The sequence below is a fragment of the Pteropus medius genome, unplaced genomic scaffold, assembly GCF_902729225.1.
Source record: "Pteropus medius unplaced genomic scaffold, Ma_sr-lr_union100, whole genome shotgun sequence".
Classification (NCBI taxonomy): Eukaryota; Metazoa; Chordata; class Mammalia; order Chiroptera; family Pteropodidae; genus Pteropus; species Pteropus medius.
Genome location: NW_024341755.1, coordinates 126,533 through 198,228, shown reverse-complemented (window position 1 = coordinate 198,228; position 71,696 = coordinate 126,533). Strand labels below are relative to the sequence as shown.

The window sequence follows — 71,696 nt, the reverse complement described above, 5'->3', positions numbered from 1 at the left end:
CCACTTTCGGCTTTGAAGATAGAGGGACCATGTGGCAAGGAATGTGGGTGATTTCTGAGCTGAGAGTGACCACCAGCTGATGGACAGGAGAATAGGATCTTAGTCCTACAACCACAAGGAACTGAATTCTGCTGCAACCAGTGTAAACTTGGAAAAGGACTTTAAGCTCCAGATGAGAGTACAGCCTGGCTGACATCTTGGTTTCAGCCTTATGAGATCCTGAGCAGAGAACCCAGTCAGTCATAGCATGTCTGGACATCTGACTTACTGAACTGTGAGCCAAATAAGAGGTTGTTATTTTAAGTAGCTAAGTTTGGCATTTTGTTACACGGCAATATAAAACTAATGCAGAGGCCATATTATGTCATATTTTTGTAAAGTTAGCAAAAACAAAAATATTGACCACAATTTAAGAGTACTGTCTTTTTCCACTCCGACTTCTTCTCTTGTTGGTGAGATGTATGTTGGTTGGCATGTTTGGGATCCAGCTAAGGGGAAGTTGATTTGGAATTACATTTAGTTTGGGTTTAATTGGATAAATTATTCATGGTTTCTTAATCTCTTGCATGTTAATTACTAGTAAGATTTCACAGGGTAGTGAGTAGCTCTAAAATTCAAACCAGCCCTGTCTGACTCTAATGCTAATAAGCCTGTTATACTCTGTTGCCTTTTATATGCTTAGTGAACCATGCATAAATCTTATGGCTCAAATTAAAAGTATGGTAGTTTAACACCAGCCACTTACCAGCATTTGATCCTATTTCCCCACTTCATTACCTGATTCCAAGGTACTTTTTTAGTCTTGTTTCCCATTGCTGCCCTCTCAGTACAATATGATTTATCAGAAACAGACTCCCAGTCTTTGCTACACCAGCTATGCCGGTAGTTTTGCCAAATTGCATCTACACAGGTTCATATTTATTTCTTGGTGATTTCGCAGGAGGTACTGACATTGATAAAGATGCCAAAAAATTCAAAACCAGTACTACAATGAAGACTGTGGGGGAGGAAAAATAATGTTCCCTTTACCTTTCTAGGTTCTTGGCTGAGATTCCACCCCCACCCCATAATAAAAGACAGATTAACGAGAAAAGCAAACAGAAGTTTAATAACATGTATACCTCCTGTATACAGGGGAGAGACTCAAGAAACTGAATTAACTTCCCCCAATGGCCCAAGCTACCACTTTAAATACCATCTCTAGCTAGAGACAAAAGATGTGGGGGTGGGGAAGGCCAGTTATGGGAGGTTACCAGGAAAAACATAGTAACAGAAGGTAAGGCTGTTATGTAGATTTCAGTCCTAGCCTTCTCTGTTGATAAGAGTTCCTAAAGATTTAGTCATCCTCTTCCAGGTACAGAGAAGGGGAGGGACACCCTTACAAATGGAGATTTCCTTTATGAATGTAAATCACTTTTACAAAAGGCTAACTTCTACTCAGTTTTCAGGCTTTTCCTATTTCTTTCTTTTTTAAATAATCGCCTAAAATAATACTTATACTTAAAGAGGCATACTCTGGGATGACAAATTCTGCTCCCTTTCAGGACACTGACATCAAACTGGTTTGTGAGTGTTATTATTAAGAACATTTATGATAAAAATCTGCAAAAGGAAACTTAAATCTCAAGCCCATGTAAGAAAGAAACTAGACAGAGGTCGACAGTAGTTTACTCAAATTTAACAATACTAAAAATTTATCCATCACCAATAATAAGTTGTAAAGCTGAAACATTTATCAATAATAAATTGATTAACCATGCAAATGAAAGACTGAATTATCTTTACATTTTTCTCAAAGAGATATTAAAAACAAGTCATATGAAGAAATCAGAGTTTGTAGCCATAAATTAGAGAAAAGAGTCAGAGGTGTGCCAGGCAATTAATTAACAAAAATGTTATTTGTATGGAAATTGGAATGTTTTGTATAGGTCTATTGTTTAAATTTTGTAATTTGTTGTGAATTTTCTCATTATAAATAAATATTAACTTTGGTGCCTAATTGCCTGCATTGCCCATATCTTTTTAAATATCATTTTTCTTAAAGAGGGTCCTCCAAATTTTAAGTTTCAGGCCCCACAACCCAGGTCTGTCCCTGAGGTTAAGAAGCAGTGGGAAATTTTGGCTGCAATTGGCAAGAGTTAGTAGGGATGTGGATGTGGCAGAAGACTGGGAAGTTGACAAGTTGTGGAGATTTAATTAATAATAATTTGGAAGACGAGAACATTGTGACCAGCTTTGAGTATCTGAAATTCCAACATTTCCTAGGTACTATGAAATTATACGACCTCTGAAGCTTACTTCAGGAAAGCTCCCCATTCCCTAACAGGCACGCACGCCCCTCACAAGCGGTGCCTCCAGCTGCTCTGTACATTTCAAACTTAAAAAAAAGTGGTTGCCTAAAGGATCTCTATTTGTATGATCACTGAGCAGGAAAAACAGGTGGCTGGGTTATTTACCCACACACACTGGAATCTACCTCCTGCTTCCCAAATGACAATGGATAGCTCTTTTCTATTCTCTAATGACAAACAGCACGTATACTGATATTTATAACAGTAATGATAATAATAACCATAAGGAATAGAACTGACAAATATTAAAAAGAACTAGTGAAAATCTCTCACTCTCACTGAGCCTCATTTCCTGAACTCTACTTCAGGGCCCTGAGAAGACTGCAAAGAAAATGCTAGACCTTCAGGTCTTGGGAGCGGGATGATGGTGAGACTAGGGAGGAGAGAAAAAATGGAGACATGGTGGATCAACTCCAAGTGGCTGGTCCTTGCTGAGAAAGGCAAATAGAAATTCCAGGGAGATGATACACTTCTCGTATTTCTGACAAAGACTGAAAAGATGAACGGTGTCACGTGGGGCGGGGGCCAGGAAGGGACCACCCGGCTCCTGAAGCGCTGCTGGAAGGGTTGAAGACTCAAGTTCACTTGTTAACATGGACCTCACTGGACAAAGGGCTGACGTGAATTGAAGTCACCGTATAGCCCGAGACCTTTCCCGCCTGAGCGTCGTCATCTCATTACCTTGAAGGCAGACAAGCGCGCCTCGGAGGATAAGGGCTACCGCTTGTCCCGGATCTGAGGAGTTTGAAAGAGCAGAGGATACCCCAAGGCGAAGGCCAACACCAAAGCAAGCCGAGGACTGCATTGCCTAAGTCCCTTTCCTGGCCCATTTTGCGGCCAAAAAAAAAAAAAAAAAATTGTGGGCTTTCGGGGGAAGGAGGAGAGGGGACAGCAGTTAGGTTTGGGCACTCCCAATTGCATGGACGGCAGGTTGGCCTCTGGCCCAGGGAAACAGGAAGAGGCAGAAGATGCCTGGCTTCCCTGCAAAAGAACGTGAAGGTGTGAGGCACCTGCAAAGCGCTGGAAAAGAAAAGGAGGTGGGGGGAAGGGCAGTCAGCGGATTCCGCGGCCACGCCCTCTATCCATTTTGACTCAGAAAATGGCGGCAAAGGAAACTCTCGGGAGGTGGGCGGGTTACCCGTGAGGGCGCCAGCTTCCTATAGCGGAGGATGTGGGCGTGTCCACGAGAGAAAAATGGAGGAAAGGAGGTAAGCACGGCGGGTCCCTGCAAATCTGTGAGGGACTGGCTGGTGCCCGCCCCCACCCCTGGGGCGGGCAGACATGGAAGCGAATTCTTTCCGGGACTCCATTCCCCACACTCTCGGCCTGCTGTGTTTGTTTGATTCTTCACACTCTCCCTGTCATGATGGGTTCATTCCCTCACACTCTTTCTGTTGTGTGTGTGCATTCCTTACGCTCTCGCTCTGCCATGTTTGCATTCGCCACACTCCCTGTTGTGTGTGTTCCCCACACTTCGGCCCTGCCGTGTGTGTTTGTACTTTCCCCATACTTTTACCCTGCCCTGTGCGTATTCCCCAGTCTCGTCCTACTGTGTGTGCATGTCCTGGTCAAGTGCTGTGTGGGCACGTGCCTGCATTCTTGCCCCGCCGTGTGTGTGTGCGTGTGTGTGTGTGTGTATGTGTAGGGGCATGCATGTAGCTCTCAAATGAGTACTGTGAATTCTTTTTTCCATTCTTCTCCTGTAGGGAAAAGATGGTCTTTTTCTACAAGAAGATTCCTGATATTATGACACACCATCAGGTTAGGCTAACCTTATGCTGATGTAACAACCTCCAAACCTCAGTGGTTTAACACAGCACAGGCTGATTCCAACGTGTATTGAGAAGGTCAGCGGTAGGGGCTCTGCTTCCCATAGTCTGTTAGGGATGCCGGCTGACAGAGGCCCCACAACCTGGAGTATCACTGGTGACTGGCAAGGGGAGAGTGTCCTGAAATCTCTCACCCACTCTTCTAATGTAACATTAGCCTAGAAATAGCGTAAGTCACTGCTGTGTACAGCTGATTGGTCCAAACAAGTCATGTGGCCTCACCTAACAGCAAGGGTTGGTGGTGGCCGTGGGACTGGGAAGTGTAGTTTTCTGTGTGCCCAGAGGGAGTGTAAACAATAAAGTGAGAAAAAGAAACCATATGAAAATATTCATAAGAATTTGAGGAAGAAATGCCTTTCTAAAGCAGTAAAAAAAAATTTAAAAATTATAAACAAAAAGTGATAAGTGTAATACAAGAAAATTTGTTTCTATAAAGCAAAGCAAGAATGGATGTGCTCTTGACTTTTTGTTTTCTCTGTGATATCGTTTTAGGGGATCTTCATGTCTCCAGACCAGTCCTCAAGATTATGGCAGCCTGATGGTTGCTGGTGGGGCTGGATTCCAGCTGGAGCGAGATCAGGGTCACTGATCTCACTGTGGCAGTTTTACAAGACAAAATGACTCCAGGCCCCTGGCGCTCAGAGGGCTGATGTTCAGGCAGGATGTGGAAGGGCTCGCCCCAATCATTTCCCTCTCCAGGGTGGTCTGACTTCGGTTTCTCTGCTCCAGCCTGCAGCAGGCTGATGGCCAGGCTGTCCTGGAAATACTTATCTGAAGGATGATGACTGTCCCCGTCGCAGGTCAGAGCACTTTGCCTTTCCCTCCTCCCTTTCTCTTTTGAGGAACTTTTTGTACGGGAGGAGATAAAGCCCCAAGGATTCCTAACTGGAAACATTGGTTAGGATCGTCTTTGAGCAAGCAGATGGGCCTGGGCCTGACCTGGGTCTGACTTGGTAACTTGAGGCTGAAGCCCTTCTCCCACAGTCCAGTGAAGTAGCCCTGCCCCCCTCAATGAGGTTAGATCTCACCCATCCCTCTCCTACCCAGCTTGCTCAGACTTCCAGAAGGGCCTCGGATGTGCCCCCGCCTGTTCTGGTGGTTCTGTGGTGACTTTAGCTCTGTGTGTGCCAGGTGCAGTGCTTGTGATGTCTGCGTCAGCCCAGGCCCAGAGGCACAGGAGACCCCAGGTACAGGGAGCTTGCAAAGGCATTTGGTCCTATAATTCAGGAGAAAAGGGAAGGTGTCGCCACTTATGTGAACACCCCTCTGCACTGCAAGTCCAGCCCATGACTTGGGGTCCAGGGCCATCAGGCTGTGAATTGGTGTGAAGGTGCTTTTGAAGGCATTGATGGTGGAGGGTCAGCAGCATCCAGAGCCTGGTTCTCTGGGCCCCTCCCCAACTCTGTGCCCGGGTAGAAGGCTGGTATCTCCGTCCCATGTCTGAAAGGTGACTTGCCTGGCTAACTCCAGAGCAGAAAGCATTGAGGGTACAGGACCCTGGGGAGAGAGCCCCCTGCTAACCAGGATGCCCTTGCTCTGAGGAGACAGTGCATGAGAGTGGGTGTCCCTGTGGTGAGGAAGCAGAGAGGGATCAGGTGCAGGGTCCTTTGAAAACACTCAGGGACCCAGTCTGTAGAAGATATGTGGATGAAAAAAAATCGCTAGGTCTGTGGTGGCTGTGGAGTCACACAGCGCAGATATTTCCTCAGAAGAGCCTTCGGATCTCTTTGACATTTCTGCTAAGGCCACACTTTCCCCAGCCTGCTCCCACACCATAATTAAGCATGGTTGGTCTGCTAGAGCCAGACCATTTCTGCTTGTTGGAGGACTCCTTTAATCTTTGCTTGTACGGTGCCCCCTATGGCCTGGCGCAGACTTTCTCATTGCACTGCAGGGTTTTCCTAATCTTCCTTCTGTCTTTTCACAGAGGTGAAGGCTCTCCCTATCTCCTGTTCCCTTTGTTTTTTGTAGGTGTTTCCCCAGTCTCGCATGTCTAATTTTGTCTTGGCATCTGCTTCTAGGAGGGCCTGAAGTGATATGTAGGGTCAGGGTGCATTCACAGATGAGGCCTCATTTATTTCTCAGTAGCTGTACTATTTTTCTTTAAAGGATGGTATAGTCTAGTAATGAAGAGCTTAACTGGTTTCAAGTTTCAGGTCTACCACTTTTAGCTGTGTGTCCTTGGCTTTTGTTATTCTCTAAAATGGGTATAATTACATTACTTCTTAGAGTTGTTGTGAGATTTATATGAATTATTATACAGATGACTTAGTGTCTCATATGTATTAAATAATATCAGCCATTTTACCATCTTTGATAAAGTCAGAAGAGGGGAAGGATCTTACCAGGTCTGTAGCTATTGATGAGTTTGGCGGTAGACCCCCCAGTGTAAAGTTCTAGAGCTTTTAAATACATCTGCTTTATTGATTTTTAACCTAGAAGCTAAAATTAAGGTTCAGGAAACGCATGAATCAGTTACATAGCATGACAGTTGTGTCCCCTAACTTCAACTCCAGAGAGTGGTATATTACTCCTTTTCCTACACTGTATCCATCAGATAACTTATTTTGGAATACAGAAATGGCACTGAAGGTCATCCCTTGGTTTGCCCTTCTTGTCTTTACAAATGCTCTTTATGGTAGTGTGTCGAAGACATATTTTTCAAAGACGGGAAGAGGGAGAGTGGGAAGGGAACTGACATTTGCTTGAGTTCCCACTAAAAGCCAGATGCAGCGTCTGTTATTTTAGGTCGGTTCTCTCTTTAATTCCTTCCCATAACAATCCTGTGAGGTAGGTAGCTATATTTCCCTAAAACAAAGAAGGAACAACTCAGGGGTTAAGTGTATTTCTGAGGCCCTAAATCTAGTAGTTGCAGAGCCTGTTTTCTAACCTAGGTTTGTCACACTCCAAAGCTCATGTAACCTTTGTTTTTTAACTTTAGATGATGACCTTCCAGTACTGGGAAATTGGGTGTTTTAAATTTGCATGACAGGATGTTAAATTGGAAGTTTCTTCTTATGCACCAAGATATAGTAAATATGAAATTCTAAAGCCAGGTTTTTATTGGAAATAACCAAGCAATTTATAAAGAGGATTTAAAAAGTTCGAGAGAGGAGATATAGAGAAGGAATTTTTGTGAGGATTTCTTTAAAGTAGGCTCCTAAGGGGGAAGAGTTGGGGTACTTTCCCCTTCACCCCAAGGCTTCAGCTGGAGCCCTTGAAGCTTGGTATGTATCTTCTGGAGTTTGGAGGCACAGTGAAATGGAATCTGACTCCAACAGGAGAAATCTTCTGGGCTAGAGAACGCGGCTGTGGTGATGGTGGGAGCAAAGGAGCGGTGACTGAATTGAAATGTCTGCATATTCCGTTTGCTGGGGGCCAAAGATATATGGGTGTTTCTCATGTACTGAGAGTGGGCCATGCAGGAGAGCAAGCTGCTTGGTATCGAGGGGCCTGCTGAAAAGAACTGTTTGGGAGTGCTATGGATTCCACCAGAGAAACGGGAAAACCCTGAGCTAAAGAGGAAACAAATGATAGAATGTTTTGATATGGGGAGCCCCAGATGAGAAAGAGCTTGAAACATAAGATAGACCCAGAGAGCACGAAGCTGACTTAACTGTATGACCAGTCAAGAACTTCTGCTTATTCCCCACACTTCAATCCCAGACAGGCCTGAAGTCAAAATGAGCAAGCTGGAGAGCATGGGGAAAGAGAAGAAATCCAGCACATCCCTTCCCCCAAAAGTGGGAGGTCCACCTTAAGTTGGTGCTGGCTGATGGAGAAGAGAAGGTTAACTCTAAATCAAGTTCGGAGAGTCCTTTATTTGGAACTAGGGGTGCTAATCACTGAACTGAGGTTTAATTTGTGGTTTAAAGTGACTGTAGGGTCCTTCAGAGTGAGTAGCAAAGCCATGGGGCCTGGGAAGAACTTTAAAGGTACAGTATTAGACAAAAGCAAAGTTGCATTTCAATGGTATCTCAGCAGTTCTTGTTAGTATGTAGAATACATCTGCTTGGTATGGTGTCCGTGATGTGCCTTGCCCCTGTGGGTGAACACTGCTAATGTTTTTGCATTTTTTTTTTTTACAGCAGAAAAGCTTTATTAGAAAGCTTTATTGGAAAGTACACTTCCAGACATGGAAGTGGGCCTGAGCAAGAGAAGAGTGGCTCAAAAGGCCTGTATTAATTTTGCTATACTAACTTTATTTGCCTATACATTAAATATAAAACATATACTATGTTTTTCCATTTTTTAAATTTTGAACGCTTCTGAATAATTTTAGAGCATCTCTGAAAAGAATCATGAAACTGGATTGTGCTTTGAAAAAAATCCCATCTAAGGTTTTTCTTTTAATATGAGTTTAATCCATGTACATTTATTATGACTATTGAGATGTCGCAGATATATTTCTACCTTCCTTTGTGTTTTCTGTTTACAATATTTTTTTCTTTGCATCCTTCCCCTCCTCTCCTTTCCTGCCTTCTGTTAGACCAATGGCGTTTTCTTTGGAATTTTAGAATTTATATATTGTTTTTAATCTTTTAGTGCTTATTCTATGAATTTTCTAAATATTTTATCTAAATTTACATTTTCAAGACAAAATCTTGACTATTTCCAACTTCTAGCCTCTCATACAGACTTTTACATTTTGGAAATTTTTTTCAAAAAAATTGTGTACACAACTTCTGATAATTGACATTTCTATAAGGAAGCAAATGTTAACCATGATTACTATTGTAGTTCACAGTTCATAATGCACTCTTAAATTTATTATCTCATTCAGTTCTACAGAAAGCTCAGCTAAGCGTTACCTTCATAATGAATTAATGAATTAAGGAAAAAAGAAGAGAGAAAAGAGCGCTGTAATTCCTAATAGTATTTTTAAAGACCTTGAGTCTGAGGACCTCAGGCTGAGAACCACAGGTCTTAGTAATATATTTTTCACCCTTTCCTTTTTGAATGGAGAATTATCATTTTTGAACATTTATTTTGTGCCAGAAACTTGTCTAAGGCAAGACAAGTCTTATATTTAATGGCTACCTTCTTTACTTTTTAGGTGTTTTATGGGTGTCAATGGGGTTATTTCATAACATGCTTCTATACCAATCCACATATATTCTCCTGAATGGAAAACAGGCTTTTTTATGTTGCTAATTACATTGATGAAAATAATAAATAACAATTATAATAGCTATTTATTATGGACCCATCATGTTAGCTAGGTGCTGAATCTCATAGAGTCAGTATCCAGTATTTCAAAACCACCCTTTAGTTTTAGAAGGAAAGCCATTTAGGCATCTAGATAGCTAGATGAAACTACATTATCTGTGTTGTTTATAGAAAACCTTGCTAAATCAAGAGATTCGAGTATTAGTATGGGTACACTTACTATGATTGCTCTTTTTATCAATAGGATGGCCTGGTTTAGGTCCTAATAAAGCACTTTAGGCCTCTCCTGAATATTCCTATGCTGTTTTTATTTAAAATGAAACAATTAACAAGAAATCAAATAAAGAGAAAGCAATTATGAACTGGAAATTATTGAAATATCAGTCATTGAGATGCTAACATGTGTACTATGTTCTTATCTTTTTCTCCCATTTCCTGCAGAGACCCAGGAGAGGGAAGTTTGTGGCAGAGCTGGAAGTAGAAGCTGCTAGAAGCCAGTGTTTTGTTTTGTTTTGTTTTGTTTTTTAATTGTGAAAAGGATTATATTCCTTGACAAAATCAAGCCAGATGTCTCTGGATGGGAATGGAGGACATTTTGAGGACATTAAGAGAACAGAGGTCAGAGTTTGTGGGTCCGTCCAGTAATGGAAACATGAGTATTTCTCCATTATCAGGATCTAGGGGAAACTCTGATGGGCTCAAGGAAGCTGGGCACCTAGTTTTGCCAAAGATTCCCCTACCCAGAGCGTTGGATGAAAGCAGCAGGGACAAGGAAGTTGAAGATGCCGTGCCAGTTCAGTAAACGAGCATCTCATCCCTAACCAGTGTGGACAGACATTTGATGACAGTGGGGAACTCCTCAGGCTTTGGTGCTAGATAACACCATAGGATGCTTGTATAGCTAATGGAGATGGGGATCGCCAGGAGTAACTGAAGTGGCTGTCCCACCAACACCCTACGGTTTGTTCTCAGGGTCATATTTATGTTCATTTAAAGGTAGTTTTAAAATGGGACATCTCTACTATGCTCAGGCATGTGAGCTAAGATCCATCTGTTTGCTAGGCCTCCTATTCAAAGTTTCAATAACAAAGGAAACAGACCTTTGTAGTGTTTAATGAGTGTCACAAGCTGTTTCACAATTGTCCTCTTAAGAACTCATCTAGCAGCAGGCCCTAAGTCCCAAAGAGGACACAATTCTTAAATGGCAAGGTAGGAACTATAGTTATTCATTTGTCTCTGATCCACTCTTCCTCCTTGCTGAGTGTATGTAGACTACATTAAAGGTCTTCCTTGCCCTTTGGCTTCCAGTTTGGCCAAAGGGAAATACCCAGCAGGAGATAAAAAGTAGGGAAGAGTAAGGTCAGGTATTTATCTCTGCATCCCCCCACCCCTGTCCTGGATTCTCCATTCTCTTCAAGGTCTCTGAGCTGACTGCATCCTGAAGATCACAACTGTCTACCATTCCAGTAACCCCTCCCCCCTCCTACCGTCCCCCCCTACTCCCTCCTCCCATTTCCTCCCCTCCTACTCTTTGCCTAGAGATAACAACACCATGTTAGAGGCTGAATTGTGTCACCTCCAAACTCTCATGTTCAAATCTTAACTCCAGTACCTCAGAACCTGACTGTATTTGGAGAGTCTTCACCGAGGTAATTAAGTTCAAATGAGGTCATTAGGGTGGGCCCTAATCCAATATGACTGGGTTCTTATAAGATTAGGACAAAGGCACAGAGGAAAAGACCATGTGAAGTTACAGGAAGGTGGTGGCCATCGACAAGCCAAGGGAAAGAGGCCTCAGAAGAAACCATCCCTGCTGACACTTGTATCTCAGATTCCTAGCCTCCAGAACCTATGAGAAAATAAATGTTTAAGCCACCCACCCTGTAGTACTTTAATGTGATTGCCTTAGCAGATTAATACACACCATGACCCTACTCCCCTGCTGACAACTTGGGGAAAAAAAAATTATTAAACCCCTCAAATCATCTATTTTGAGTTCCATTTAGTTGCTGCTGGGACCCTGACTGATTCAGTAGGATTATATAGGATTCTTCCATATTTGTTCTTACTGTATTTTCTAAAATTTTTGCAGTAACCATGTAATATTTCTTTTGCTAAAGAAGTAAAAAATTGTGGGAGGGGTGGGGGAATGGAGAAAACAGATGAAGGGGATTAAGTACAAAATGCCAGTTATAAAATAAGTCACAAGGATATAAATGTACAGCATAGGGAATATAGTCATTAATACTGTAATAACTGTACAGTGACAGATGGTCACTAAACATTGTGGTGATCACTTCGTAAAATACGTTTAATCACTGTGTTGTACACCTGAAACTAATATTGTATGTCGACTATAATTGAAAAATAAAAAATATAAAATTGTTATGAAAAAAACTTGGTTTGACTGGGAAACTTCCATAGAAGACAGATTCATAAGCATAGGCATCCAACACTATCCTATCCCTCTTCTCCAAAGATCCCCTACTTTAGGATTCCCGATGCTATGTCCAAGGGATTATAAAAACAGGGAACATAACATTAATACTGGAACTAGGGGAAACTGCTGTCCTTGGCCCCAAATCGACAAGTATTTCTGAGTGAAGTAATACTGAAGGGTGCACTCAGGCTTCCTCTGGTGGTAAAGAGCAAAGCGTTAAGTGTTAAGGGACTTCTACAGTGACCACTAACTATGCTCTCCCAGCTCAACCTATAGGGACAAGGAGCATTGGGAAACAAAACCCTCTTCCAAGCAGCACTGGAAAGTGATCCCACCTTGAGAAGCCACACTGAAAGAAAGGGCAGAGGAGGGGAATTGGCCTGACCAGATGCTCCTGGCTGCCACACCCAACAGAAAAAGGAATCCTTTGAGTAAGAGTCAGAGCTCTCCTTTGATACCACCTAGATCTTTCCTGAGCCTGCTGACTTGTAAGCCTCAGTAACATTAAAGACACACTGCAAATTACTTGCTTTGAAATTTAGAAACAAATTTTATTTAAGATCTGAAATACAATTCCTAAAATAGCAACTTCTCCAGAAAACCGTGGCTACACAATAATGCATTGCCTCTATCATGTTAGAACGTGCATTAGACTCAAATACAAAAACCATGAAACAAACCACCATCCTTCAACAATTTGAGCAAAGGTAGAATGCCTAAGGAACAACAGAGATGGACTTGCAGAGGATGGGCTGTTTTACTTCAAGCACGATAAACAAGAGCACAAATGCATGGGTTTTCGGGTATATACATTAAGTTGAACCTTTGGCACTAGGAATCAGGGCATTTTGTCACGTAGCATTAACACATAATTAGAAAATTGTGTAGTGTCAAAGGGATAGAACCACCAGCATTCAAGCAATGTTGTCAACTAGGCAATTAAATGTTCTACTGAATGTTTCTTCTTTGTCTAATTACTGCATACACTGGTAGCAACTTTGAAATGAGAAAAGGAGCTTGCGCTCCTTTTATTTTCTGCTTAAAACAAAACAGAAAACAAACTGAAACATAAGCCCTGTTATACATTAACAATTTTAAAGAACATCAATTATACAAGAAAAAGACTAAGAACAAAAAGTGTTTATAGATATCAGACATAACAGTGAGTGGTCAGTAGACCCTCACAGGGCTTTGCGGTGGTACTCAGCGGAAGCCACTTTGTAATCACTGGCAGTAAACAGAGATGCAGCATTCTTTGCCAGATATTTCAGGAAATCATGCAAGTAGCCCAACAATAATGCAAGGCTCTTCTCATCAAGGGGCGTATATGCCAACATTGCTCCGATTCTTACGAATAATCTCAGTAGGTGTGGCGCTCCATAAACCTGGGACATCGGTGCATCTGGGTGAGCCAAGAGAATTTCGGCATACTGGGGCCTCTCAAATTTGTAGAGCAGCTGAGTGCCCAACATCACGTTGAAGTATTCTTTTATTCCTGCCACGACTTCATTCACTGCATATTCCTTATTATCGACATTTCCTTGCGATTTCTTGCAATTTGCATACTCTTCCAGAACAGCATCAACATTTTTCTTAGCAGGGAGTTGAAACAGCTGCTTCTGCCTGGTAACTAAATCCCAGTCCTCAACAAGCCATGGTTTTAACTCTTCGGGAATCTTCACTTTAACTTCCATTCTATTCTTAAAAGCCTCCTCGCTTTCAACAGTGGGGTCAGCCCGGGCCCTTTTCTTCCGAGGTGGCTGAGGGGCTTCACTGGTACTGCCACCATCTCCGTTTCCAGGAGCTTTCTGTTTGTTCTTCCTTGTCTTCCTCACGGATCCTGAAGGGGGGTTCTCTGTGGAGCGACCCCCCCATCGGCCTGGAAGGGCCGGATCCAGATTCTTCTGCTGTGGACCAGAGGTCTTCTTTCCTGAGGAGGCTCCTCTCATCTTACTTCTCTGCATATTGCTTCTAGTTGGTTTTTTGAAATTGTCTTCTTCTGCAGATTGTTGTCCACGAGTTTGAGAACCCTGCTTTCTGGAACTCATTCAACCCTGTTTTTATTTCAACCACTGTAATACATAAAGTATTTACTTGGTTGTTTTCTATGGTGACCTTTAACACACCACACTTCATAAAGGCTCATCAAAGCACAAAACATGCTATTCTCTTGGAATCTGGATTTCAAATCCCATTTCAAGCCCATTTTAAGTCACCTACTATCTTCCCCTCTTTGACCCTCACTACCACCCACTACTCTCACCCCACCCAATCACTCATCAGACCTGCCCATAAATTAGTTTTTTGATAACACTCGAAAGACAGGAATATAATTTTGGAGAAAGAAGGAATTAAATGGGGAAGAAATGACAAAAGGCAGTGGAATTAAAATTCAAGACTTCTGAACAGGAAAAATGGCAAATTGAAAGAATTAAGAAAGATTAATTTAGGTGATGGGAAGCAAAATGAGTTGATGACAAACTCAATGGAAACTGAATATAGAACCTGGTAAATGAAGGAAAGGGAGGAGTTAAAAGTGGCTCTGCAAGTTTAAGCCTGGGTAATTACTGAATTAATAAGGGCACTGGTTTTTGATGGTTAGTTTGGAATCGGCAATGAAATCATAGGAAATAGGCATTTCACACATTCATCATACACTAATGTGTATCTGCTTCGGAACAGGTACTATGCTAGGTGCTAGGGAGTCAAACATCTAAAGTGACAATTATAAAACGGTAACGTTAGTGGGGGATTGTAAACTGGTACAGCCACTATGGAAAACAGTATGCAGATTCTTCAAAAAATTAAAAATAGAACTACCATATGACCCGGCAATTTCACTTCTGAGTATTTATCGGAAGAAATTGAAAACGCTAATTTGAAAAGACATAGGCACCCTTATTTTCACTGCACCCTTACTTACAATAACCAAGATATGGAAGCAACCTAGGCGTCCATAGAAAGAAGAATGGATAAAGAGGATGTGGTATGTATATACAATGGAATAGTTGCTAATCATAAAAAAAATTGAAAATTTTACCATTTGTGACAACACAGATGAATCTGGAGGTTATTATGCTAAAAAGTCAGAGAAAGACAAATACCATTTTATTCCACTTATATGTGGAATCTAGAAAACAAAATAAAATAAAACAAAAACAAACTCATAGATACAGAGAACGGATGGCTGCCAGATGGGAGGGGGTGGGGGGATGAGTGAAAAAGATGAGGTAGATTAAGAAGTACAAACTGCCAGTTATAAAATTTGTCACAGGGATGTAAAATGCAGCATAGGGAATACAGTCGATAATAATGTAATAACTGTATGGTGCCAGATGGGTACTAGACTTATTGTGGTGATCACACTGTAAGGTATATAAATGTCTAATTTCTACAATTAAAAATAAACAAAGCAAGGTTTGTACAACAGTTATAGGCACAGAATACTTTGAGAGCAAACAAGAAATGATACATGACACCACTTTCAGCAATAGTTTGTTGGAGGTGATAAACTGGTGAGGGAGAAGGTATTGATAACTTCAGGGTCTGAGAATGGGTGATTAGGTCATTAGTATTATCACCAAATGAGACTGCATCAAGAGGAGGAGGAGATGGATTAGAGAGGAAAGAAGTTCAGTACTGGATCTATTAAGTGTGAGGTGTGCAGTTGAACATGTGACTTTAAAGCTCAGGTGAGAGCTCAGAGCCAAAAATGGAGATCTGAGAGTAATCATACAGCTGGAAGAGGAAACTAAGAGTCGATGAAATCATTCATGGAGAATAGAGGAAGAAAAACTGAATCAAGTATGGGATTCTTGGAAAACCTAGGAAAGAAGGGGTGAGCAGAGAGACCACAAATAAATGAAAATGGTCAGAGCAGCCATAGGGGAATTAGAAGAATGTTATTTTGGAAGCCAAAGAAGTTGAGAGTTTCAAGGAAAGAAAGGAATAATCTACAGTGTAAAATACAGCAGAGAAAGCTGGTAAAATAAGATGAAAAAATCATTGTTCTGATTCTTACGGTGTGACAGATACAACCATGCCTTTGACTTACACAATCCTCTTCTTTCTTGCTCTTCCAAGAACTCCTAGTGTTTTCCCAGATGGAATCCTACAGAACTTCTAGGATGGTCTGGATGGCTGAGGTGGGAGACACAACCTAGAAAGGAAAAGTAGGTATCTGCAATGAAGATGAACTTTTGTGAAATATAAGGAAAAAAAAAAACTAATTTATAGACATGCAACTTATAATTGTGGCATCAGAGAAAAAATGAGTTCTGCTGTCAGACATACTTCTACTTCAATTAGGCTATGCCATTTATGAGTTGTGAAGCCTTGGGCAAGATATGTGAGCTCTAACCTTTCCCTCATCTATGGAATGTGGTAAATTACCCGTTGCCCTCCTTTACAGGTTCTTAAGATATGTGGTTGAACAGCTAGCATAGTGCCTTGCAGGTATACCTGCACATGTGAACATGCACGCGAAGATGTTCATTTCAGTGGTGTTTTTAATACTGAAGAAATGGGAACACCTAAATATTCTTCAATAGGGAAATGGTAATATAAATTATTATGTATGTACACTATGAAGGCACATTTACATGAATTTGGCAGAGATTCACGTACTGACATATAAAGATTGATCATGTACTAGGTAAACAGGCAGGTTACATAATATGTACAATAGGATCTCAAAGAGATAGCACAGGGAGAGAAATAAGCATCAGTCTCAGCTCTTATGAACAGTATGATCCAATTTGTTTTAAACCACAATGTGTATAAATGTACAGGAAAGTTATCTAGATGGATAAATATCAGGCTGTTAAAATCAGAGTAACCTCTGGGAAAGAACCAGGAATAGCAGACCACCCTTAAAGCAGGTTTTTCCAGTAACTACAACTTTCACCCACAGAATATACCCTCCCTATCTGTTAAAATGTGGGCAGGAGTCAGGGAAGTCCTGACAGGGGAATAAGAGGTAAGCAATGCTAAAAAACTACAGCCCTGAATGAGGGAAGCCAGTTATTAGGAAAAGAGGCCTGGGTGCTAGCACTTTCACTAAGCAAATAATACCCTCTACTTGAAAGGACAAAAAGCTCTGAGCAGAAATTAAAGAGTAACAGTGGCCCTCAGTGAGCATTAAAACCTGTGAATACAGACACTGAACCTGTGAGAATCTGAAGCCTTCTGAGAGGGATATACAGACATATCCTGTGAAGGATAAGTAGCCAGTGTGTCAGGACAGTATATTGAAAGCTATCACACTTACAAAATGTTTCTTAAACCACCTTGGGGATAATACAGTACAGTTTCCACAAAACAAGGGGATAGTTAATATTCAAACTAAAGAAAGCAAGATGGTCAAGTGTCAACCAGACTTATAGAAAATGCATAGTAGAGCCAGGCTGGACAGCAAGTCCTTGGGAAGCCACATTGGTCATCAGCAATTCCTTTAGTGAGAAGGAACCTGAGAATGATAGCGGAGCCTACTGTACATCTTTGGCATCAACTGTGTGTACATGCATAAAATTACAAAAAGGAATTTTACCTGGCTCTCATTAAACGGGGTTTATCATTCTCGATAAATATTTCTATCATCTATACAAAGCCCCAAGCTGAATGAAATATGACATTGAACAGGAAAATACCTGCACCATTAGTCGAGGTTTGTACCAAGTGAATACAGCCAGGAAAGCAGCCTTTCTAAAGAATTCTCAGTAGCTGGGTATCCTACACATCAAGCAGCTATTACCTGGGAGTCAAAAACCAGATATCAAAAGGGAATACCCACCCTTTTCATGCCTGGTTCCTACATGAAAATATACGTTTTTGGATCGCTTTACTCAGGTCACTGCACTCCACAGCTCCCTTTCCAGCTTACATTGTTCCATGGACAGGTGACAGATGTGCTGTGCCCCTTCATTAAAATGGCTGGCACTATATAGTGCTTTATTTTGAGCTGTTTTAAACTGAATCTCTCAGTTTCTACTCTTTCAGGCTTTACTAACATTGTTTACTGGCTTAGCATAACCTACTTTTGGCTCCAATCATGCTTCCTCTCTTTGTCTCCCTCATCTACATACCACGAAAGCCCCATTTCCTCTTTAAATCTCCACTAACTACTCTAGTCCTTGTTTCTCTCCCTTCTCCAATACCACACGAAGCTGTTAGTACTCCAGAGCTTAGTATTTAAATATTTCATGTGTCAGTTTTACTTATGGAGTAATATCATTAATTTCTATTTGCCATAGGTATTGTGTCATACATATCTTGCACTTTTTGCAGCAACACATATCCCCAGTGGGTGTACAACAGTGAATCAAAATGAGGTGATTCAAGTAATGGAGGAAATGGAGGTACAATTTAGGGACAAGTCATCAAATTTTTCCACTTGTTCCCCACAGGTCAGTTCTAGGGTATGCCAGATGCTGCAAAAACACATTTGTATGTTTGCCTTAGTTTCCTAATTTCTGTACAATTTAAAGAGGTGAGCTCATACTGGATATAAAACCAGACCTTCCCTATTAAAATTTGCTATTACAAGTTATTTCCCCATCTTAGTCAAGCTCTAACATGCATACATCATGATAGCTGTATATTCCATCAAATGGGCATATCTTCAATTTACTAAACCAACACCATTTATCCTATAGGTAAAACATTTTTGCCTTCATTTTATATTACTCAGATTTCCAGATGTAGATTTAGTTGAGTCGAGGCATAATTATGCTGCCAAATTACTTTCCCACAAAGTTGTACCAATGTCCTCCCTTGAAATGTGTGTAAAAATGTCTATCCCACCTCATACTCTGGTCAGCACTGGCTATTTGGCTATCCTTTTAAATCTGTGAATTTGGTAAATGGGTTCAGTTTTTGCTCGCATTTCATATTAGTTCCTAAGTGATTTCAACATTTATAGCTCTTCATACATCAAGAATTGTCATTTTGGGGGCAAATACTTCCCATTTTCTTTTAGTGTCTGATGTTAAGATTTTTAACTTTTATATGAAATGTCTTTCACTGTTCAGTTTAAAAATTAAGACTTTTTATGGCTTTAATTCCTTAACCCACCTAGAACTTTTTATAAGTTATGAACTGAAAATCCGTATTTTCCCCCAATTTTTATGGCACCATTTATCGATCTTTCCTTTACGTACCTATATAAATACCAAAACATGAAGATGCAGGCATTCTCCCCTTAACACCTCAAACCCAGAATGAGTGTGTATGCTTTCAAATCTTTTCATAATACACCTCTGAAACTAAATGTGCATTATACATATGTGAATATTTATCATGCATTTCCCTGGTCTTGACAAAGGTGAGATATATATTACTCTGTACCTTTTCCCACTTTATCAGAGGCCTCCTGTGCACACATACCAAGCTCATGCTTTAAATATCCACATCATTCTATAATCTGCATGCACCATTTTACCAGTCCCATATTAGTGAATATCCAGGTTGTTTCCAATACTTCCATGATTACAGAAACTCTGTACTAGACATCAGTGTACAGATATACTAGAGTATTAGTATTTCAGAAGGATAGATTCTCAGAAGGTACAACTCTTCAAAGGACATGCTAATTTATAACTTTGACGATAAAGGCAAATTTAAGTTCTAAAGAACCACTTTAATTTGTATTCCCAGCAAAAACAAAAGTTCATTCACCCACACTGATTAAACTTGAAAAAAATTTTTGGCCAATCTAATATGTAATATTTTATTTGAATTTGTGATGTTGAGCACTTTTTACACATTCATTTGTATCTTTTTTTACGTGAATAGTTTTGTCCTCTTTTCTACTAGGTTGTTTGCTTCTTTTATTGATTCCTAATAGTACTAACTTTTTTTGTTATGTTGGAAATATTTCTTCCAAACTGTCATTAATGTGTCAACCTTTTCCTTTGTGAACTTTGGCATTTATGTCATGCCTAGGAAAAATGCTCCCAAACAATTGTCTAAAAATAATTTCTTGGTATTTTTAGTGTCTCCCAAATATGTAACTAATTTTTCCTAATATTAATGAAAGAATCCATCCTTTATCCAATTATTTGGTATATAGGTGTTTTAAGGAACCCTTTTCCCAATTATCTTTTATTATTTTTAAGGGCACCACTTTCTAGGTCATTTGTTCTGTCACAGTGATTGTTTGTTCTCACACCAGTATCACGTTGGTTTAATTATCAGAGTTTAAAGTGATAAATGTTGCATTAGAGAAGCACTTGTAAATGGGTTCCAAGGATGTTTGATGCAGTATTATGAAGTAACAAAACACTAGAGTCAACCTCTAGTGCTATCGATAGTGACCTGGCAAAACAGAATGTGGTTTATCCATAATATGGAGTATAATGCTAATTAAAGAAATGTCACTGTGAAATAGAACTCTACAAATGGACAAGTTGCAGAAGAGTACAGAGTGTGATACCACATTTATGTAAAAGAAAACACAAAACATTGTTTTATCCATCCATATACATTTTAAAACAGATATATAATTTAGATCTAGAAGGAAATAGAATTGATGATAATGGTTAACTCTGAGGAGAGTAAGATAATTGGGGTGGTGAGAAAAAGAAAACAGCCTACTCTGTAATATTTAAATTGTTTTAAGAGACTGTATTCACATATTGTGACTAAAAATTTATATTAAACTACACATTTAAAATCTACAAACATTTTCTGATCTATGCTTATCTGTGGATCTCACATATAGCTGGACTTTTCAGTTAATTATCATAGTGTACAATACACTTTGCAGGCATACCATTCAGGTTGGCTTTTCTTCTAAAGTCCCACCCAACCTCAAAGGCCCAGGTCAAGGTCCTTTTTCTCCTTGACGCTTTCTCCATTTCAGGCTACCCTGGCTCTTGCCTTCTCGGCACTCCTATTGGCTTAACAGTCTACCTCCTTCCCTTTAGCCCTTAATCATTCTCCAAATGGCCTCCTGTAAAGGGGTCCTGTGCCTACCAATCTATTGAATCTTTTCCACCAGGTAGTGCCTTCCTCTGCAACTTAGCTTTCAGAAGGGGAAAAAAATAAGAAGGTAAATATAGTGACTCCATGGGAAAATGAAAATGTAGAGAGACTGAAAACGTTCCTTTATCTCATGCAAGTGATGGGCCATTCAAGAATGCAACTCCAAATGCTAACATTTTTGTGTATAGGTATGTCACAAATAAGTGTGAACATCTACAGTTTGTTGGAATAAACCTTTAAGTGCACCTATAACGTGTCAGTCACATTTCTATCAATTCTTTCTTCTAGATTTTGGAACACTTCACTTTTTTGTAACGTATTTTTTTGACTCTGAGACAAAGGAGAGATAACACAAAAGCTGTTAGAGTGAATATGGTTATGATTTGCTAGTTAAAATTACAGTTCCTAGAAATTCCCTTATAAATATGTTCAATATAGTTGATATCTTTCTAGAGTGTTAGGATAAGTCAGAAGTCATAATTTCAGAAGTCAGTTCTAGTGGTAACTGCTGTTTCTGGAAAATCAGGAAATGAACCAACAGTATTAATTTTTTTCTCACAATTCCAAAGAGGTATCCACTGCTTCTAGAAGTGTTTACATGTAAAACAGGATGTGCCAGAAGGACTAATAGAGCTATAATTATCATTAAAGCAAACACACGTGCCAAGCGGGGTCCCAATACTTTATATGTAATCCTCTCAACAATCCTATATAGTAGAAACTATTATCTTTTACTTTTGAGGAAATGTGGGGACAAAGTAAGTATTTTGCCTAGGATCACAGAGTTAAATGGCAGAGCCAGGATTTAATTTCAGAAAGTCAGTATTTGTTCTTAACCTCTAAATTATGCTGTATGTGGGATGCCACGAAATATGAACAATATGTGGGTACGAAACTATCAGGGATCAACTGTAGTATCTTTTATCAAGATTACACAGCCCTCTGTGTTTAGGCACTTTATATACTGGAAGCACCAACGGACTCAGCTCCATCCTTCCCTTCTTAGAATTTAGATTACTTTCCCAGATAAACACTTATTATTCTTTAAAATATTCCTGGACAGTTAAGGTTATGTGAAATTATCTTGTTTGAGTACTGAAGCCGGGAGAAGGGAGGCACTTACCCAAGATTCTGTAATCAGGATCAGATCTTCTGATCCTTACTATACAGCAAACTTAGCTTTTCTGATAATGGCCTAGAAGGTCAAACAAGGGAACAGGAAAGGGCATAAAATAAAAAAGATATGAGATGCTGGTTTTCTTCCTCATCAATCAATGCATTTTATCACACACAAAGGACACCAAGGCTGATAAATAATGTACAAGTGTTTCTTTTTCCTTCTTGTGGTTACATTTTCAAATTTACTTTATTGTACATTTACCCTGATTTCTGATGAAGTAATTTGTTTTTGCTTTTTACTTTTTATTAAGGAAAATTTCAAATGGATAAAAACGTAGAGGGAATATGATAAACTCATACGAATCTATCACCCAGCTTTAACAATTACCAACTGAAGGCCATCTTGTTTCATCCATAACCCCACCCACTGCTCCCCCCAACTCCGTTTTAAAGCTCACCAAATAGATGACTTTCTGTATTTTATTATGGAAAATTTCAAACAGACACCGAAGGAGACAGAATAATAAAAGGAACTCTAAATGCCCATCACCCAGCTTAAACGATTATTAATTTAGAACCAATTTTGTTTTGTAAATACCCCTCTGCACCTCCCCCTACTGAGATTTTAAAACTAATCCTAGTCATCAACGTATTTTGAAGTCAATCCCAGATATTTTATTTAATCCGTATTTTTGTATATCTGTAAGATAGACAATTTGAAAACATAACCACAATACCACTATGACGACTAAAAATATAATCACTTCTTTAAAAATGCATCAAATATAAAATGTCTTCAAATTTTCCCGACACGTCTTAGGTGTTTTTTTTTGTTGTTGTTGGTTTTTACAGTTGGTTTGTCTTAACCAGGATCCCAACAAGGCCTACTCATCGCATGGTTCATCTCCAGAAAATATATAGATTTCTCCATCTTCCCCCTGCCCCCCGCTTTAAACTTTTCAACATGGAAAATTCCAATCCCCGCTATTTTGAGTTAATTCTCAAACAGCATATCATTTCATCAGTACAGATTGCTACGTCTCTCTCATATCTAATTTCTTCTAGAGGATAAGTTGATGGGCAGGAAAAGCACTACAATGAATTTACATAATTTGTTTTTTATCATTGTGTTACGCGGGTTTTTCTCTCCTCAATACTCTCTCGGAGCCAGGATTCCTATTAAGTGCCTTATACGGACAAATATACGGTACACGCCTCGGAGGTACACGTCTGAGGTAGGTACTATTATTATCACCCTTTTACAAACATGGAAACCGAGACACAGAAAGGAGCCAGCCCGAGCTGGGCGTTGGCGAATAGGAATCCGAATCCAGTTCTGCCCGATTGTGAAGCCATTAGTTAATCCTGTTTATATACGCGACGAGAAAAGAAAATCATCAACCCTTTCTCCCCACCCCCACCCCGAAACCTGAAACGAGAATCCAGTTCTTTCCAGCAGCCGACGTGTGCTCACTGCCGTCCCTCCAACCGCCATAGTAAAGCCAGGTTTCTCCGGCAACTGATATCCATAGGCAGACACGTCACGCTGGAGGCGGGCTTATGCCCCTCAGCCAATCACAGTCGTCTTGTCTAAGTTTTAGAATGTTCCATGACCAAATGATTGGACGAGGCCCATCACGTCAGCAATGACACTTCGCCGCAGTAAAGGGGGGTGCTAGCAACCTGCTTCTTCATGGTTAAGGCTTGAAGTAAGCCAATCACCTCCCTCCTTTAGTGCAGTCTCTGGCCAATGACGTTCGCCCTCTTAGGTTCTTAGCCCGCCTCCAGGAGAGCGACAGTCGTTGGGTCAGGCAAGGAATTGTAGCCCTGCCAGGATTCCCGACCAGTTCCTTTTTCTGGGAGGCATTGGGTTCCCCCCCTCACGACACACTGGGAAAAAGGGAAGTGTCTGCGTGGCAGAGCTTGAGGATGGGCAAAAATAGTGATCTAAGATTCCCACAGTGGGAAGCTGAGGGAGGTCAAATCTAGACCCACACCCCGAGCCACTTTCCCGCGCAAGCTCGAAAAAAAGCAGAGTGGGGATTTTGACGTATGCGAATGGGGATGCTGGGTGCTGCGGGCACATGGTGGGGGTGCTAGTGTGGATGTGCGCGGGCGAGCTCGTATGGCCTTGGGGTTTGGGTGTGTGCGCGCGCGCCAGCCCTCGTGGCGCTGGAGGCGGTGGGTGTGCGCAGGCGTGTATCCCTAGCGTTGGGGTCGGTGCGTGTCCCGGAGCGAGGACGTGCGTGCGTGCGCGTGCGTGTATTCGCGTGTGCGCGCTCTATACGGAGCATTCTCTCGTTTTATGTTTGAAAATTGTTCTAATGAAAAGAAAAATAATTAAGCCAAGACAACCACAGGAATACAAGGCCTTTGCTAGAAATATTTCGGTCTCCCCCTATCAATTTAATTTTAGACCCTAAAAATAAACTTCCCACGTTCTCCATACCACATTCCTGTCGTAAACTATAGCCTTCCGACGGTTAAGAGCCAAACCCTCGCATTACCATACTAGCAATTACAAGGAGCAGCTTCTTTCCTGTCCTCTAGTATCTTTCTCCTCCTTATTCCCTGTTCCCTCCCTCACCCCTCCAAAGTTACGTGCAATTCTCCTGGCACAAACAAAATTTTCTGCTGAGAATATGTACGATAGCCTTCCTCTTCACTACGGACTCCGAATTCTTGTGATGGCTGAGGCTCTCTTACCCTTTTTGTCCTGATCTCCAAGCACAGTGTCCTGATCTTCAGGCAGGTACGCACTCAGTTAATTTTCCAGAAAGTTCTCTGAGGTTTATACCTCTTTGAGTCTGCCACCAGGTGCCGCCAAATCCCAGCAAAGGATTGGCTGTTTGGTCCCTGGAATGATGGGATTTTTGTTCCCCGCCCTTCCTGATTTGCTGAACTCTCCAATCTATTGGGATCACGCATATCTTTCATTGCTAGGGAAAATCAAATTAACTTCTATAAACAGCTCTAACAGGCGAGGTTCTGGCTTACCTAGAATCTAAATTTTTTTCATTTCCTCCTTAAAAAAAAAAAATCTCTCCATCCCCTTCCTTGCTTTTGGGGGGTGGGGGCAGGGTGAGGAGGTGTCAGATGATGAACAGCCCCAGGCACCAATGCTGATTAAGATCCTAACCCTTTCTGTGCACCTTTTCAAATGCTCAGAAAAAAGGCGGAAAATACAGATGGCTGTTTAGTCAGTAAAGACCATAAGAACTTGGACCCTGGTACTGGAAACTGATCTTTTTCTTTCAAAATTTTTATTAGATATGTACATTTGCATCCTATTTTCTGTAGTGGTACTACTAAAGCTTTATTATGTCTTTGGAATCAGAGACCTAATTTTTAATCCCGTTGTACCGTCTACTAGTTCTGAGACCCTGGACAAACAATTTATGTTCTCTGATCTTTAGTTTTTTTGCATACTTTCTATATTTTAGATGCTGTTTCATATCCTTCACGTGGATATTTTTTTCTTCCTCACAAAATCTTTATCAGATGAGTACGAATACATCAAAATCAAACAACAAAAGTTAAACCCCTTTCAGTTATCAATCATATACGCCTGTGCTGTACACACACACAACACACACACACCAACAAACCCACCCATCCACCAGGAAGGAGGTGGGATTTAGAGCAGTGTTTCTCAAAGTGTGTTTCCCAGATACCTCAGTAGCATCGTCATCACCTTTTGGTAAGTTGTCCGATTCAGATTCTCAGGCCCCACCTCAAACCTTATGAATCAGAAATTCTGGGGGTAGGGTTTGGCTATTCGTGTTATAACAAACTTCTGATTCCAATGCACGCTGAAGTTAGAACCAATGCAATGCTTATTTTTGTATGCTCCGCTAGAGGGTGCTACAGAATGTAAAGCAAAATAAAAAAATGATAGGTTTTGAGACACCCTGCATATTATCAGTCCCGTTACACAGATTAAAAACTAATGTGTAGAAGTGTCAAATTATTTTCTCAGTGCATACAAGTACGGGAGGGAACCAGGCTATGAATTTTACCAGCTTCTTGAGCCCTTGACAGTACTCTTGTTCAGCCATAATAACTTATCTTTCTGGGCCTCAAAATACATTACAGATACCTTCTTCCCTACTTTAGCTAATGTTGACTAACGTCAAGAAGAGAGCAGGAAAGCAAACTAAATAAATGAAATATTTTGATGATTTAATAACCTCCCTCATCTCTGTTCCATAATATATCACATAAAACCTTTTAAGTCTTTTTTTTTCCTTGCTTTTATATTTCCCCAATGCTCTCTCTACCCTGAAGTTGTCTTTTTTAGTTTATGTCTGAACTTTTTCTGTGTGTGTGGGAAATCGGGGTGGTGAGGAAACACAGTTATTGAAAGTCTTTTAGGGGCCACACTCTATATGGCTGTATATCCATTAATTCCAACAATAAGCTTGTAAATTAGGTGACAATTATCATTATTTTATAGATGATGAAAGTGAGTCCTAGAGTCTATAATTATTTTTCTTTGGTCATATAACTTGTAAGTAGTGGAGCCTCAGTAATTCCTGGTATATCTGACATTCCTGGTATACCTGCTCAACTTTCTATTGCTTGGTTGTGAATCTGGTTTAGTCGTTTACTATTTATGTGACTTTCAACAAATTCTTAAGCTTTCCTGAGCCCTAGTTTCACCTTATATTAAATGAGAATAATTATTCCTGCCTCATAATCTTAGAGCTGCAGTATCCAGTATGGTAGCCACTAGACATGTCAGTACTTAAATTTGAATTAATTAAAATTAATTAAAATGAAAAACTCAGTTCCTCAGTCACACTAATCACATTTCAAAGGCTCAGTAGTTACTTATGGCTAGTATCAGTGCTGGCAGGGCCTAGGGCAGGCTTCCCCAAGATAGCTCACAATATCGATTATTTTGAATTAAAGCACTCAGAGCAGGAGTTGCTCTCTGACTCTCCTCTGTCTCTGTCAAAGCAGGAAATAAATCTCTATGTGATAGGTGCCATCCCTTCTCCCGAGGGCTAAAAGATAGCCTTATCACAAAAATTATAAAATCCAGAGTCAAAAAAGCCTGTATAAACAAACCTTGTAAAGCCTTTACTAATTTACTACCTAAGCCTGAACCTTGCTTAGATTCCTTTCTAATGGACACTAACTTTCTTTATCCTGTCAATTGCTCACAAATTGATTGTTTCTTTGTCTAAAAAATTATAAAAATTACCTAATTTGATCATTTCTTTTAAAATTAACTTTATTGGGCTGACATTGGTTAATAAAATTATATAGGTTTCAAGTGTACAATTCTATAAAACATCATCCATATATTGCATTGTGTGTTCACTACCCAGAGTTAAGTATCCTTCCATCACCGTATATTTGACCCCCTTTTGAGTCCCTTTTATCATCTGAGCATCATATTATGATTCTCCCATGGGCACATATTAATTTTTTTCTCCTATTAATCTTGCCTTGTGTCAATTTTATTATTTTATTATTGGTCCAGCTGTAAGAAGTAAAGAAGGGTGGAAGTAGGAAATTTCCCTTCTCCCTGATGGTACCATATTAGATAACAATAGATACAGAATATTTTCACCATCACAGAAAGTTCTATGGGACAGTGCTGGTTTAGAATATATAAGGTATGTAAAAGGGTCTAGCATAGTGCATATACATGGCATGTGCCCAAGAAAAGTGATTTCCTGCTCTTTCCTTTCAGCTTTCGAACTAGGCTTGTTCTCTCATTTTATTGATGGGGTCAGGAGAGGGGAGTAACTTACTCAATGTACTGTAACAGGGGATGCGTCTGGCATTGGGATCCACATCTCCTGACTCTCCCGTTTTCTGTCTAGTAGACTCATCCTTATGCTCTACTCTGAGTCAAGTCTTAAGGCTGAGGGTGTGAATAATGTGAATTAACTTTGGAATCAGGGTAGTAGCAAAAAGAGACATAAGAACTGAATGCCTTCTATGTGCCAGGCAGCATTGTGCTCAGCTCTTTACATATGTTACCTTAGTGAAGCCCAGAGAAGTTAAATACTCCAAGTTGCTAGCTAGTAAATCTCAGAATAAAGATTCTGACTTCTCTCTAACTCCAAAGCCCATTTCCCCCCATTATGCCATGCCAACCTCTCAAATGTGAATACTCACCTGTCTCTTCCACTTACTTGTAGGATAAAGCTTCAGCAGATTCCTGACTTTTAGTGAGTCCTCAGCAAATCGGAGTTACTCTTCTTCCTTTGGAATTTACAGCTGAGCCACTGTCTTCACAATCTGTTTCAACTGGAAGGGAAAGGTAGCTTAAATCAATGTTTTGGCTTCAAGGCCCATGGCCAGACAGAGAATATTTGTGGCCCCAGCCTTCACAGAACACTCAGAGGCTCCAAGATCTCTATGTTAATTTTCAAGGCCACCATTTGCTCATAAGTGCCTTTGTGCTGATTAGAAACATATGCTACCTGAGGGGCAGACAACTTGCAATGAAGTGTCCACTCCAGTGGAACAATGAGAAAAACATTCTTCTTTCTCAGGGACATTGGATCTTCACCAGGGCAGTTGAAGAACAAATTTTAGCCTCTATTTGTCTCTTTTTAGTTGGATAACCTTGTACAGGGTACAAAACGCCCTGCCCAACAGTATCTTCTGGTCTTGCTTATCTTGCCTTGTGGCTAAGAGAACCTCCCTAGGTCTGGAAAGTAGTGGTCAGTCTGTTCTGGATGGTGGAGAGGGACATCAGTGTCCTCCCATAGATTCTGGGTAGTAGATAAAATTGCTCCATCCTAGGGTCAATTTGATATATTTTTCATTTGGTTCTGACTAGCTTATAGGATGATTTTTAAAAGAATGTTTGGTTAATTTAAGTTAAAAAACCCTAATATTTCAAGCCTAAGCAAAATGGTATTTCTTTAATAACGGTGTTTTTCTATCTATTTATACTTGCCTCATTCCATAAGGGATTTCCTAAAACCAGTTCAGCAAATTAGTCTAGTTTGCTAGCCCATGACAGACAGGACAAACAGTGGAAACAGTCATAAGAAAGTTTAATATCCTTTTAGGGATATCTATTCTCTTCTAGTGGTTTTCTCCTCCTGTAATCAACCCCCTCTCCCCCTGCTCCAACTGACCCACCCATTTGGCAGAAATAGGTACTTCAGATGACTGAGAACCTGAATCTAATCAATGTAGTCCTTGGGTGACCTTGGGATGCCAGACTTGCACATAATCCCTTGGTTTGCCCTTCCTTAGTCAATAATTCAGCATGTAATTTACTGAAATTTGTGGTTTTGTGAACCACAGACTTCACTTGGAATTATTATGTCAAATCATCCATGTTATACATCAACCAACAGAGAGGACTGATTTCCACCAGTCTACACTGACTCCTACAATCTCAGCATTGCCACAAGAGAATGCCTTGAGTCAGTTTTCCAGAGATAACTTTGTTCATGCTTATAACCTGCACCCACAGTCCCCATTTTGCTAGTAATGATGAAAGTTACATCTTTCATATTTTTCAGCTGTTATGTTATTAAGGAAGATAAACCAGTAGTATTTAAAGTGCTGCATCTTTGGTCTAAATTGTTGAAACTTAATGATGGGTCCATGGGGTGTTCATTATACTATTCTTTCTACTTTTGTGTATTTTTTTTGAAAGTTTCCACAATAAAACATTTTAAAAAGTCATTAATCACTCCTGGGGAGGAGTACATACATGGGTTTCCCTTTAGAAGAGTGCTTATTAACCAAGGGATTAGGTGGAATGCACACCCTTTAGTAGGGATGTACCATGTAAAAATCGGGGGAGGGGGGTGTTTTAGATTGAAAAAGGTTCTGTGCCAGAAGTTCTGATAAGGTATCCCAGAAGGGGAATGTCCTCCAGCCTGCAGTCCCCATCCACCAGACCCCTGAAGAAGCCTTGCTGAAATGAGCCATTGTTAGTGAAAGAGGCATTTAGGATTAAGGGGAGGTTGAAACCTATGGAAACAGGCCTCAACAAATTGATGAAAACTGTGTTAGCCAGCAGGCAGAGTAACATAGGCAAAGGAACTCTTGGGGCAAGAGGCAGCCCGGAGTGTAACAGGGTGTCATTCTCACCCCAGGTGAGTGCTGAAGAGGGCAAAGTTGCTAAGGAAGGAGGAGACCTGGGAGGAGAATGTGGCAAAGAAGTCCTCACTTGGGATCTCAAAGGGCAGTCTTTGGAGGATCCAGGCCCTATCCAATTTTCAGGGTTTAAAAGAGTGGGAAAGTCTTTAGAAGGCAAAGATTACACACAATGTGTCCAAGGACCTGGGACCAGTCTGCTTGGAAAGGCAGGGTCCCTAAAGTACACATCAAAAACTCTGGTTTGGTTCTTTTGTATTGTGTTTTTTACTGTGATACTGGGCAAATGAGGGTGTTGGTATGCTGCTGGGAGTGAGAAGATATGGTTGGAGAGCTGGGCATTGTTTAGGGTGTGGGGACCTAGGAGGACATGCTCTTGCAAGACCCTGAGTTGAGGTAACATGATTAGAAACTGGGGATAGAGAAGAGAGCCAGGGCAGGTCCTAAAAGGTACAAAGCCTAGATTCACCCAGCTGCTCCCAGGCAAGATTTGTGGGTGGTATGTCAGTGAGACCCAGGCGAGTGCAGCCAGTTTTCAATAGAGCTGGTCTGTGAAACTTGGCTGAGAGGACAGAGGAAGATTGATGTTTGCTCCAGAGTGGGGCTGTCAGCTGTGCTCACCGTCTCACCATGGTCCCAGCTGTGAACAAAAGTCCTGGCCCTTCATGGTACTGCAGAGCAGTCCAGGCTGGTGTAAGTCTCTGAGGACAGCTAGACCATTTTCTCATCCTGGCTGACAACCAGAAGACAGAAGAAACAATAGAAGGTGGTGGTGGTGGGAGGGGGGCAGAATTGTAAGGGAGTAAGAAGCAGTGACCAGTGGGAAGGAGCTATCAGCTTCAAATCTTAGGTCTTTGGATGCAAGTTGTAGAAACTTTTAGGGAAAGCAGACCTTTTCAGCCTCACAGATAATAGTGAATTACTAAAGGAGGTCTGCAGGGACCGTAATGCCTCATTCATTCATTCATTAATTCATTCATTCAATGAGTACCTTACTGACCAAAACCCTGGGTAATGCCAAAGTAATTGAAGATAGTTCATAAATTCAAGGAGCTTACATGGAATTTGGGGATATGTGCCAAGTTAAGTACTAAAGTGTATCTTTAAATGCTAAGTGACAAACATGGAATAGAAATCTAGAAACAAGAGAAACCTTAGGTGAAAATGGTAGTGGCTTAAAAAGCGGAAAGTAATACATGCTAGGGAAACATAAAGCAAGGATACTTAACCTGGTCCTGGAGATCAAGGAAGGCCTCCCTCAGGAAATGACGTTTTAAGTGAGACTTAAAGGCTGGGTTAGCCATGGTGAAAAGTTTGAGGATTTGAGGTGTTGAAGTGTTTCCAGTACAGAAACTTTGTGTTTTAGCCAAAGCAGTCCTCATTTTTCTGGGTGTGATCAGAGAAGGTGGGATTTTAGAAGGCCTTAGAAAGATAGACATGATTTGGCTAGAAGGAAAAGGCACCTGGTATTCCAGGTTGTCACCAAAGCGTTAGGAAAAATGAGGACTGCTTTGGCTAAAACACAAAGTTTCTGTACTGGAAACACTCTTCAACACCTCAAATCCTCAAACTTTTCACCATGGCTAACCCAGCCTTTAAGTCTCACTTGAAACGTCATTTCCTGAGGGAGGCCTTCCTTGATCTCCAGGACCAGGTTAAGTATCCTTGCTTTATGTTTCCCTAGCATGTATTACTTTCCGCTTTTTAAGCCACTACCATTTTCACCTAATGACCTACTCTTATCTCCCTGTAATTCGTTCTCTACACTGCGCTCAGAATGGTCTTTGCAAAATGTAAACCTGTTACAGCACTTCCCTCTTTAAAACTCTCCTATCCCTAACAACTTCATTCTTTTTTTGCCTCTCTTTATGTCCATCTTGCTTCCTTTCCTCTTGCTCTTCCTTCAGGTCATATCTTAATTGTCTCTGTTTCAGGGAAACCTTCCATGATACCCCATCCTCCAACTTCTACTACTCCTCTTATATATTTCCATAACATGTCCACATTTTCTTCATTTTACTATTCTCCAATAACTTAGTCCAAATTTGTCTTCCCCACCAGAATATAAGCTCTCTGAGGGCAGCGGCTATGTTTCTTCTTCACTGTGTTGCCCTTGTATTTAGTTACAGTGCCCAGCATATTTTGATAGGTACTCCACAAAAATCTGTGAATAAATGCAAAGGAGATGAAGCAATATTGGTAGGTGAAAGCCAACCTGAAGAGATTGTTCTTATATCTATGGACAAAGGGAAACCTTTAAAAGTTTTTAATTTTGGAATGAAAAAATCATTAGACTATATGGACTTTTGAAGAAACAAAACCAACTCAAACAAAACCCAGAGAACTCCAACCTCAGCTTAGCCCAAACCCTAGCCTCAATTATCTTGTGGACTCATGTTCTCTCCTTGCCCGTTCCCCCACCACTACCGCTTTCAAAAGCACAAGAAAACATACTCATTGGTCTTTGTAACTAGACACATTTGGCAGCAGGGCCAAATGCAGTTACTTCCACACGTGCAGTTGTTCATTTGGCTGGCATTTATTGCCCACTTCCATTGTTTCAAACACTGTGCTGTTAGCTACAGATGAAAAACACCCTTTCCCCTGTTTTAATGAAGTTCGCAATTGAAGGAACCCCTACTACTGATCACTCACTTGATGGCTTCACATTTCTGGTGAAAAGTTTTACCTTACCTGGACTCAGGAAGACTTTTCAGGATACTAAGAGCCCGCAAAGGACCTACATCTCAGGGGTAGATCCTCTGTAAAACTGGGACTCAACAAGACTCAGAGAATAGATGCTTATGCCAATTTACACTAAACATTTACGCTTTTCTAAATAGCAGATTGGAGAATGTCTGGAAGGGCATTCAGGCAGTTGCCATTTCTTAACCTTATGAGGCTGGGCTTAATAAGGCAAACAGGCCTCCAAGGTACACCCCTTGAGTGAAGCAAAGTAGAGGAACTCAAGGAATGACAGGAAAATGAATTAAATTTCCCAGTAAAAATTGAGGAGCTGTTCTGCTCCCTGAGGCGTGCTGAAACAAATATGTGGTTCCAAGCAACCTTTCAAAGATAATCAGAAAGCACCCACCCTCACCTTAGGGTAGACATTAATGCTGAGAGATTTTTTTTCATCTAAGATTCAAATCCCAGGTGGCTAGGAAGGTAGCAAATAAGGATGTCAGAGAGGCAGTGCACCCCTCTCTCTTCTCCAAGGAAGGATAAAGGGAAGAAATAAGTATTGTTTTGTAGCTGCAGTCCTTGATTGAGGGATAACATCAAACATGGTATCTATGACGCTTTGAAGATATATTCATTAGTTTTGACTTTCTCGCTCTCCCTGAATCCTTTACCTTGAACATGAATCCACCATCAGGCTATCAGGGAGAGAGATTACATAAGTAGCACATAGACATGAATAAGATTAATTTCCATGATTTATTGCTGTACTATGTTAGGCAACTTTGGGTGAAGAGAGTTCATATACCTGGAGCTTGAAATCCTAAGAGATAGAACAGGAAGGGTTAACCTTAAAATCAATGGCATATATTTCATAGAAGAGTAACAATGTATTAATGAGAAACCACAGTGTGTCCTCCCTTAAAGGAACATCCTGAAACTTAAGCCAATTAAATGACGATAACAGATTATATTTCTATTAGGGAAAGGCTAGAAGAAGTATAAGTCTAAGGGATTCACAGATAAATTCACAAAGGAACTCTGGAGAAGGATACTCTGAATTTGTAGAATTTGGAGCTTGGCATGACCACTTAACACCTGTAATATCATAACAGTTGCCAAGATTTGTGCTATTCTCTTTCTATGGGGACTGTGAACATGTAATATGGATATCAGCCAACAGATAAATATGGCAGAGGCTGGGGACCGAATGGTCATTACAGGGATAGTTTCCTCAGCTACGGACTATCTCTGGCCTTGAGTCTGCCATAGTGTACTAGTTGGTGCAGTCTCAGAAGTGAGCCTCTGGAGCTCATAAATTGAGACACTTTGGTTCTTCACTTTCTATTTCATTCTTTCCCTTCACAGCTTCAAATAAGTGGAAAAAACAAGGGAGATACACCTAGCACCTGGGCTTTTGCCCAATTAGGTTCTTAGTGTCCCCATATTGTCTGATGAGCAGACCAGACTAAATGATCTGGGAAGGCCTTTCCAGCTCTGTTGAGCCAGGTTCCAAAATTCTAAGACATTGTGATCCATTGACTCAGTTGCCTTATGGGGAATCCCATGAAAGATTAGTTTTCTAAAAGAGCCAATTGCTTGTTTTTCTGTGTGGGAGTAGTGGAAAATATAGTCAAGATAGCAAAGGCACTGCTGTGACCAAAGATCTCAAGCATTCTTGCCCTTGTGATGGTCAGGGACTTCTTTATAACAGTAATTCTCACTGCCTAAAGTAGTTAGGGATTAGTGCTAAATTAAGACCTGATAAGACTGAGATCAGTCAGCAAAGGCATTGTTAGTAAGTATAAGGGGAGGGACACTAATAAGGATTTAGGACTTAGATCGATAATTTGAAAAAGAGCTTAGAATCAGATACTCAATTGTTAGATTCTTTTGTCATGTTGGCCTATTCTCAGAAAACAAGTCATAACACTCCTTGACCTAATAAATAGATTACCTCTGAAAGTTATAGATGATGCGGTCCCCCCCCAAATTTAAAAGCAGCAGTAAACTCTCTTTGCCCTGCGCCGCAAACTCCTACCCCAACTGGACTTTTATGGTGAAGTAAATGTATCAGTTGAAATTAGAGCTACTCTGACTGAAATATATATAGAGAGTGAGCGTGTGAAAGGGGTAGCTGCCTGTTCTATGACTCCTTGAAGCTGACTTTGAAAATTCCTTACCCAGTAGATAAAGCATTGAACTGAGAAATAGAAAACCTGGATTTTGTTTTTGGCACTGTTACTACCTCGTTGTCAGGCTTGGGTAAGTCACTTGGCCTCTCTGAGCATCATTGCCTCATTTCCTGCATGGATACATGGTTATTTTACCTCAAAGGTTTACTTTAAGGATGACATGCCAAGTAAATGCTTTGAAAAGGAAAATAATACAAAGATACTTGTTATCTTCATATTATAGTCCCTCATAACACAACTCTTGCAAAATAAGTATAGATAAGGAGAACTAATGCAGCAACTGAGTGGTTAAATTTTTTTGAAGAAATACAGTACTCACTGCTTAAAAAAATTATCTAGCAAACACTAATTCATTTCATGCTATGAGGGTGATATGGGGAATTCAAAGATAAATACATTAAATCCTTGACCTCAAACTCATTTATGTGTGAGGGAAAGAGACAAGAGAACACTATAATCTCACAAATACAAATACAGAGATACATACATGGCATTATTGGAGAACCCAAATCTGTTTGGATGTTAGGGTGACAGGAATTTGAGAAGGCTTCATAGAAAATATGATATCTGGTTAGAGTCTTGACAGATAAGCAGGATGGAAGAGGTCAGAGTATGACATTTAAAAGCTAAGGAACAACATGTGCAAAAGCACAGAGCATTAGACAGGATGAGTTATTGGGTTCAGGGATTTGTGGGTGGACCAGCATGGCCAAATGCAGGGTGCATTTAGGGGAGTGAGGGGAATGATGACAGAAGAGACTGGAGGCACTGACAGGGGCCAGAGCAGAAAAATCTCTCAGAGGCCAATTTAAAGAATGTGGACTTTTTCTTGAAGACAATAGAGAGCTATTTAAGGATTCAAAGCAAGGAAATGTCATAAACAAATTTATGTTTTGAAAAGGTCAAATTGACCATAGTGTAGAGGTTAGGAAATGATGATGGAATCAAAAGCTGAACAAAGATAATGTCAAGGAGGATAAAAGAAGGATAGATTTCAGAAATATTTGAAAGATAGACTCAACAAGACTTGGTGATTGATTTGATCTGAGAGCTATGGATAAAGGAGTTGTCAAGGATGACTCCCAGTTTTCTGGCTTAGGTGACTGAGTAGATAGAAGTGCCACTCATCAAGATTGGTGGTGTTGGCGGAGGGGGTGGAGGAAGAGGTTTGAAGGAGGTTGTGAGTTGTTTGGCTCTAGACATGTTGAGTTTGAGGTACTTGTGGGATAGCCAGGTGGTAATGTTCAACAGAGAAATGGAAAATAAGACTAAAGCTGTGGGTAATCTGGACTGAAAGTAGGCATTTGAGAAGTAGCAGCATACAAGTTATCAAATCCATGGAAATAGTTAAGAACAGCCAAACAGTAGGTGTGCAACAAGGAGAGGCGAAAGCCAAAGATAAAATCCTGGAGAATAAGAACACCAAGATGTGATGGCCAGTGGGGTGAGAGAAGAAACTGAAGAATGAAAACCAAGGGAGAAGAGAATTTCAAGGAAGGTGTGATAGATTTGACAAATGATACAGGAAGCCATGAAAGATTAGGACAAAAAAATGTTGACTTAACAGCAATTAAGAAGGCAGTGTGAGGAACATGGGAAAAGCATTTTTGAGAGGGAGTTAGGGAGAAAGCAGAGAATAAATTACAGTGTGTTAAGGAGTAAATGGTAGTCACAAGGATATAAAAGCACGTAATAAGAATATCTCTTATAAGAAACCTGGTGGTGAATGGAAGGGGGTGCAACAAATCAATAGCTAGAGAGGAAGGTGGTTTTTATTTTTAGTTTTCATTTTGAATGAGAGAGGTTTTCTCTCTCCCTAACACCAACCCTCCTTCCCAATTGTCATCCTCCTCCTCCTCCTTTTTCTTCTTCTCTCTGTCTCCCTCCTCTCTCCCCCTCTTTCTCTGAAAAAGCTGAAGCTTAGAGAGATTAAGCAATTTGTCATAGTTACATAGTTTGTAAGCATGTTATATGGCAGCAGGAAGAACCCAGAGACAGTGGAGAGACTGAAAATATGAAAGAAAGATGATTTTAACTTGACCCCATTTGTGCTTTTGTGAGTGTGGACTCAGTAAAATGAGACAACAATCTGATGTTCAAACCAGGCCCAGGTGCTAGAAATTTGCAGATGTAAAAGAGAGACTACAATGATATGGTCTGGTCATATAATAGCTAATCTTCATGAGTACTTACTATGAGCCAAACACTGAAGCACCATGCCTACATTCTCTTATTAAATTCCCACCACAACATTATGAGGCAGGTACGGTTATCACCTTTATTTAACAAATGTGAAAATTGAATCACAGAAAGATTTGATGATTTGTTCAAGATCACACCACATAGTTATCATGTGCTAGATCTTTCAGAGCCTTCAAATGACCCTTTAGAAGAGGAAACTGAGGCTGAGGGAGATGAAGTCATTTATCCAAGAACCCATATCCAGTGAATAATGGACTTATGATGCGAACCCGGGCTCTGTCTGGTACCAAAGCCACACTCTTAATCACTATACTGTCGTGAATGAAAGTTATTCAAATAGAAAATACGTGCACATTTTTCTAGATCCAGCTATGTAAGGCAAAATGTTCCTAAGACTTAAGTGATAGTAAGAATTGCCCTTGTTCCAGGGAGTTGATAGTGAAAGCATGTACTTCCTTGGTAATGCACCGCCCAGTATAATGCGGCCAGGACATTTGTAAAAAACCTCATGATGAAAGTAGAGACTGAGAAAAACAGAGCTACTCAGCAATAGCTGAGTTCTCATGTGACTTTTTCAGATTACTTCATAACAGCAGCCATACTGCATTCTTCCATGGAGAGAAAACTCTGTGAGTGAGAAAGCCTCTGGCTCAGATGTCCTTCCTCTTCCTGGCCTGAGATTTGCTAACATGCTGTTCTGATGCCACTACTCCAAGTTTGTAAACTTGTAAATGTTATCTTAGATGTGAAGTATAATGGAGCAAGGAATGTTAGGCTGGGAAGAACAGCCTAACTGCCATCCCTTCAGAGATGACTGGCTCTCTAGTAGGAACAGCATGCGGAGCAGGAAGAGGCAGGTGGTTTTACTGCCAAAAAACCCTTGACTATACTTGCTTGACACTGCCAAAGTTTTCTTTGGTGATTGATTTTTGAAATATAACTTGATACTTGTCTTCATATTTGGAATAGGATTAATGTTTAATCGAATAATTATCATTCTTTATTTGACAATATAATTTATTGGGTTTTGATGTCTTTTTAACTTTGGTTCTGTTATACCCAAGGGCCAGCCTGTGTGTGCGAGCAAGCGTGTGCAGGTGAGTGCATGCATGTGTGTGAGTGTGTGTGTATATGTGCATTCTATCTGATTCTATAAGTTCCTTTCCAGGTCTGTTTTTCTGTAATCAATGGGCGAATGGAAAGAAGTTGAATAGAAATGTGGTCTATAATAAACCATGTGAGAAGTCATGCTCTTATTTCACATATACATATGCTATATATCCAGAGCTGTGTGGACTAAAAAGTTTTATAAGATGCAATCCCTGCCCTCAAAGGGCTGATTCTACATTCCTTCCATTCAGCAAGTGATCACACTACCTGGATTCCTAATCACTTGGTGGTTCCCATGCTTGGATGATTTGTTTTTCATTAGCAGAGCAGCCTGGGAAGATCTTTAATCTCAACATATTTTTAATTTTAATTTAATTTAAGAATTTTAATTTAAGATTTTGACAGCCAGAAATGGTAAGATGATAATAATTATTACAACATTGATAATAGTAAATGGAAAATGAAGTGAAGCAAGTGAGGACACATGTAGAGATTCCCAGGAGGTGATATGTTCTGGACAAAGTTGGGATATTTGTATAGCTCAGTAAAAAGGAAAAAGAACTTCAAGAGTCAACTTAACATTTTAACTAGAAGAGTGTAAGTTCTTTTATGATAGGTTGGGAAAAGGCTTATAGGAGAAAGTAAAAATAATAAACTGTATTCTCTACCTTGCTTCTACACAGAAAGCTCTTTTTGATTTGACTGTGGGTTCTAAGAGAACAAGAGGTCCTGCTAGTGGATTGAGGGGCAAGAGGAAGACAAATCACTGGTTTCTTACATAGGAGAGCAAACTGAAGCCTCAACCACTGAATAAATAAATCCCTTTCTCTGGAAAAACGTATGTATAAAATATTTAACTGGCATTAAATATTAGCAATGAATTAATGAAAACACCCAAAACAGTTTATGTGGGAAGTTTTTTTCCTTCATAAAATATGCTATTTTAAAACTTAAAATCACTTCATATGTGATCCAAGTAGAAAGTAGTATGGGTCTCTGGAAGGGTGGAGTACTATAAAAATGAAGGTAAATGGAAGTGACCTCCAAGTGAGTCTCTTTTATCACTTCCTGCCAACTCACTATGGTGAGAAGAGTCCAAGTTCAAGAATTTCATGATTGAATGGATTTATAGGTGTCAGATGTTTCCAGTGGGACCCAGCATCCTTCCCTTCCCCAATACATGTATGGAAAGGGTGAGGAAAATGAAAGCCATTTGTACCTGATTGTGATATCATGTGTCGCCCTTCTCCGCTTGGGGGCTCAGATGGAGAGGGACAGTACCATCCACCTGGCATTGCCTCTGAGTAGCTTTGTGAACTCCTTGGGGCTATTATGTTGGTTGGTACTTTGGCTTCTTTGGCTCACAGCACCAGCTGATGCCCTGAGCTGAATCCCGGTTGGGCAGGCTCTACTGCTCAGTGCAGTAGCTGTCTCCAGAGCATTGTTCATGAGACTTCCAACAGGGCAGATTTGTGCAGTTGGCCCATCTGGATGAGATCTCTAACAAGTAGAGCTCTGTGTGATAAGCTCATCCCCATAGTCCACCCCACCCTCTGCTACCCCCGCCTCGAGCTGCAGCAGCCTGACACCCCAGCCCTGCCATAGAGAGTATCAAAGAGATACTCTCTGCTTCTTTCAAAAGGGTGTTGCTTGTGGTCTCTCATTGATTGGCATTACCTAGGCAGAAATGGGAAAACAGGGACTCTCTGCCCTCTCAATTCAATTTCCTCCCCTAAGCAGTCCTTTAGTTTTGAATCTTCTTGGTACCAGTCATAATAACATCAATAAGATTAATTTCTGGTCCAGCTACCCTGGTCAGCATAGAATGTTCTCCTAAAAGTCTAGAGACAGACAAGAGGAATATCTCATTGAAAAGGAAAGAACGGACAAGATCAATAGGAAAAGGTGGGGAAAGAAAGCCGAGCTCTTGGCTTCATTTGTTTTGGTCTCTGGATTTATTGCCTTTCAATTTGGAACACCATTTTGAAGAAAAGAGAAAGAGAAGGAAGGATGAAGAGAGGGAGCAAAGGGGAGAGAATTCAGAGAGAGAGAGAGAGACAGAGAGACAGAGAGACAGAGAGACAGAGAGACAGAGAGATATGGAGAGAGACATTGGACTCACATAATTATTTATTCTTAGTCCAGGAAAAAGGTCAAGATCTTTAATCATTTGATCACCTCTGTCTTCCAGCTATTAGTCCTATACTTTAATCTTCTTTTTTTCGGTTTCTCACAATTGGATCATTTCAAAGGACTCAGTATAGCAGGCCCATGCTTCTGCATGTCCCAGTAGTATGTCAGGTCTGAAATAGACTCTTCCACAACCCTCTCTATTCTGACATTTCTGGTAGCTTCAATTGACTGCTACCCCTCCTCACTGTTGAAGGAGAAGGGAAGCTAGAGAAGGGTTAAGAAATAATTCCAACTTATGATTGTCTGAGTTCTAATTACTACCCTGAAGATTGGCCAAGTCAATGTTTATCCAGGATAGGAATCCTCTATATGCATAGTTACTCCCAGGTTGCATGGCACTATTATTTTCTCACTAAAAAGAAGTGAAAAAACAAGTTGGAAATGAGGTGTCCTGGTAAATAAAGAAACTTTGGAGAAAAAGAAGTTAAAAAGGAAACCCCAGCCAACAAAAGACTTTGTGAGGATAGTTTCTGTATTCTACTCCTGAGTCTTATTACCATAGATTTCATTTTTCTTGAAAATTTTCTAGCATAATTGAGTAAGTTTCTCAAAGAATAAGATTTTTTTTTTCTTTTTACACTCCCCAGCAGCCAAACATGCCCTGTCACTATGCTAGTTAGTTAGAGAATAAAACAAATATTTCTGAGACAAGGAAGTTCAGGTGGATCTGGAAGGGTGGTATTTCTGAGTACAAAATTCCTGATCCTATTCTGACAGTGTCGAGCATCTTAGGAGACTTGAAAACATCTCTGTTGGGTCATATAGCAATACCTTACCTCAGTGCAGCCTGTTACTGTCTAAATCTTGCTGAGAGGTAGAGAACTTGTGCCCTCGTTTTCCTTTCATAGTGAGGGAAACCTAACTGGGTCACACAGGGCAGCATCTGTGGGTGGAAAGACTCCTTATTTGAGCCTGTGGTAGGAGGGACAGAGGGCACAGTAAAGGCCAGGCTCTGAGTGAGAGGTGGCAAGGCAAAGAGTGGTGCAGATTAAGATGACAAATGCCAAAACCTAGTAGCAGTGGTTTGAATATTCTCCACTGGAGAAATGGAAAACAGAGAGGCTTCAGCAAGGGAAGAAGGTCATCCTGGCCCCAGGGACATGGCCAAAACTTGCTCTCTTGAGAAATGAGATAGCATGGAGAAATTCTGGATTAGGGTAGACAAACCATCTTTCTAAGTACAGCCACCATTGGCATTATGCAATGTAAACCCACAGAGTTTTGGGATTGGCTGATGAAGTTCTGATTGAGAGATCAGGAAGGAACTGTCCAAGCTCCTGATGGAATCTAATGGAGGGGGAAAGCCCACCCAGGAGGAAGCAGGAAGCCAACAGCTGGATTCTCTAGACTACACACTATTCACAGTGCCTAGTGTATATCTTCTGACTGTAGCACTTTATAGACAACCCAGTAGAAGATGTTGAAGATGAGGAAAGTGAAAGGAAAGACAGCCCGAGAGATGGTGTCAATCCTCTTGGCTCGGTCCACATAGAGTTTCCGCATGGTTTCTCCCTCCCTTAGAAGAGGGGCTGGAAGCTGGGTGCTATAAATTCCAGAACTTTCCTTCGGACCTCCATCCCTTGCCTGCAGGCAGTGACCCAGGCCATAGCCACGGAAATAAAAGCGGCTTTCTTGGATGATATCTTCTTCCTGGAATTACATGGAAGAAAAAGCAAAACTTGAGGTCATACGTCTATGGCAGAGTGATAGAGACCAGGTCGCACACGAAAATCCCATAGGTGAGGTTATGCAGATTAGGTGTCTGGGTACACAGGCCCACTGCATGCTTTTTTATAGCCACAAAACTACCCATGAGATACATGTATGCTAAGCAGTTATACATGGTACACATGGTATATGTTGCGATTCCACTTGCAGATAAGCCCCTAGCTGCCTTTTAAAAATGCATAACATCATTTAGAGCCATCTAAAACCCAGTGAAGTGTTGACTCATTGAGGGAGGAATGTCTCAACGTCGTTATCTCTGACTGATAATAAACAGAATAAACAGAACAATGAAAGCTTTAGAAAGCACAGCTGAAAATTTTAGACTTGGTGAACTTGACTTTAATGATTTTCAAGAACTGCAGAATTAATTCTCCTTGTATACAGTATCCTTTTAAAAATGGTTTATCTCAGCTCAAAGCTGAAAATTCCAAAAGTTTTAAATAACCTAGTGAGTTATCCAAATGAGGATAAAGTTGATTACTCTATTGCAGATACATATATTTCTTTGCAAACCAGCAGATTTTGACATAAGGATCAGTACATTTAGGGTAACATTTGTTACCCAATACACATTTCCTTCATCTATAGTACATGAATTGTGATGAACACATTAACACTGAAGAAGTAAATTTTATATAAGCACTAAGCAACGTAGCAGACTATACAAAGTTCATTTATCCAATAGTCAGCTGACAACTTTAAGTAGCTATAATAAAGCTGTGAGCCAAGAAATAATGACAGAAAGCTAGAGATAGAGATGGAGATGGAGATGGTGATGAAAATAGAGAGAGAGAGAGAGAGAGAGAGAGAGAGAGAGAAAGAGAGAGAGAACCAAAGTCCCTGAGTGATCAATAGAGGGGGCTTTATGCATATAAGAAAGCTTTGGGCCCCCACTCAGAGCCTATTTAGTCTTAGTTTATATACAACCCAAACATGCCTAATTTTGTCTACTTCTAAAGGACACACTGCCATCAGTGATAGTTCATAGCTTGGAAATTAAACAGAAGACAGGTAAGTATACATCAGAACCTAGAAATACTTTATTCAAAGGTGATTACAATTTTTAAAAGTATTAATGTTTATAGAAGTAAAAGCTTCAGCTATCTAAGAAGCCACCAGCAGTGAAATGCCCTCTTGTGGGATGGTTCCAGCTACCTTCTCGGTTTGCCCAGGACTGAGGGCTTCCTGCGATTGAGAACTTTCAGTGCTAAAACAGAATAAGTGTATGCATATCAAATGGGTGTGACATGGATATACATAAACTGTGGATAAAGTAGATTATACACATGTCGTGCAGTTAGGAGGACATCATAGATTCCTTATAACGGGACCTCTGCAGCTGTAGTAACACATTGAAAAGTGGCTTCATAGATGAGATGTTCATCTGGTGGGTCCCAGTGATCCTTGATATTACATCACTAGAAGGGCTAGCCTGTCACTGGGCATCAGGGGCAGGCAAGCTCAGGCCAGAGATTCACCAACAGATCCCATCTCTTTCTCTGCTTCCTGTGGGCTCATAGTAAAACTTGGGAAAGTCTTGTTCACTGCTGTGTCTCCAGTGCCTAATACAGTCTCTGCCATCTAGTATGTGCCCAGTAGATAGCAGTTGAATGAATGAATGGTCTGATAAGTCACATGCTTCAGATTATAGGACAGGGAATGGCTTTGTTCGCATGAAGCCAGCACCCTCTCAAGGTCTCAAACCGAAGAGTCTACTCAGAAGAGAATGTACTCAGTTACAAAGAGCTTGGCAGAAAAAAACAATTACTCCTTGCCCCATACCTGCACAATGTCCTGATGCCCTTCAGCATCTAGAAAGAGTGGCATATTTGGCATAGGAAAGAATCTCTTTTAAGTCTGCCCACCAGAGAGCTTTGCTATCTAATCCTTGATTTTGCCAGTCTCTGTGGAGAGAGCTATATGTGTGTAGGTCAGAGGCAATTCACTACTGTGGCTGTGCTTTGACCCAGAGTTATAATGGGGCAAGCCTTAGCTCTCTGCTCTAAGTTATTTATATAACCTCAGTCACCAAAGGCCTTTGCTCACCTCACCTGTATTCCTGAATTTATTTCCACAGTATTCCTGCCTGAGAGGTTGTGCGGGACCCATTTTAGAGATGAAGAACCAGAGGCAAACAAAATATCTCCCAAGTAATTGAAAAATGGGGATGTGGAAGGTTAAATAAGATGATTTTATTTTTTGCTTTCTAGTTCAGGGTCCCTCAGATCCCCTGTTCTCCACTGCTCATTCTGATCCCCTCCGCGCTGCCCCCATCCCCCACCAGCTAGAGGATATAAATACGGAATAATCTGTTTGCAAAAAGCTCTAAAAGAAAAAGTTGAATCCTACTGCTGTTTCTGTTTCTATAGATCTAATTATTTTCCCTTTTCTCCAATCACAGTAAGTCTAAAGAGAATTATTTGGAAATACTTCCCAGGCTGAAATTTTTTCTCACACAGGAGAGAAAATATGGCTGATAGAGTAAGCCATTCTTGGCTTTTTAAATAATGTATTGTACCACTTGTAGTTGAGAGAACGAAGATGAGTGGCCTGAAATCCAAGGGTAGGGGTACTGGATTTGGGTATTATCTATTTAGGCCCAATTCTGAAGTGTGTGTGTGTGTGTGTGTGTGTGTGTGTGTGTGTGTGTGTGTGTTAGGGAGGGACAATAGGGACTTAAACACCACATTGTGGTTTCCATGGCTATCGAAATAGAACATTTTTGTTGCAGTTATCTCTAAGAGTGGAGGGCTGGGGAGGTAGAGAGGGACGATATTCCAAAACCAAGCTGGGGAGGAAATGCACAGTGTGGGAGGTGAGGTGTTGAGATGGGAAAGAGTGATAGATATTGAGTGATAGGTATTGAAGTGAAGAGATTGGAGGGGCTGCTGGGAGAGGGAGAGGACTTGGCAGTATTCTTAAATTTCTCCTATTTCTCAAAGTATTTGATTAATAAAATGGCTCCTCTCAGACTAAAGACTGTTGATTCTCTAGCAGGAACAGTAAGGCCAAGACAGAGGTTCTAGAAATGGATTAACTCTACATAAGCTTTTCCAGCGTGCTTAGTGACCTCCAGGATCCCCACCCCACTACCACTCTACTGGGAGGGCAATGGCTTTAGGAAACTTGAAAAGGGACATAGACTAGTGGCACAGGTTTTGATTTTCAGGTTTTATTTACATTAATAATAAGCCCAGCCCCCTTTCAGGCAGGATCCAGGAGTCTAAGCAGAGCCCAGGCCGCTGTTATAACTTTGTCATAATTGAGCACTGGTTAGGATCAACTCCATTATGAGATCAGGATCAATCTATATATAATCAGGAAGGGATAGGTTGTGGGCAGTTGGGGTCTGAGAAGTGCAAGGGAGATGGTGGGACGAGTATTAACCTGAGGTAGCTCTATAGTAACTGCAGCAGTCTTCTGTTGTTGGGACACCCACACAGGCAATTTAGCTGGCAAAAGGACTCTGGAACTGGTTGGCAGCCTGCTCTTCCAAGATAGGCATTGAGAAGGCATAAAGATCAAAACTCCTATAAAAATTAGATTTTGGTAACTACAGGCAGGTTTGACATAGCTAAAGGTGAGGTAAGGGCAATTAGCTTAGAAAAGGGTACATCCTTATGCCTTTCTGTTAAGTCTGTGTATTTTTTCTAACCCTTGGCAATAAAAGCTTACAGGTTCTTTGAAGAATGAGTCCCACTCAAGGAGATGCAGTTATGGATCATTCCACTAGAGGGTGTGCTTCCCAGGGCCCAACTAAAGGATTAAAGCTGGGCAAGAATTGATATATTTCTATGGTGTCAGATGGAGACTAGATTTATTGGGGTGATCACTTCGTAAGTCTAATATGAATGTCTAATCACTATGTTGTACACCTGAAACTAATATAATATTGTATGCCAACTGTAATTGAAAAATAAAATTATTAAAATATTTTCTATGGATTGATATTGAACTCAGAATCCATGTTTGATTGTTTTTACCTGTTTGCTAATGATATTAGCCATAATAATAGTTATACTTGTTTTTTGTTTTTTTTCTTTATAGTCCAACCGTTTATGATTACTTAAACATGTATAAGATAACTGTTAATATTATTTTTATGGCTTATGTAAATGTTATACTAGATGCCAAATACATAAAAATGAGACAGTTGCATTATGATAGTCCAGAGGATAGAAATGATCCAGAGTTTTTTTCTCAATGAAGGCCCTAAGATCTGACTGCCTTCCATTTATCTGCCCTTCCATTTTTGGGAAAAATTCGACCTCCACTCAGGTTCCATGATTATGGCATTGCCCTATCCCCAATGGTTAACAAGACAATGACAATACTGAGACTTCTTAGGAATGAGCCTTCCTAGTGCTGTAAGACCACACTATCTGAACAGAAAGTTGGTCATCAATGCATCCTTTGGATTGATTTATGACCAAAAGGGAGAACTGTGAATGAAAAAAAAAGGGGTACTATGGAAAGTAACCTCACAGGTTGATCTGACCATAAGTTCCTAACTGGGTAGGTCATGGTAGGTAGTCATGCCCCAGACATATTACTTTAGTAAAAGTCTTATCTTTGCCTTAAGTAAGCCCTGTCCATTGTTTCTGTGCATCTAGGTTCATACACCTTTAAAATAAGCCATAACCATCCTCAAGAGAGCACATAACCTTGTTAACTAGATTTAATCCAATCCTTACCTTGCTTTCCCCCACCTCTATGTAATCTTTCTTGTGTTCCCTCCTTAATTTCAAGCGCACAAAAGAAACGGCGTAACTGTTATTCTGAGATCTTGCTTCCTGGCATATGTCATAGGATGGTTCAAATAAACTCTTAAAATTCATAAATTTCTAGAAACTGCTAAATGAAACTAGGAGCCCTGCCCTCAGCAGAAAGGGACCTTAGAAAGGGGTGTGAAATCTCAGAGGTAGTTTGTGAGATATTTTTAGTGAGGACATATGGTAGGGGTACCCCAGGAGCATCTGAGGTGGGATGTGGGGTGTTAGGAGGAGAGAAGAGCCTTAGTGCTTAGAGTGGCCCTGAATGGGAGCTCATATCATTATTTTCTCCCCCTCCTCCTGCCTCAGAGGTCATATGCTTTTGCTTCTTTGGCATTAGGACCTCCAGATTAAGCAGAAAACAAGGAGTCAGAGCTTAAGACAGACCAGAACTCTGTGTCTGATGATTAAGCGACTAGTATGTAGCTCAGCAAAGGCTTTTGGTTTTGCTCATAATTGGGCACAAGCTTCTGTGAGAGCGGCCCAGGCACCTCTGTTGCCATGACAACATACCTAGCACCTATTGTCTGGGCAATGGGGTAAACTGCCTGTGTTGTCATGACAACCAGATCACTATCCAATTTCCCCAGGTGATCACTCTACTGTAGAAGAAATGGGGTTAACAAAAAAGAGTGAGAGAGAGAGCAACAACTCATACCCAACAATTCTGATGTGTCCAATGAAGATCAAGGTGAAGAAATTCAACAGCCAGAAGAGGCAAACGGCAGTTTTTCAATTCCAGCTTAGCTATGGGGACCCTTTTATAATGCTCCCCTAGAAAAGCACCAATGTATGACCCTTGAATTCTTAACCACCAATCAGTAAATGGCAACTTGGGGTACCTTTCTCCTGGGTAGGAGCGACCATTACTAATTCTGAAAGCAATTTCATATTGACTAACTTGATAAGGTTCTAATAGTGGCTAACATTTTTTTTTCAGTGCTTATTATGTGCCAGGCACTGTTCTCATGCTCATAATCATTCTACTTTACTGCTCTACAGGGACTGATATCCTTTTGTACAGATAAAGAAATGGAATCAAAGGGGTTAAAGTACTTAGCTTATCTGCGACCAGCCTGGGGCTAGAATCAAGTGTTCCTGGTTGCCTATCTAGATCTTGCAGCCTTAAGTTGGGTCTTGATTTGTGGGAGAGTAGTAGAAAGGAAGGAGTCCTGGGGAGAAAGGAAGTGGGCCCCTTCCTAGTTATACAAACCATGTGTTGGCGCCTCTGTCTTCTTCGAAGTCTCATGTATTCCTTATGCTGACGGGAGACAAAATTGACAGCAGCATACTCAAGAAGGGCAGCGAACACGAAGAGCAGACACACAGCCATCCAGATGTCGATTGCCTTCACGTAAGACACCTGCAACATCCACGAACAGAGTAGTCAATCTTCTTGGAGTCCTTGGTCCATGACCTATCCGGTGGATTGCCAGCCCATATCAACTGCTTATTTTTCTTCAGTTTTATCCTGAAGATGCTTTCCATAACGTCCCATTGTCTGAGGGCCCATGTCAAAGAGATTGGGCTGTGCATCATCTTTCACCTCTCTGCACTCTCCACCCTCCACTTGCATCTGCTTTTCCTCCCTACACTTCTTTGCCTTTCTTTCTTCTTTTTGTACTTCTGATTATGATTCTGCTTCTTATTATTCTTTTTGTTCTTATCTTCTGGTTCTTTTCTTTCAATGACAGCAATGAACATGAATGCTGCATTTGTTGGTTCTCTGTTATCTCCTAGGGTCCTTACAGTCACGGTGCTAATTGGGCAGGTTCGTTATTCCCATGTGAGATATGTAAGGACACTTATAGCCTAGAGAGGAAAAGTCTTAGCCATGATTACCCAGTGCAAAGGTGTAATCTTGGGGTGTGGGGTTCTGGGCTTTCAATTCACTGGCACTGCCATTTACTTAGGCTGCAGTCTCAATTTCAAACTGGGAGTTCCTTCCTTTCCCTCCTCCACCCCTATTCTTCCCGTGACACTTTGTTTTGTTTCTGCTGTTCTTTGTGAGAGGCCCTGCTGAGGAGTGGAGCTCAGTGGTGAGGTGGGGCCTCATTTCTCACACTGGAGAGCAGAACAGGGCAAGGATCCTGAGGGAGTGCTGCCTCCTCCCACCCCCGGCTCTGGAAACTTCTCTGATTTCAAGGCACCATTGGCATCACCCATCCAGTCCTTAGTGCTCTCCTCTCACTACCTGCCTTGGCATCCATTAAGTGTTTTTCTCTTTCATTTCTTTTGTGCAGATTGAACACTCACCTCTTCTGGAACAGGGTCGAGGCTGGGTGGGGCCAAAAGAGGGTTCAGAACTCAGATTTATGATGTCCTCTCACCTGCTCAACTAGATTGACTCCCTACATAGTTGGAGCTGCTGAGATCACCCTAGGGGGCTTCCCAGCAGGAGCAAAATTGATGACAGACAACCTCTTTCACCAACCAGCCTCTACAATGTTTGACAGTGAAGGTACTGTAGATTCCAGGTAGGGAGCAGGTCTCACTGGATAAACCTTACACCTCCATGGTTTTTAAGCTGGGATGACCCCCTCAAGGGCATTTTGCAATATTTGAGACATTTTTGCACAATTTGCAGGGGGGAGGTGGCTACTGACATGGTGGGTAAAGGCCGGGACAATGCTAAACATCCACAATGCACAGGAACCCCCCTGCCCACACACACACACACCAGCACACACAAACAACAAGAAATTATCTTGCCTAAAATGGCAACAGGGCTAAGGTTGAGAAATCCTGCTCTATTTCTTTTAGGACAACTCCACTGAGGTGAGTGGTGGTGGTGGTGGTTTGCTAGGCAACCCTGATTAAGCATCCTTTGGTGTTTCCACTTTGCTATCTACTACAAAGAGGGCATCCTATTTCATTCACCATCTCCCAGTCCCATTGTGCCCCCAGGGATGTCGAGTAACTGCTATAAAGATTGACAATGGGGTAATGACAAGGGAGGTTCATAAAGGGCTTTGGACCATCGAAAGAAAAGGACACTTTAAGCAGCAGGAAGAAACTGTTGTTAATGATGAGTGTATCAATAATACTTCTTAAATATCTCCAGAATACATCCATTAACTGTCCTAGCTCATCTGAAGGACTGCAACAGTTTCCTAAATGGCCTTTCTGCATCTATGCTTGCCACCTCCAATGTGTTCTCCAAACAGAAGCCAGAGTTTTGTTTTGAAAATATAAATTTGATCGTATCACTTCCTTGCTACCAACCCTTCTTTGGCTTTCTATTACCCTTATACTTCCCTTAGCATGACACCTTAGTAGCACCTGCCTACTGCTTCAGCCTTGTCTCACCCCTTGCAGTCTATGACTCTGCCATAGTGAACTATTTCAATGGTCTCCCAAGGAGACAATCTCTCTCTATCTCTCTCTTTTACCTCAATAATTTTTACTTAAATATTCACTTCAGGTGCCATATCCTTGGGGAAGCCTTCCCTAATCATCCTAGTCTGGGTTGGTTGTCTCTGCTATATGTGCCCAGGTTATCTACACTTTCTTAGCATTCATCAAAGACAACTGAGCTCTTTGATGTCAGGGACTATTTCTATCGTGTCCACTGTTCAATCCCCAGTGCCTAGTTGAGTGCCTGGAAGTTGTAATAGTAAAATAGTAAATATTTTTTGGCTGGATAAATGGGTGGATGGATGAATGAATGGGTGGATAGATGGTTTAGCAATGTATTTGTTTCTGCTGGCTTCTGTTTGCTCTTTTTTCCCTCCTCACTACTACCTATTCCAAGAACTATGGACCATTTAGATAACAGGATCTCGAGAGAATTGGGTAGTTCCTCTGACTGCTGTGACTTTAGGTGTAATCTGTAAGACTGGTAGAAACTTCCATTTAGCCTTTCCATTCTGCATTGAGCCACCTGCAGTTGTATAGATCAAGAGCCTGCCAAAGAGACAGTGATCAGTGCCTTTGGGAGTCTCATTATGGCAAAGGAGTGATTTCCTGGGAGCATAAAGAACAGCCATCCTACCTGAGTTCTCTTACACAGTGAGCCTTTGTTTCTCTCATCCTGGACACTAGAGTTGTAGTGGGGGTGGGATTAGGGTAGTTTTCAGAAGATCCTGAACTGGCCCCACCTCTTCCCTTGGGGGTCTCACCACATCTAATGTTACACAAATCCAAGAGTGAGCAGAAGCTCCTTGACTTATTCAGTCCCTTGCTCTGTGGGGCTGGTCAATAAAACTATTTAGTTTGGGGTGCATGCCTACATATTTTGCTTACTGGCCAATGAGGCCATGAAAAGGTCATCAAAATCTGATGAGAAGGCACCAAATGCTGCAAAACAAAACAAAACCCTCCAATGAAGTCTATTTTTTCCAAATGAGGAAACTAAGTGATTCCTGGGAGCAAACTGATTGTGCTTACTCACAGGAGGGGGCTAGAAAAGGAAGTGCTCTTGGCAAAAATAAGGCATAAATTGCAATACCTCCCTGAGTTAGAGAAAAATCTCCTTTTGTGGCAGTGGCAATAAATTAAAAAAAGGGTTCCTAAGTCTGAACTACTTTTCTGCCTCTGGTCTTTATACTACCACAAGACAGCCATCACAGCCCCTTCTCGATACCCCTGTTCCTTTAGGAAACACATTTATAGGGAAAGATATCTGACAATTACCCCTCGGACACTTGATCCTAATTTGAAATTTGTCACCATTTATCTATAGAGGCATTAGACTACCTCGAAGTTTTCCTGGCATCTCAAAAATAATTGGGATCACCACCAGCTGCTTTAGCCCTAGATCTCCTACTCAGTTCTTTCTACTTTGATACCTAATAATTATAACAATAGCTAGTATTTACTGAGTGATTATTATATGCCAAACACTGTTCTGTGTTAATACATTGTTTTATTTATTTCTTGCAATAACCCTATGGAAAGTTAATACTCTTATTCCCATGTTACAGGAGAGGAGATTGAGAGGTTAAGAAATTTACTTAAAGTTACCATTCATAAATGATGAGGCTGAGATTTAACTCAAAATCTGCCTGAGTCTAATCCCCTTCTCTTAACCACTATTCACCCTCATATAGCAAATTGGATATATGATAATTTGGATGTTCAGATTACTCCCTTTTTAACTTCTCAGTAAACGTCTTCTTAGGAATAAGCTCTGGGAGAATAGAGATCACAGGGCCTGGTTCCCATCAAATCAGAGCAAGAAGGAATATGTTCACTATAAGATCAACAAGAAACTGTGTTGCATTTGCTTCCCATGATTTCTCCCAAGTACAGTGCCTGATACATAGTACATAGCATATTTATTTATGAAATTAGTGAATAGACTTGCTCCTTGATTTTCTCAGAGCCTTGCTGGCTATAAAGCTTTTGAGGTGAACTGTAAATTCCTTACATGAAGAGACAAGGCAGGGAAAACCTGGCCCAGTCCCACCAGCACAAATCTCTCTGCATAATCAAAACATCACCAGACTCCAGAAGATCAGAGTCCCCTGACTTTAACTGCTATTTGCTACCTTTTGCTACCTTAACATTTTCTCATCCCAAAAGAACAGACATTGTCTCTAGAACTCTTTGTAATAGTATCTAATTTCTGACATAGTAAGAGACAGGTGTAGGTTTAACATCGTTGTATTTCTTTGTTTCTTGTGGGCCATGACCTTGAGGTCATTCTGTCTCTCTGGGCTGTATTGTCTTCAACTGTACCAGGAGGGAAGGAGACTTTCTACTCACTAAGTCTTTTGATCTTGGACATGCTAGTATTTCCTGGTGAAAGTCAAAGTAAGTCAGACACTATCTCTACCAATAGCATCTGCAACCCAAGCTTCCACACTGTTAGCAATATGTTGTGGGAGAAGAGAATGCAGGCCACTTGTTCTTGCTCAATGGCTCTTCTCTACCTTATATCCAAAGAAAATAGTGAACAGGAAGGAACAGGGGATAGATGAGAAGTGGGGAGCTCTATGGCAAGCAAATTCTCCAGCATGTCTCTTCACCTTAGGCAAAGAGGCCCGGGAGCCAGAGCTCTGAGTGGTCATAGTGAGCACAGTGGTGATGCCTAGGCCCACCCGGGCAGGGGCAGCATCCATGTTGATCCAGAAGGAAACCCAGGACAGGATGACGATGAGTAGGCTGGGGATGTACATCTGAATCAGATAGTAGCCCATCTGCCGTTCCAGGTGAAACTTTACCTCGATGCAGGTAAATTTCCCTGCAAGGAGAGAGGTGACGTATGAGGTCCCAGGTCCCCAGCCTGCAGCTGAGCCCGAGAAGCAGGGCTAAGGCAGTCTTATTTCTGAGGGCCAGCCTCTGGGTACCTCGGCGGGGCCAATAAACGAACCTTTCAAAATGGCCCCAGGGAATGCCAAATGTATGTTTTGAGGAAGCTCTCAGAGACACCATCAAGGACTTGACCTCCTGTTCACAGCACTTTAGTTTCCAGTAGAAAGCCTTCCACATGACAGCACAGCAAGAAGATTAAAAGCAGGAGGGCTCCAGAGTCAGATTGCCTGGGTTTGAATCCTTCCATTGACTAGCTATGTAATCCCAGGCAAAACACCTAAGCTTTTTTTTTAATTAAAAAAAAAATTATTTTTAACATTTAAAATTTTTTCCTCCTTCCCTCCTCCTCTGCAGTGCACCGTCCCCCCTCCCCCGAACCACTAGTTCATTGTCCATGTCTATGAAAACACCTAAGCTTTTTGAGCTTCGGTTTCCTTACCTGTAAAACAGAGTAATAAATATCAACTCCATCACTGTATTATTGTGGGAATTAAATGACATAATGTATTTGAGGTGTCGGGCACATAGATAGCTGGTACTGTGATCATTATTAACAAAGCAATAAGCTTAGACTCTGCTCAAATCTCAGCAGCCTTGCTTGAGCTTGCTGGTACCCCAGAAGCTCTCTAGAAACAATGATTCACTGAAATAAACACTTCTTGTGTCTTAACCAAGTGAGAGCAGCCAGATAGCAAACACCTGGAAACAATGTCCAACAGAGACCAGCTCTGGACACCGGCCAGCAGATTCCCATAGAGCATCAGGCAGCAGCATTCTAGTCCACTAACAAAAAGTGCATTGGTTCCAGGCACATGTACCAATGCTCTGCCTCCTCTGCCACCCATTTTTACTTTAGTGTGTGATGCTTCCCATACTCCGAAGCTAAAAAAGCCCTGGTTCGGAGCTCCTCCCAGAAGTAGAAGCTCTGGCCTAGGCCTGCTGTTATCAAGCCTGTCTGATTCCCCAAGGCTAGTGATTTCATCAATGACTGATTATGGCTTTGACATGCCAGGGTGTGATACTGTGATCTACTGTTCCCTGAGTCCACCCCACCTCACCTCACCTCACCTCAGGCTTCTTGCCATGACATGCCTTTGCTAAGTATTCATATTTTCCTTCTTTCCTTCCTTCCTTTCTTTTCTTTTTCATTTTTTGGTAACAGCAATTTTGTTTTCATGATAAAATTCATACTTGTTTAGTAGAGAAAAAAGTGAGAAGTAGACAAGGAATAATAATATTCACAGGCTGACATTTACCAAACCTCTACAAAGTGCCTTGACTTTATATAGTTTAATCACATTTAAATCCCATAACAATTCTTTAAGGCAGTTAAAATTATTATTTTCCACTTTACAGATAGGGGTACTGAGGCTGGAAGAGATCAAATTAGGTTTCTCAAGGGTACCCAACTAGTAAATGGTGGAGCCAGAATTCAAGCTCAGCTCTGACACCAAAATTCTTTCTCTTATCCAATGTATCACACTACTTTAGAAACATTTTGTACTATTTCAGTTTAGGACTTTTAACTATGCATTTTGATTTGTTTCTTTTACCACAATATAATCATCTGTATACACAACTTCGAATAAAATCTTTTCCACTTGTTTTTTTCCCATGTCGATACAAACAACTTGCAAGCATTCTTTTAAAAGTCTGAGTAATACCTCACCAAGCAGATGCACTGTGTAAGTTACTTAACCTCTCTGTCCTATTGGTGGATAGGGCAATTCCAAGTTTTTGTTAGTACAAACAGTGACCAGGAACCTTCTTGGGGTCTAAAGTCGATATTATATTTTAGAATATTTCCTTATAATAAATGTCAAGGAATAGAAATACTAGATCAACAGGGAGGGAAAATATTTTAGCTTCTAGATTAAAGTGTCTCAAACGGTGCCCCCTGGACCACCTGCATCAGAATTCTCAGGATGGTTGTTCAAACACAGATCAGAATCTCGGAGAGGTAGAGCCGAGGGATCAACATTTTAACAGGCTCCTCAGGGGGATATAACGCACATCAAAGTTTAAAAACCTCTGACCTATATATGAATTGCCAAGTGTTTTTTTCCCCAATAAGGGTTATACCAATTTCTAGTCCCACCAGCATTTTCTAAATTCAATAGCCTGTTCCTCTCCCCACTTCTCGCATTCTCACAGACACAAACAAAGAAATTCATAGGGTGACACCCAAAGCATGTCAGCATACCATAGGAGGTACCCACAATTTCCCCTCTTCAGCCTGTAGCCTCTATCTCAGGCTCATAGCTCTTTGCAGCCAAATTGCCAGGGATAGGACGGGGCGGCATGGGGGATGAGGAAGCAGCAGGGGGTGGATGCTCAGGCAGCCCCTCCGTACTTCCTGGCCTATGTTTCACACCTGGGAACACAAGCCAGTTCGAGAGAATTGGGTGGTTGTGGCAATAGTAGAAGATGTGGGCAAGAAGCTGGCCAGTGCCAAAGGCCTATTCCCTCCTGGTTCAGTGTAGCCACTGACTACTCCCAGATGTAGAGTCCCTACCTTCCCCGCAAAGCCAGATCCAATACAGGTGGAACACTCCTGCCACTCACTGGCACAGGCCCATTTGTTCTGCAGCATGTGACAGGGATAAGAACATGAGCTTTGATTTAACTTTTTAGAAACTCACTTTTCTTTTTCTGAAAAGTGAGGCCGATAACCCTTACCATAATGAGGTAAGACATGTAAGGCACTTAGCACAACATCTGGCACAGATTGGACCTTCCATAGAGGCTGGCTGTCTTGCCACCTTCCCCTCAGCCATTTGGAGACCCTCCTGTGAGTCCAAGCCAGTAAAGATCCTGTTTTTTTACCTGTGTTGTAGTGCTTGGTACAATAGCCTAGATCCTTCTCATCTCGCAAGATAAACTGGGGCAAAGTTAGCCCCTCAGCCACCTGGACAGCAGGAGCATCTTCTAGCCACTCAAACATGAGGTCATTCATGGTGTAGCCAACTGAAATAACAGAGATGGCAGAAAGCTGCAGAGTGTAGGTGTTGGGTGGGGGTAGGGAGATGGTTAGAAGTGGCAGGAAAGACTAGATGAGGAGTAAGGCTCGGGTTTTAGGAGCTTCATGCTCATCTTAGAAAGGGAAACCTTTCTGAAGAGGGTACTTGGCCTACTGTCTCATGGGCCCATACTAAGTGGGTAAATTGGAAAGATTCTAGACTATTCCCTTACCTAGTTCTCAAGCTTTAGAAAGGCCCGAAGAGATATTCTGGCAGACTTAGAAAGTAGGTCAAAAAGGTTGGGAAAATGTCAAGGAACCCAGCTGGGAACCTCCTGCCACATCTCAAACCCAGAGGAGTAAGCATGTGTACTAACCACATATCTCAAGCCAAGGCAGCTTCAGAGCCAGGGCTTCTGCTACCTCACCCCAGGGAGGAGAGAGCTATTTATACCCTGCCAGTCATGCATGGGACAATATGCACACCATAGACTTTTAGCCAGGGCCCTGAACTGGGGCAAATTGAGAGCTAACATCAGAACATGCTAAGTTGTTCACAGAGAGCTAGCAATTTGTGAAGGTTCCTGCCATATATATGACCATATTCATACATGTCAGGTAGAAATGGGAGCAGAAAGAGCAGGACTCACAGGTGTCCAGAACAAGGCCTTGGCCCTGGGTAGCTGTGTGACTTTGGGCAAGTTACTTCCCCTTCTGCAAAATGCTACACCTACTTTTTAGAGTTGTGAGAGGATAATGGGAACCTGGACGTGAAAATGGTTTATGAAGTCTAAAGAGCTGACCACATAGGATACATTCTAGCCATCAAAGTTATTATATGCTGGAAATAGCCTGATGAGCCTTCTTCTCTGAGGACTGAGTGAATGTCTCCTGCTCTCGCAGTCTCACCTCACTCAGAAGATGGCAAAGGAGTGAATACAGGTGACAGTTTAGTCTTGTTGTCTTTTAGCTTCTCTATACTTGGGGCAGCTTCTACAGACTGGCACCTCTGCCATAGATTAGCCCTTTGCTGGCCTTGCTACTCTGGGCACTGTCCCATGCCTAGAACTGCCTATCTCTCTACAAAAGTTATCTGTATTCGTGAGGAATCAGGGTTCAGAGAATACCCCATCCCTGCCAACTCTGACATGATTATAGGCATCTTGGATGTCTTAACTGAGGAGGGAGTTGAGGTAGAATTATTTCAGGCACTGTGAGAGGAGCATATCTTTGGTCAGATGAAGTATCTCTCAAATTGAAAGCTACCATCCGGGCCTATAAGCAGCACAAGCACATTTGTATGTAAGGCTAGGGCCCTGTAGAACAGCCAGGACAGCAAATAGTATGGGGAGGGAAAAATACATGGCTCTTAGTCTCATCTGTGTCAATAACTGACATATTCTTGGCAAAGTTTTTCCTCACTCTGGGATGCCCTCTACCTGTCTCAAATATCATGAGATGGGTTAATAGCTAGGATCCCAGGCCTTGCTCCATGACTCTCTAAGAATACTTACAGCTCTCCAGCTGCATCGTGCAGGTCTGGATGTCCATGGGGAAGTTCTTGAGGTCCATTGGGCAGGACAAAATGAGTGTCAGCCTGGCAGGGACAATAAAAAAGATGTGACATCAGCTTGTTGGGGCCCAGCACAACACAGAGGACCCTCCTCCAACCCCTCAACTTCCATCTTGCTTCTTCCCCTTAACCTAAACTCTCTTGGCCGCCCACCAGGTGCACCTGATGCTGTAGAGCACATTCCCATTCTTGAAGATGCGCAGTAACTTATTGTCCGTGGTCACCTCATGGAAGTTGGCCCCTTTCTCATTGGCAAAGAACAGGTCTGGTTTCCAGATAGAGTCCAGCATGGAAGGATCGAGGTCCAGTGAGTCATCAGGATATTCTCGGTAGGCCAGGCGTGGGTCATTCCACTGCTGCCGCAAGAAGACATTAACCCGGTAGTCCTGGGAGGGTGTAGAGATGAGCCCATCAGAGACAGTGCTATTTCAGGGGCCCAACAAGCCTACATGGGCAGGAGGGCCATGAGGAGGAAATGCTGGGATCACATCTCAGGGGCAATGGGCATTTTCCACTGGAGAAGGAACTTGACGGGTTAATATGGCACAGATGGGAAAGGAAAAAGACATTTATTAAATACTATGTGCCAGACGCTACCAAGTGCTTTCTTTATGTGCATCATCTCATTTAAATCTCACATTCACCCTGTGATGAGGGTGCTGTTATGACCCCCACTTTACAGATGAAGGAACTGAGACAAGGAGAAATTTAAATAACCTGCCTAAGATCACATAGCTATTTGACGGGAGAGTCAAAATTTGAACACAGGTTTTTTGATTCTAAAGTCTGTGCTCTGTACCAAGCTATCCTTAGGCCAGACTGTCTGCTGCTTAAGCTAGTCTGCCTTTACGCTGAAACCCTGGGCTGGGGAAAACTTTCCTCCCAGTGACCCACTTCACACATACTGTGGCTTTAACCACGACCACGAAACTAGAAGAGGACAGCAGAGGGAGAAAAGATTTTCTCTTTGGAAGGCTTCTCCCATTCACCCTAGAATGGATGTGGGAAACAGGAAGACCTTACCATGGTAGTCTCGGTGACGGAACCAAAACTGTTGATGAAGATGTTGCAGGTCACATTCACAGGTGGGCCTAAGGGTAGCAAAGAACAGCTATATTGGCAGGGCATTCCAGGAGGCTGGGAGCAGGTTCCAGGACACCTTCTCTGAGCTTGAGGCCAGAACACTGCTGGGAGAGGGCAGTGCCAGCTACACAGGTCTATGGGCAATGGGGAGGGGAGGCTTCTTCTGAGCTGTAAGAACTAGCCCTATACTTCCAACCTCTTATTTTTGGGGCAGACAATAGGAGCTGGCTCAGCAGTGTGTCTCCAAAAAGGAGTGGGGAGGGAAGAGTTTTGTAAGATAAATTCTTCTTACCTTTAAAATTGGGCCGAATCCTGGCATCATATCCAGATGTCCGCCCCATAAGTTTGTCCAGGAAATCAGAGGGAGACATGGGCTGGGACCCCTTGGTCCCAGATTTGACTTCCTCTTTTGCCAAGGCCACCCTGGACAGGAGAGATAAAAAGCCTGAGGCCAGTTATATTCTGCCTTTATCATAGACCCTTTCTTTTCCTGTCCCCAACCACCTCTGGCTGGTCTCCCCATCAAGCAAGAGGATGGGAGAAGATGGGTCTTTGGGTGCCCATTTGCAAAATGAGGAGAACAGAAACAGTCATAAGCCAACATGGCAGCTCAACAGTTAGTTTTAAAATATGGCTTTCACATATATTAGATTTTTTTTTACCTTCACCATTCTCAGTGTGATGGGAGCGAAGACTATTATTTTCATTTTACAGATGAGAAAACTGAGGCTTCCAAAGGAGGAGTAACATGTGGGATTGTGCATTGGTATAGCCACTATGGAAAACAGTATGAAGGTTCCATAAAAAATTAAAAGTAAAACTACCACATAATCCATCAATTCTACTTCTGGGTTTCTAGCTGAAGAAAACAAAAACACTAATTTGAAAAGATATATTCACCCGTATGTTCACTGCAGCATTATTTATAATAGCTAAGGTATGGAAACAATCTAGGTGTTCATCAATAGGTGAATGAATAAAGAAGAAATTGCACATATATACAATGAAATATTATTATTCAGCAAAAAAAGAACGAAATCTTGCCATTTGCAACAACATGGATGGACCTAGAGGGTATTATGCTAAGTCAAATAAGTCAGAGAAAGACAAATATCACATGATTTCATTTAAATGTGGAATCTAAAAGAAACAAACAAACCAAAAGAGGGCTGACTTGCCCAATGTCTCGGAGCTGGTGAGTGACAGGATTAGGACTCAGACCTAAGGCTGAGGACTTATCCAGTGTTCTCTTTCTGAAGATGCCTTGAATGAACTCAAAGAAGGGTGATGACTCACTAGAAATAATGTGGCCATGGCAGTTTTGCCCATCTGGCCTAGCCAAGAATGGGAAGTGCTCAAGGATAATTGCATCCCTGAGAGTTGTTTTCAATTGCTTGGTCTTCATGCTGAGCTGCTCAGGAGCTAGGGCCCAGCTTCTGGAGAGGGAGGCTTGGCTTCTGGCCTTTGCTCCAGCAGGAAGCTATGTTTTGAGCTGGACCACAGTTCAGGGTTATGGCAGCTGCAGGCAGGTAAACTCATCTTGGCAACAAAATAGTGGGGAAGCAGGCTCTATGAGCATGGACAAGTCTCCCAGTAGGCTGGCCATGCTGATAAGTTCAGTTTCCCTCCTCCAACAGCTTGATTTTAAGGAAAGAGCCAGTGTGCTTTGGCCTAACCTAGAGGCCAGCTCCATTTTTCCCCTGACAAGTTTTCCTCTAAGAGCAGCAAAGCTTCTTCCACATGCCTGCTTGTTTGTTTACCAGTCAACAGCTAGAGGAGGGACCAGGAGCTCAGCAAAACCTTGAGTGCAAGAGTGAGGCTCAATCTGAGCTCAGGTTGGATTCCTGGCTGGACCCCATGCCTCCTGCTTTTCCTGCAATCACCACTGCTTTAGAGGTTAAAGCTAGTTCCTGTGGGGCTGGCAGCAAGGTGACTTGAATCTTTCTGGATTCAAGTCTCCTTTGAGCGAGCAGGCTCCTCTTTCACAGTAAATATCTGCACCCGTCAGTAAAAGAATAATAAAAATAGCCAAAGCATCATGCTAAGTGCTTTATTCACCTTATATAGTTTAGTTCTCACATCAGTCCACATCAATCCTCTCAGTAAGTTCCATTACTATCCTGATTATATAGATGAAGAGAGAATCAGCAAGGTGAAGCAACATGTTCATGATCATAGAGCTAGTAAATTGTAAAGTCAATATTCGAACCCAGAGCTATTGACTTCAAAACTAAGTTCATCTACCACAATACCATGATGCAAGCGGGCCATGGCTGGCTGCCAAGGAAAGGAACCAGAGTGGGAAAAGGTCAAGGAAGCCACACCCTGACGTCCTAAAGTCCTGCCTCCTTGAATTCCCTGAGTAGGAGGAAGTCTTTATCCTGGACACAGAAGCCACCTTGGCTCCAAGCAGAAGCTGCTAGAGCAGGTGGCCTAAGGAGATCGAAACTCCAAGAAGGCTAGTGGTGGGAATGAGGCAAGCAGAAGTCCATGGCTTCATCACAGGGTATCCACACTGACCAGGTGCTGCTGGCCGTCAACCACCTGCCTGCTGGCAGGCCACATGGCCCTGCATGCAGAGCAGCCAGACCCTTACCACTTTCCTCAGTCCTACTCTCAGGTCACTTCTTCTGGTAGCCCCAGCCCCATCCCCAGGACCCTGGCACAGGCTGTGGGCTCAGCTATCTTGGGCCCCAACCTCTGTTGCAGCCCTTCTATTCTGGGGTTACCTTGTCTGTGGACCTGAAACCAGAGTCACTGTGTATAGCCACTACTTCCTCCCTTTCATTCCTGGAAAGTCCTAAATGCTGGCAGACTTGAGAGGTTCCAGAGCTGAAAATCTTGCTCATGCAAAGCCCTGGGGTGGAGCCGGGAGAGAATTCTGATTCTGCTCCTGGGTACTTGAATGACATAGGACAGGTCACTTCCCCTCTCTAGGCTTTAATTTCCATATATGTATAATAATGGACTTTGACTCAAGACTTCCTAAGGGCCTGTCTTGGTTTAATTGCTCAAGTGGGAATGCTGCTGCTGGAGCTTGGGCCTGGAGGCAGCTGAGCTGCCATTCTACTTTGGGCTCCTTTTCACTCTTCAGAAGTTTCCGGCGTCACATACATTGCATCCCTGCCTGTCAGCCAATGTGTTTGGAAGCAGTGAGGCAGGAGGCTCCTCAGAGGCAAATCGTCTCCTGGTGTTCTCGAATTAAGAGGAAGAGCATACTGTGGTTGCCTTTGCCCCTCCTCCACTTTGAGAGGTACTCTTCTTATGACCAGTTCAGCCCAAACCACAGCCATCTTTCTTCCTTAGATCATCCTGTCCACCTAGACTGCCTTCTGGTCTAGTGAGAAAGTGGGAATGAGTTAGGGGACATTTATAGGGAGCATTTCTTGCCCATGAGGCCAGGAAATGACTGCCATTTAGTGCTCCTCCAGGGACAGCCAACAGCCATGTGTACACAGGCAAGGCGACTGCAGAAGGCCAAGGTATGGGCAGCCCAGATTCATTTTTATGTGGTTTTAGGCAAACACCCTGCTACTTGAAGCCTCTTGGGTGGGTAGCTGGCAGATGTTGGTGTCATTTTTAGGGATCTCAGCAGTGTGTGGCCAAGCTGGTAGGGAGATAGGGTTGGATGGCTGGCAGATGGCCTTCATTCTAGGGCTCAGGTACCTAGCCCCTCTCCAGGCCCAGAAATCTCTCATCCATGCAGAAGCCTTCCCACCGGCTCCAGAGCCCTGAAATACTTCATGAAAGGCTCCTGGGTCCTGACTGGGGAGAGGTGTGTCTGCCCCTGGAGCTCTCCAGACTGTGGGCTTTTTGCAAACTTAGAGGAAACTGTTCCAGACACCTCTGCTGTGCCACCCCATCCCCCGCCAGAGTTTGCATGCACCTCCTTCTCACCCCCACTTAGCTCACCTGAGGAGGATCTGCCCTGGCAGGGTCCAGAGGAGAAGGAAGGAGAGGATTGCAGGAAGGCGAGTTGTCATTTCGTAGGGACCCTGGAGCCCTTTCTCAGCCTGGCTGCCAAGGTGAGAGGGGATATCCTGCAGGGACCGTTGAAAGTACAGAGCCTTCCTCCAACTTGGTCAGCTCACAAGGAGCCCGCGGGGCTGGGTTAGGAGTTGTGAGCGCTCTCTTTCTTCTCTGCTCTCTTCTCCTCTGCCCTGCTATTATCAGTCAGGGGCTAGAACTCTTCCCCCTGGAAATGATCCTGACACAAATAACCCTACTGGCTCCTGCTCTGGCTCGCCTGGGCTCCGGAGGGCCTCAGCTTGCCAGCCAGAGCTGGAAGAGATTCTCTTTGGGCAGCAATCACTCTCCAAACCCTGGAGAGTCTTGGAGGGGAGGGGGAAGGGAGACTGGTAGGAAGACGTTTCCCTCCCTCCCGCCTCCCCCCAGATGCACCCTCTGAAAGCAGCAATTTAAAGGCACAGTCACCAGCAGCTGGAATGGGGTTTGGAGTGCATCCTGTGCTGGAGAAGGGCTGGGACTGCCGCTGCCACCTGGAGAGGGCCTGAGGTGTTCTGTCCAGCTTATAATTCTCCAGCTGGAGTGCATGCAGGATGCTCTGCTCTCTGCTTCCCCGGCAGCTTCCCTTTTAACCCAGAGCCAAGCCAGGGCTGAACTGTAAAGTTCTAATGATTTTTATAAGTGGTAAAAATACCTGAGAGGAGGCACTGGGTATTCTCAAGCTGATAATTTCAGGTCTGAGAGGAGGTGAGGTAGAGGAGGCCAAAGGCAAGGGTAGATTTTCTTCAACCCTCTGGATGGAGGCATAGGGGATGGAGGATATAGAGGAACCTCGGATTCCTCCTCATATGTGGTCTGCTTGCCTGTCAGTCTCTTTGTCTGCCTGTCTGCCTCAGCTCCTTCATCCTTGCAGATGTGCGTCGTTTTTCCTTTCTGCTTCCCTCCCTCAGGTTGTCTCTGGTAAGCCTGGCTGGCCCTTTGTAGCTCTCGAATCCTTTCTCCAAAACCCTTTCTCCAGCCTCCTCGGCTATGGGTAAGCAATAGGTGTTACTGTCAGGGCAGGCCTGGCACACAGCAGGCTTTGCAAGCTTCGGAGGAGTCAAGGGGGCCAAGAGCAATGACCTAGAGGCCAGCAGCCCTGGACAGAGGAGAAAGGCAGGGAGAGTGGCCATCTCCTCTCTTGCCTCTGCCCATTTGCTTACAGCATCCCCTGACGGACCCTTCCTCAAACTTGCCCATGCATCATCAAAACTGTTCTGGGACTTCCCCAAGAAGCCCTCCCTTTTCCCCTCTTTTGCTCTATTCTCTGCCTCCCTCTCTCCCTGAAGCTTTCCTTCACCTATCTTCTCTCCATCTCCATTTCCCTCCCCGTTTCTCCTCTGTGTCTCATCTTCTATGTCTGTCTCCTTCTCTTCTTTCGCCCTCACTTTCTCTCCATTCCTATTTTTTCTCAACCTCTCATCATCTCCATGATCTCACTCTCTCCTCCTAAATCATGACAGTGAGAAGCCAACGGTTTTCATTTCTTCTTCAGTGGAAACTCATACATCCCCTCTGCTGAGTTCTGAGTGTGTGCTGGGGGGACATGTCCATGGCACTTTATAGAGGTCAATCCCAGAGCTGCTCACAGCCTCCCAGCCTCACCAGAGAGGGATTTGTGGGGATTGCAAGCCCCTCAGCTGGGGCCCATTGGGTACATAGAGTGATTAATGAGACAAGGCAGTGATGGGTGGAACTTGTGCTGCATCTCTCTTGTGTCTGTGTAATTATTAAAGAAGAGGAATTTTTAAACCACAAATGAAAGGGAAAGAAGATAATTTTAAAGAATACATGCTGAAATGTTGATGGGGGACCTGGGCTTTTGGAATCAGAGCTGGAAGCATTACAAGCCTCAAATAATGTTTATATGGCCAATAAATACAAAGCACTAATTTTCCTAAAAACATCGTTAGCAGTCTTTTTCTCTCCTCTCCCTCTTTCCTTGCTTTCTGTTAGCATCACAATCTTTATTCCAAAGGCAGGAACCAAGCCTTACTAAATTTCCCAGGGCAGGACTCCAGGCTAAGGAACTAAGGGCAGGTGGGGATGGGTGGTTTGGGAGACACTTGTCTTCTCTTTTCAACTCACTCTTTTTTACAAACCTAATCACGTCACTTCTGCTGCCTCAACTGTTCCCTACTGCACTTAGGCTGAGGTTCAAGGTGCTTCATGATTTAGTCACTCTTCTTGTCCCACTGATGCATCTAGACTCGCCTGTCTCTCCAGCTTTTGCATACTTTCACATATTGTTCCCTCTACCAAAGCACTCTTCCCTCTACTCTTACTCATCCTTCTAGAATAAGTTTTGTCACTTTCTCATGGAGGACTTTTTGAACTGCCCTTACCTCTTCTCAGGTCTGGGTTAGGAGACCTCCAATGTGTTCCCAAATGACCCTGGCCTTCTCCTGTCCCAGCACCCCTCACATTCCATTACAGTGCGTACTTACTTGCCTCTCTCTCTCACTATTCTACGAGGCTATACCATGAGCTTCCTGTATTATTCACCAAATCCCCGGGGCCCAGCCCAGAGCATGGCATATTATAGGCAATTAGTATACATATGTTAAAAGATGCATCCAGAGATGCTTTTAACTGTGCCTCTGCATCTTTGTAAAACAAGAATGAGAAATTTGACACACAGAAGGCCAGCATGAGGTAATGGTAATAAGGAGAAAGGAGGAAGCGATTTTCCTTTCCTTGTCCTTTAGGCCTGTAGCATCACACTCGGTCATCTGGAATTCTTGGCTAATGGAAGACATAGGCCCCTGAGGATGGGTACATTGTTTTGGTGTCACCTTCTGTGTGCCCAGTGGGATCCTTGAATGCTGAGAGCAGAGCAGGATCAGCTTGCTGGGAAGAAAGATCCCTTCTTATGAGAGGCTGTCTCATTGACCAAATGTCTGGCTTTTCTAGGCTGCTGGAAGTGGACTCTTTAGGAGAAGAAAGGAGGAAAGAGAAGCAAAGAATTGGATAGGTTGCTCCTAGGAGTTGATAAGCAGCAGGAGAGATGCCTATTTGAGAGTTCCCTGTACCAACAAGAAGCTTTACTCTCTCACGATGACCTCAGTATTTTCTGGTCTGAGAAAGGTACAAAGTTGTGTCCAGTCTTTTTTCTTTTTATTATCAATTTATGGTTGTGTATGAATCTTCATGCACCAAAACGTATTACACCCATTTCCTGTTTTGCAATTAATTGGCTGTCATATTGGTCCAAGGACTGGCATTGTTGAGGTTATGTAGAACTACCACAAGCAAAATGTTTTTTTCCAGGATGAAAGATACTATTTCATCCTGAAAAAAAAAAAACAAACAAACTATGGAGCTGCTAAAAATGGATTAAGCACATTTTCATAAATGTTTCATTCCAGGAAAAAGTGTGTCACAATTCAGCCCTATGTAAGGCAAGTTGCAATTGCACCCTCTTGACAAGCAAGTTTCCTGAAACCTCAGTCTGAGGAGCAGTGTCTGTGTTGGGATGGTATTATCTGGTGAATTCAGTGACTTCTAGGGCTTAATTTTGGGGGCCAAGTTGAAGAATCATTTGGCAAACCTTCCTAGACACCCCCCGCCATTTTGCCTATCCCACTTATTGAAGTAGAAAGCAGTCTGAGGGGTACCTCGAAGAGCAAGTTTTGCCCCCAATCTGAGGAAATTCCCAGAGCATTAGCTACTTTTCAGAAGCATTGGGGTAAGAAGTTGTGTGCATGCGTACGCGTGTGTGTGTGTGTGTGTGTGTGTGTGTGTGTGAAATAAAAGACAGATGCCTTTTTAAAAAATCTGCTGAAGAGGACCACGGAATTTTAGTTGAATCTCAAAAGAGCAAGGCTGCACCTTTTTGCTATGTGTGTTTTTCTTTTCAGGGTCATTTTCAACTTCCAAGGATGTGACAGTTTACTCGAAAGTGAAGGCTCAATCTCTGGTGCTGAGAGAGTGCTGCTGGCAGAGGCAGGAAGCCCTTTCACCCTTCAGACTCATAGTGTGCATGCATAGTGTGTACAGGTTGTAGTGGCGGTAGGAGTTTCGCAGTCCTTGATTTAGCTTGAGGAAGGAAGAAGAAAAAAAAATGATAGATGTGTTAGACATGTTCGGTGCTCTCTTAAGACATGGATTTTGCAGACAAAGCCTGGGGTATCTAAACTTGTGGGGGAAGCCCATGGAGAAGTTAATTGAACTCCTCCCCAGTCCTCAAAGAGAAACCAGGTATCAGCACCATGATAGCACTAGCGAGCACTGATCCTGTCTCTGTTGCTGGGCTGTTTAGTGTCCAGAGGACAACAGAAAGATTTAGCTCCAGCCAGGGAAGGTATATTGACTAGCACCCAGGTATACACCATTTCTCCCCTGCTGGACCCTCAGAATCATTACTCATCCCATCAGTCACTTTAGAGTAATTCACTAGGTGTACAGGAGAGTTATTAAGGTTTCCACAGATCTTCCATTGACTATCCTTATCTCTTGGCTCTCATAACTCTGAAACAACCTTTTTCAGAGATAATAGGGCCTTATCATTCCTCTCCTCAAAAGTAAATTGTTTTTCACTTCTGATCATGCTCATGAATATCTTATTTCACTTATTTGTGGATTGTGATCATCTATGCCGTATAAGTGTGAAGACTTTATATAACATAAAAGCAACAGAATTTGGAAAGGTGAATAAATATTTACTGTGTGGAATGGATAACTTTCCCACTAATTAATACATGAACTCGACAAATATTTATTGAGTGCAAATCATACACCAAATATTCTAGGTGCTAGAGATATAACAGTGAACAAAACAGATGAAGTTCATCCTTCATGTAGCTTACATTCTAGTGGGATAGTAAAGTACAGTTGAACCTTGAACAATGTGGGGGTGAGGGGCACTGAAATCCTACAGTCGAAAATCTGCATATAATTTTTGTCTCCCCTCAAACTTAACTACTAATAGCTTATTTTTGACCTGAAGCCTTACCAATAACATGAACAGTCATACACATACCATGTTATCATAACATACACATATTTTGTATTTTATATGTGTTATATACTGTATTCTTACAATAAAGCAAACTATAGAAAAGAAAATGTTATTAAGAAAAACCTAAGAAAAAGAAAATACATTTATAGTACTGTACACATTTATTGAAAAAAATACATGTATAAGTGGACCCGCACAGTTCAAATCCTTGTTGTTTAAGGATCAATTGTAATTCTTTCTCCAAGAAGATTCTGCATGAGTCATCAACAGTGGTACAGGGCTTCAGTACCTCTCAGAATATTTGAATTGGGCATTTATTACATGGCTTAGAAAAAAGAGACACTACTTTTTAGCAGGCAGAAATGATTTTCATTTCCACCAATCCCAGAATCTGTCTGCTAGTCGCATCACACAGGTCATCACTTGCTAGACACCCTTCCAAGAAGCTTATCCTCCAACAATCCAACCCTAAACAGAATACACATGTTCAAGTCCCATGATATCTCTGGTAATGCATGCATATTTGTCTGTGACTGCTAATAAGCACCTTCCTCACTAGGAGAGTTAGGAGGATTAACAGCACTCAGCACTCATGCTGTGGTGCTTCTCTAAGTGGTCTCCAATTTTTTAGAATTCTCTCTCTCTCCCCTTCTCCCTTCCTTTCTCCCTCCCTCCCTCTCTTCTGTCTTTGCCTTTCCTTCTGTCTTTTTTTTTCTGTTTATCATGAATAAATTCAATGTTGCAATAGGACATTGGACACTAAAGTAAAAAAAAAGTTAGTTGGTGACTACATAGAAAGCTGAATTTGCATTAATGATACCAATCATATAGTTATAGTTAAATAATCAGCAAATTTTATATGACAAGAATTAGAAATTTAACATTAGAGATACACTAGTTTAATCTTGCACTACTGTAGTGTTCACCATCTGGGTAAACACATGCGAGCGCATACAGACAAACACACACATACAGAGCTCTCCCTGATAATCTGAAGATAATGCCCCTGCTGCCAGCAATATGTGAGTGTGGCTGTGGAGTGTGATGAAGTTGGGGTGTGATGAGTAGTCCTTTTCATCCTGAGTGCAAGTGGATCTTGTTCTTTGATTTGTGGTTGTGGCTTCTACATTTACTGCATTAATGAAGCCCTTTTAGCCACAGTCACTTATGTAAAAAATCGGAATCCTTAGGTAAGTTGCCACATTGAATCACTTCTTTTTGTACAGAGTGGGTTAATTCATTTTGTAAAGTTATGCTGCATATGGCCCAAAGCAACAGATTCTAATCAATGACAGGTGCTCCCAAAAAGAGTCACCAGAGATGCTAATCAGACAATAAGCTACTCTAAACCTTAGCAGATCATACACACCAGCTTTTGCTGCCACCCACTCCTGCAACTGTTAGCAACATTATTGTTTGACATTGAGAATGTTGCTCTGAGAACTCTGACTTCTCTTTGTTGCCCATTCATTGTCAGTTTCTTTCTGTAACCTTCACATTGCCTTTCTACCATGCATTATATCCCATGTGTTCTATAATCCCCTCACTTTCCACAGCAGTGTGCCCACTGCTGAGTCAAAGGAAGGTGCTGTTTCACAATTGCAGCCCTAGTACAACCAGCCTCAATTATGGTCCAGTTTTAGGGGAGACAAATAGGATGCTGAGGTCTTGAAGTTTCATGCAAGCAGTGGCACAGAGCCAGGGAAGTCTGCTCAGTTGTATCACCTTCAGCAAAAGCACTTGAGGGAACAAATTATCTTCCATGTATAGAACCAGGCCTATGAAATAGTTCAATGGAGGAGAAGAGAACCATTTAGAAGGTTCAGTGAGTAAGTATGAACAGTTTTTCACACCTCAGGGAAGTGCCCAAGAGGAAATTGGAATCATGGGCAGGGGAGCTCAGCTCATCCTGAGCTGTTAGAGAATGACAATTTGAAGTGGCTCTCTTTTGATGGCTCAGATTCTGGCAAAATGTTTGCTGAGATTCCATTCAAGATCAAGTAGCAACCAACAGCAGTCAGAAGATTCCTAGAGAAAACTAAACTAAGGAGATATGCCTCAGACCAGAGATCAAATCCCGGAGAAGCTGTTAATTAGCGTTAATTAGTGCCTGAGGAGTCTTAGCTCATGTTAATTACATCGATTGAATCCTGGGGTAGAACTGAGTCCACCAGAGGCTAATAACACCAAAGGGCCCTTCTCATCTCCTTATTCTGAGGATTCTCTTGTCCCCATGGAAGCTGGAAAGGAGTTCTGGTTATTGTGGAGGAGAAGTTTCAGCATTCAATGCTTCCAACGGTCAGATTTAGAGATTCTTTGTTCAGTTGGTGGGATTCATAACTATTATTTGATACATTTCAGTATCTTTATTTTAACTCCAGTTTCAATCAGATCTGATATTATTGATCTTTTCTAGATCCATTTTGCAGATGGGAAAATGAAAACCTACAACACTGTTTATCTCTGTCTTTTCTGCCTCGCATCCTGTACCTCAACTCTCATTCTGCCTTCACTTTCCCAAATATAACTATATTATGTTTACAAGTTGGTGAAAATCAAGCCAACTAATAAGACTGAAACAGAGATGGAACTAGGCTTCTTTTTGTAGGTAGTGTCCAGGAAATGTTTAGATGCCTGTATCATGTACAATTCCATATTCAGATTCTGTCCTTTCCACTGCTCTGAACCTACTCAGATCTCTACGCACTTGTTTTCCTAGGACTCAAAGTCCACTCTGGAGGCTTTTTCAGGAAGAAATAACACAGTTATCCAGCCTGAATTCCACAGAGTTTTGCCATGAAATAGGCCTTTCCCCACAAAGTTCAAACAAGTTGGCCATGAAGTCAGGAGACAAAGCCAGGTAGTCTGTCCCTGCAACTAGCGGCTCTAGTCAACTGAGAACAAACTGGATCCTTAAAACATTAAGGGATGGTGAACAGTCAGTCCACATTCAATACTTTTTTTCCAAATCAAACTTTGCTATTGTTAGTGGTAAGGTTGTCTCCATCCTAGTGAGCGAATTCTTCCAACCACCAGACAAATCATAGATGAAATGAGCACAGTAGATATTTTTTCCTGAAGAGCATGAGTCTTCTCTGCTCTGTGTCACTGTTTCCTGCCCTCTTCAAACCTACTCTGTACCTGAGCTGAGTAGAAGGAAAATGTAGTTGATTCACAAGTTCCCTTTAATGTCTGTACAGAAGCTTAGCCCAGCTTACCAAGAGCAGAGATGGCAGTGACCTTAACTGCCCTCATAGGTGGTTTGGAAGGGCCTTGTGGTTTCCATTTGGTGCCTGAAATATATTGATTTGGTGAGGAATGAGGCAGGGGAGACTAAAATTCAATAGAAGAGACTTAAATGGGAAAAATGATGGAAAATGGCTAGAAACCCCTTCAAAATCTCATGTACAACCACCAAGTCATAAAATGTTAGAAATGGCTAGGAAACTATGGCTCAAACCTACTTCCCTCTTTTTGAAAGCCAAAGAAAGAGCCAAAGGGGTGAAATGACAGGCTGCTGAAGGTGATCCAGTTATTTGATACAGAGGTTGATGTTGATCTCAGACACTTTGGCTCCTCAGCCAGCTGTTCCCCATCACTAGCTACTTTCCACCAAAAGCTCAAACCAGTCTTCTCCTATTTTCATCATTATCTGCTTTGGTCTCTGTGACATTTCTCCTAGCCTCCCCCACCCCTAGGCATGCATGTGCACACCTACACACTGCACTGCACCTGGTAGCCAGGAGCTCTTCCCAGCAGAGCGCAGGCAGAGGCGATCTGGCTTTCTAGAATTGCTACTTTGCAATAAAAGTTCCCAGAAGGGCTAAGGGAGTCCCTTTATATTAAACAACAAGTCAGCTAAATTATGCACACATAAGCTGGTTCCTCCACTGTTTACTCAATAACTCATTCTCCTAAAAACAAACAAACAAACAAACAAACAAACAAACAATTCCACAAAGAAACAGAGGAGAGAAACGAGAGAAGAGGTGAAGACAGGA

The 71,696-nt window shown here is 42.0% G+C and overlaps 2 protein-coding genes and 1 long non-coding RNA gene across 9 annotated transcripts; 1 reads left to right on the top strand and 2 right to left on the bottom strand.

Moving 5' to 3' along the window:
• Positions 1-12,315: 12,315 nt before the first annotated feature.
• Positions 12,316-24,725, bottom strand: MORF4L2 (mortality factor 4 like 2). Of its 6 annotated transcripts, XM_039852340.1 has the most exons (5): positions 23,320-23,475; positions 21,895-21,966; positions 17,438-17,541; positions 15,844-15,948; positions 12,316-13,861 (listed from the first exon to the last, which is right to left on the bottom strand). In XM_039852340.1, exon 5 carries the CDS (start codon positions 13,835-13,837, stop codon positions 12,971-12,973), a length of 867 nt encoding a protein of 288 aa, XP_039708274.1. In that variant the 5' UTR covers positions 13,838-13,861; positions 15,844-15,948; positions 17,438-17,541; positions 21,895-21,966; positions 23,320-23,475; the 3' UTR covers positions 12,316-12,970. The 6 variants fall into 6 exon arrangements, with proteins under 6 accessions (XP_039708274.1, XP_039708275.1, XP_039708259.1 ...); XM_039852341.1 differs by lacking the exons at positions 17,438-17,541; positions 23,320-23,475 and adding an exon at positions 24,597-24,725 and having other exon boundaries at positions 15,844-15,969; XM_039852325.1 differs by lacking the exons at positions 17,438-17,541; positions 23,320-23,475 and adding an exon at positions 24,597-24,725.
• On the top strand, positions 23,905-65,927 carry LOC120594371 (uncharacterized). 2 transcript variants are annotated; one of them, XR_005650555.1, is made up of 4 exons: positions 23,905-23,940; positions 38,848-39,002; positions 49,101-49,334; positions 65,649-65,927. It is a non-coding gene; the product is annotated as an uncharacterized LOC120594371 (long non-coding RNA). The 2 variants fall into 2 exon arrangements; XR_005650557.1 differs by lacking the exons at positions 49,101-49,334; positions 65,649-65,927 and adding an exon at positions 45,756-45,972.
• On the bottom strand, positions 41,726-62,713 carry LOC120594294 (glycine receptor subunit alpha-4). Its single transcript, XM_039852306.1, has 9 exons — positions 62,643-62,713; positions 59,023-59,153; positions 58,671-58,738; positions 57,810-58,033; positions 57,589-57,671; positions 55,942-56,082; positions 52,830-53,044; positions 48,071-48,220; positions 41,726-42,007 (listed from the first exon to the last, which is right to left on the bottom strand). Exons 1-9 carry the CDS (start codon positions 62,711-62,713, stop codon positions 41,726-41,728), a joined length of 1,365 nt encoding a protein of 454 aa, XP_039708240.1.
• Positions 65,928-71,696: the final 5,769 nt, after the last annotated feature.

Bases quoted from the DNA above. Each gene is read 5' to 3' on its own strand.
- MORF4L2 (XM_039852341.1), bottom strand. From the start codon at position 13,837: ATGAGTTCCAGAAAGCAGGGTTCTCAAACTCGTGGACAACAATCTGCA.
- LOC120594294 (XM_039852306.1), bottom strand. From the start codon at position 62,713: ATGACAACTCGCCTTCCTGCAATCCTCTCCTTCCTTCTCCTCTGGACC. The intron at 59,154-62,642 runs GTGAGCTAAGTG...TCTCCTGTCCAG, and splicing joins CCAGGGCAGATCCTCCTCAG to GGTGGCCTTGGCAAAAGAGG. The intron at 58,739-59,022 runs GTAAGAAGAATT...TGCTACCCTTAG, and splicing joins GATTCGGCCCAATTTTAAAG to GCCCACCTGTGAATGTGACC.